This window comes from Manis pentadactyla, chromosome 1 (assembly GCF_030020395.1).
Source record: "Manis pentadactyla isolate mManPen7 chromosome 1, mManPen7.hap1, whole genome shotgun sequence".
In the NCBI taxonomy this organism is placed as follows: Eukaryota; Metazoa; Chordata; class Mammalia; order Pholidota; family Manidae; genus Manis; species Manis pentadactyla.
The window spans coordinates 77,064,085-77,136,173 of NC_080019.1; positions in this window are offsets into that span (position 1 = coordinate 77,064,085).

Here is a 72,089-nt window from a genome sequence, read left to right on the forward strand (position 1 = left end):
ACTCAGCAAGTATTTTTGAGTGCCAGCTCTGTGCCAGTCTCCTGGGATGAGGGGCAAGTCTTTGAGCTAGATTCTAATCCTAGTGAGGAGGAATGACAATAAGAATAAACAAGGAAAGATAACAGTTTAGCCTGTGTTAGAAGATCCACCTTCCTTCTCAACTCGCCTTCTGATCCTCTTCTCTGCTCTATATTCCTTTGTAGCAATTATAATGACATGTTAGATTAGGCAGTTTGGGACTTAGCCTACCATGGCATCTCCCCTTCCTTTTTCTACTTCACCAGTCCCTAATTATTCTCTCTTGGAAGTATTCCCCTAGTAAATTACTTACACACAAATCTCAGTCACAGGAATTGTTTCTAAGCTAAGATACTCCCCCAAACCATTTTTCTATCCTAAGGGTTCCTCTGCTAGAACTTCTCCTTCAACAGTACCATCATTAAATCCTGTTTCTCAGCCCTCAAATCTTGTCATCATTCTTAATTTCTTTTTCTCCACCTTTTATATAATCTATCAGAAAATCTCAGTAGCTCTACCTTCAAAATACACCCAGACACTGGCCACTTCACAGGACCTTCACTGTTATACTCTTAGTTAGGTGACCATACAATTTATTCTCTTTGAGAGTAAAAAGGAGAGCTCCTTATTACTGTGTGGTGACAACAGGTACAAATCAGGACTCTCCAAGCAAACTATGGTGTATGGCTCCCGGAACCATAGTCCCATTTACTGTCCCTCCCATTTGGGCAACTCCAAGAAGTATTTGTCTTCAATTTTGATCTATATCTATTTGTTAAAGAGTAGCAAAAATGATATTTTAAAAATGCAAATTGGGTCATGTCACTGCCTGGCTTAAAATACCTCCAATATTTTCAAATCACTGTGGAATAAAATTCAAACTTTACCAATGCCTACAATCTCCTGTATGGTTTGGACTCTTAACAGCTTTACTGAGATCTAAGCACACTGAACTCTTTGATGTTGTTTTAATACTCCAGGTGCATTATTGGCTCAAGATGTCTTTACTTGTAGTTCCCTCTGCCTGAAATATTTTGCCCCGTATAGTCCCATGTCTTGCTTACTTATTCCACTCAGAAAAAGAGTTTGAGGGAGTATCTTAGCTTAGAAACAATTCCTGTGACTGAGATTGTGTGTAAGTAATTTACTAGGGGAGTACTTCTAAGAGAGGATAATTAGGGACTGGGGAAATAGGAAAAGGAAGGGGAGATGCATGGCAAGCTAAGTCCTGGTCTGCCTAATCTAAACGGAGCTCTGGAGCATAGATAGCATCTCAGAGCTTTTCCTGATTTAAGGAAGGATATTTCGGTATGGGCTGCTGAAGTCAGGGGAGAAGAATATATAAACTCCTAGTCACTTCAGCTTCTTTATAACTTCTAAGCAGCTCCGGCAGCCCAAGGGCTATCCTTCTGAGAAGATGATAGGAGCTTGAGTTGTGTCCCCCCACTGTCCACCCAGGTTCACATGTTGAAGCCCGAGCTCCTAATGTGATGGTGTTTGGAGGTGGGGCCTTTGGGAGGTAATTAAGATTAGATGAATTCCTTAGAGTGTGGCACTCAGGATGGATTAGTGGCTTTGTAAGAAGAGGAACCAAAAGATATCACTCTCTCCTCTATGTGAAGACACAGCAAGAAGGCCATCTGTAAGCCATCTGTAAGACAAGAAAAGAAGAGGGCCTTCACCAGGAACCGAATCAAATGGCATCTTGATCTTGGACTTCATAGTCTCTGGAACTGAGAGAAAATATATTTATGGTATTTAAGCCACCCAGTCTATGGTTAATGTTATAGTAGTCCAGGTAGACTAAGACAGAAGGTTACAGGGGCAAGCCATTAGACTAAAAACATGTGGAGGCTGTGGGATGGATACAGAAAACAGGTAAGCATAACCTCAGGGACATTGAGTGGAGCACCAACTATAGTGGACTGCAGTGTCCCCCACAGAGCTTAAAGTCAAGAGTTCACTTGAGCACGTGCTGAGACATATTAGGTCATCATATCAAGTAGATAGCTGGATATATGACTTGAGTTTGGAGAGAGGGCGGTTTAAAGATAGACGTTTTTGAATCAAATAGATAACATTTTAAAGACTGGATTGGCTATGATCACCTAGAGAGTGGATTTAAGTAGAGAAGAGAACTGCAGCACTGTGCTAGGAACTGATGAGGCACAAAGGAAATAGACATACAATGTATGCCCTTGAGCAATCTTAATGTTATTTAAAAAAATCAGAATAGGCCAAGACAGTATGGTTTTCAAGGGGTGACATCTGTGGTAGATCTTTATAATGCTGCTAATTTGTTTTTGGCTTTTTTAGCTTATGTCTTTATCCATTTCTACATCTCTGCCCTCTGCCCCTTTGCATGGGAAAAGGTATATTCAGTATCTTTTCCTTCTCTTCTACCTGCAGAAACATCATAAAATATCACGCCAATTTTAGTGATAGGTAGTTTTAGAAAGATACACAAATATATGATGGGTATCTGAGAATTCTTTGGGGCTCTTGAATTACTCCAAGTTAGTTATAAAATTTTCATAGAAAATGAATTTGAATATTTCTAAATGAAACAAATAAAGCCCAAACAAGCAGATATAAACAGAAAGTATAGGGTTGCGTTTACTAAATAAAGTAAATAGGCAATTAAAAGCCCAGAAGAGTTGGGATATTTCTGTTGAAGGTATTAACTCTTAAATGACCCATAATCCTTCTTTCCTGTAAGTCCATATTATTGTAACCCTTGGCTTTGAGGAAGACAAAACAGGTTCACCCCTTATGCTCAGTCAATTCTTATAAAGAGCCAACTAACTTTGCTTGAATGGTAACTATAGGGAATTTATAACATCCGGAAGCCATGCTTTCCGTATCAGTGATAGAAAAATCCTTTCTTTCAGGCGACGCTGAGATCTCCTTTCCTTCATTTGACCTTCCATTGGTGAGTCTGGACTGCAAGGCTCCGTTCTGCTTTTTATTTGTCCTTTTGCCTTTATGTCTTTATCAGCACAGTCATTCAGATAGGGGTTAGAGGGTGTGGGAGAATTCTAGCTGGCAACTTCTGCCACCCTATTCCAATTTATTTATGACATCAATCTTAACAACAGTCTAGCAGCTTGATACTATTATTATACCCACTCTACAAATGGGACAGAGATTCTAATACACTTGCTCAAGGTCATTGTGTCAGTAGGTGATAGAACCAGAATTCAGACCTCAGCAGTTTGGACCTGAGGTCCAAGTGGATAATCACTATGTTCCACTGCCCCTCGGAAACAGGGCACTGCTGCTGACTTTGAAACTTGCTCCCCTACCCGTGCTCAGTTAAGGCTACACAGAATGACTTTACTTCACCAAAGCTAAGCCCACTTGTGGTGGTCTTATGTTCAGCTTCAAAAGGGCTCCAGCCATTGCCTTTCAGGACACAGGAAATTTATGAGCCTGCTTATAGACACCATGCTAGGAATTGATAAAAGTCTATTAATGTCTCCCCCACTAATTTGATTTGGTATGTTCCTTTCATGGAAGACACCAGCTCATCATAAATCTGACAGGCCTGTGCTCACGCTGCATTGCTTTTACTATTATTGTATTACAGGGTTTCAGTAACTTGGATTTAGGATTACAGACATAACTGCCAGAAAAATTTACAACAGGCTGCCTCCCCACATTTTTATGGCTTGGCTTGTTGCACAGTTTCTTTTAAAAATCTTAACACTTATCCCTTGACTTCAGTTAAAAAATATAATTTGTGTGCTTTGTATCTGCAAGAACTGTTTGTATGCTGAGATAACTAGACTAGTTTTTGGTTCTTTGTATTTTACATCCTTAGCATGAAATTTGGAAATGTTCTTAATGGCATTTTTTCCTAGGTTAGTCACTAGCAATTGGACGTTACTGTTAATTTGTTGGCATTTTAATATTGCATCTTTAAAAATGCACTTTGAGGACATGCAATGTCACCTCAAATAAAACTCAAGTATAATCTGAATCCTTGTAATGTGACTCTTAATTAGTTTTGAGAAAAGGCAGAGCTTGTTCATTATTATGCTGAGGAGGACATGTAATTTTTTAAAAGGACAAAGATAATTATTAATTATATGGTTAGAATTTTGTTTGTAGGCAGGGAGTATGAGATGTAAGGTTATTATCTAAATTAATTTTCAGATTAGTAAAGATGGAAATAACTAGGCTCTATTCATATGCCATTCAGAATAATAAGTGGTTTATTTGTATTATCTCAATGAAATGTATCAGCAATCTTATAATTGTTTTAAAGCAATACAAAATACAATGCATTGTTTTAGATTTCCAATGATGCAAACAGTTTGCCTTGTGTCATTAAATCCTTACATACTTCATAAGGTTTGCTGTGAGTCTGTTTTGTTTCTGGCTATATCTTTTCTGCTTTAGTAGTCTTGTGCCTGTGACCCTTGAACAAACTTGTGGAGGCAGAAGGAGAGCATTTCCTTGGGATACTCCTTTTTTAATATCCTTGAATATATAAACACCACCTCTGAGTGTGCCAGAAACGTTCTAGCACAGATGTGCAAGGACAGGTTCTATTTCTGCATGACCTAAGCTACTTCATCCTCATAGGATTACTTAAGTTTTGATGAGGAGATAGAACAAAAGTATGGAATGAGTAGGGTGGAGTATTTTTTAGTATTCATTTCTCCATGCATACTAGTATTCAAGCTCTCTTTGGACAGACCTCTTCATCACCTTATTTTAGATTGGAGGAGAGTGGAAGAATCTCTCAAGTTTCTGCTTGGGCTCCTGCAAGGATTGATATGACTTTCTCCAGCAGGAGACTGGAAATCAACGTGGATAATACCTGATACTTAATGTTACCTTGAGTAGAAAATAAAAGAACTTTAATAAAAAATTAGCACTTTGATGAGTGCTAATCTTTTAAAGACTTGCCTTTTTCTGCTCATTTGCTCAGTGACTTACAAAAAGAAAGGAAGGAATCAAAGGAATCAACGTGGTGAGAAAGTTGGAGGCCTATTAGATAGCCAGGAAAAGAGTTTACTAGTTAGTGAGATACAGAAGTCTGGAGTTAGAAGAGAAGTAGCTGAGTTGCTAGTTAAATACATAGATATATTTTCTTTTGACTGTGTGTATATTTATTTGATATGTTAGCACAAAGGCTGAAAGTGTACATTCTCGTGCTTTTAAAAATAGTTGCGTCTGGAGGATTTGAATTGGGCTTTAACTTTTTCTATAATGAATAATGATATACAGCCCTCTACAACAATAAGGGCTTTAGCATTTTCTATAATGTTTGAATCTTTTCAATTAAGAATCTTTTTAAGCATCAATAAAATTTCAAAAAGAAGAAAATGTGGTAAGTTGGCCACCTGAGTAGACCAGGCTTTAATGAAATAGAATATTGTCATATGTTGGTAGGAAAGAGTATCTGTTCTCTTCAGATCAGATGGGGAGGCTAACCGTGGCCATTTTCTTGACTTCCATGTGACTTTACCCTCTTGCCACCTTAAAATATTTACTCACTTACTAAGAAATAATCAGTACTTCTACCTTTTTGACCCCTTATTTGATGACTCCTCTCCCGAGATAAAGCTAATTGCACCCCCTTTACTGGTTAACTTCCATTCCTCCCATCCAGACCTTTTCTGACTTCTTCTCTGTGCTGCTCACCCAGGCTCTGGCTAATTGGTTTCTTACTGGGTTTGGCAACCGTGGGCAGTAAGTAGACTAGCAGGTGGAAGGACAGAAAGTTGTATTGTTTCCCTTGACTTCTCCCTTGTTCAGCTATACTTTTCACAATGGTCCCTGTTGCTGCTGTGACAGCAGCTCCTAGTGAAACTTGCATGATAACTGGGCCGTAGAGACAGCACTGGGTTCACTGAGACACTTGCTCGCTCCAGTCAACTGCGTGTGATTACAAAGCCAATAAATGGTGGTGGTGCAGGGACTTGAACCCATCTCTCTCTCCTCGGTCCTCTTTCCCCTCCTTACCACTTGCTGACTGTATTCTAGCCACTTTTGTTGATTAACTCTTCCCTGAAGACCACAAGTATCCTTCCTCTGGGCTTTTTCAGTAATTTATCCCATTCTACGGAATGCTTTTCCCTCAGATACCTGGTTCAGTCACCTCCTTCTAGACGGTTCAAGTCCCACCTCCCTGGTGAGGCTTACCCTGTCCACTGTTTATATTGAAAGCCCTGCTATTCTCTGCCTGTAATCTCAGTCCTCCATATACTGCTTTATTCTTCATAGTGTTTATTTGTTGCTGGGTAACCTACCGGAAAACTTACAGATGTTCGTTGTCTTTTTCCTCCCCTTCAACTAGAATGTAGTCTCCGCAAGTTAGGAATTCCACCTGTATTAAGTCTGGTGGTGACCCTGCAGACTCTAGGGTCAGTGAGAAGTGGGCACAGTTGTAACTCAACATGGTTTGACATTTTAGCAGTTTAGGTTAGAGTCAGGTCAGTCATTAAAGAGGACCTTTTCTGATATTTCTAAGCTACGTGATAAATTGTAAGCAGGCTTACATTTTCAGAAATCATAGAGCAGGCAGGAGCGCTTCCTTCTGTCATTCCTCCAGCCTCGAGGCCCTGGATGCCCAATCCGTTCTCTCGTGGGGAAGTGGGAATGTGTGAGGATGATTTGCCAACGTCCAAGTTATGTAAGACACACACACACACACACACAACTAAACATGTTTCAAAACCAAAATGAACAGAGTGGTTGCCTGTGTCACAGCAGGGATTCCCTAGCCTGCAGCGAGTTCAGAGCAGTGGCAGAGAAGAGGGAAGGGGCCTCGTAAGCCAACCCCGTTTCCATCCTTGGGACTTGCCTCCCCCTGGGTTGTCATCCCTTAAATGCTCAGCATGCAGACCTTGTGTTGAGCTCGCACAGTCATGGAGTGTGGCTACTTCCACATCCCACTCACTGGGGCATGGGACATGTTGCATCTTTAGGTGTGGCTCAGAACACTCATGTATGTGAGTTCTTCCTCTGTAGCTGAGTGAAAGTAAACAGAGCACAGGCACATTAGCAAGAACAGGGTTTACTGGGAATATATAATACACACACACAATCTTGGAAAGATTTTTTGTTTAATGGATAGGACAATATGAACATAGGCCTTGTCTGGGTTGGGGGGGGAATGTAGATAGTCGGGAAGGTTACGGCGGGTCCATCGTGTCACCATCCTCGGGGGTAGGGATGACTCCGACAGTGGTGCCACGCGCGGCGTCGGTAGGGCCTGTGAGGGTGGCATTGGAGATAGGCAGGAGGCCGCTGGTTGTGATGATGCCCACGGCCTGGCATGGGGCCAGTGGGGACCGGAAGACGAAGGCCCGGGAGGGTGGTGTTGTGTCCATAGGTTCGTCCTCCTCGTCAGAGTCTGGCCCCAGGCCGGCGGTTGTCATGATGCCCATGGCCTGGCGTTGGGCCCATGGGGACCGGTAGGCGATGGCCTGCGATGGTGGTGGTGTGTCCATAGTTTCGTCTTCCATGTCAGAGTCTGACCCCAGGCCCGCCGTTGTGATGATGCCCATGGCCTGTCGTGGAGCCCAAGGGGCCTGGATGACAACATCCCATGAGGGCGGTGTCGTCTCCTTAGGTCCTTTGTTTGAGGCAGGCATGAGATTAGCATATGAAGCTAGGGAGAGCGTCTAACTCCTTCTCAGGCCAAGCACGCACTGAGCTGCCCAGCTAGGGCAAGCTCTGATAGGTCTGCCAGGGGACGCATCACAGAGCAGCCCAGGCAACTGTGATGTCACCCAGGGAGAACGCATCACGGAGCCCCCACCGTGGGGCCACCAGCCCCACCCAGAGGAGACCCTGGCCAAAGGTCGAAGGGTGTGGCCCCAACACCAACCCCACTAAAATCCCTAGCCCCCGGTACTGACCACTGAGGGCCGTGCAGGTGGTTGGGCCTGCGAGACCACTATGCAGGCCGTTCAGGTCCGCAGTGCTCACGTCTTTCAGAGCTCAGCCCGCCCGGGTGCCAGCTCTGCATGCACTCAGCACCTGTGTGCGGCAGCCAATGCTGTGCCTCCGTGGTCCTGGAGGCCAGGGCTGCCGGGGTGCACAGCCCGCCCTCGCCCCGGACCTTCCCGTCTCCTCTGGGAGGCCTGGAGCCAGGCATGCTTTCTCCGCCTTGGCCGGTCAGGCTGGTGACAGATTCTGAGGAGGCTTCCGACTGCATGACTTCCCTTTCTAGCTAGCAGGCAAGTTCTTTCTTTGCTTGCCAGAAAGCGTAGGCCCGGGACCACCAGGTTTCAGCATAGCAACATCCCACGTTCTGACTGGGCCTCGCAGCCCAGATTTTCTCTTTGGTCTCGTTTTGGGGCCTGTGTCTGATATATGAAGAACAAAACACAGTAAACTGGGAAACACTTTTTAATTTTTTCACGATTTAAAAAAAATTTTTATTCATTTTGTTATCATTAATCTACAATTACATGAAGAACATTATGTTTTCTAGACTTCCCCCTTCACCAAGTCCCCACCACAAACCCATGACAGTCACTGTCCATCAGCATAGTAAGATGCTGTAGAATCACTACTTGTATTCTCTGTGTTGCACATCCCTCCCTGTGACCCCCCCAAATTATAAATGCTAATTTTAGGGCCCCCTTTCTTTTTCCCCACCCTTATCCCTCCCTTCCCACTCATCCTCCCCATTCCCTTTCCCTTTGGTAACTGTTAGTCCATTCTTGGGTTCTGATTCTGCTGCTGTTTTGTTCCTTCAGTTTTTCTTTGTTCTTATACTCCACATATGAGTGAAATCACTTGGTACTTGTCTTTCTCCACCTGGCTTATTCCACTGAGCATTATACCCTCTAGCTCCATCTGTGTCGTTGCAAGCGGTAGGATTTGTTTTCTTCTTATGGCTGAATAAGATTCCAATGTTTATATATACCACGTCTTCTTTATCCATTCATCTACTTATGGACACTTAGGTTGCTTCCATTTCTTGGATATTGTAAATAGTGCTGCAATAAACATAGGGGTGCATCTGTCTTTTTCAAACCGGGCTGCTGCATTCTTAGGGTAAATAACTAGAAGTGGAACTTCTGGGTCAAAGAGTATTTCTATTTTGAGCTTTTTGAGGAACCTCCACACCGCTTTCCACAATGGATGAACTAATTTACACTCCCACCAGCAGTGTAGGAGGGTTCCCCTCTCTCCACAACCTTGCCAACGTCTGCTTTGTGTGTCTTCTGGATGGTGGCATCCTGAGTGGTGTGAGGTGATAACTCATGGTGGTTTTAATTTGCATTTCTCTGATGATTAGCGATGTGGAGCATCTTTTCATGTGCCTGTTGGCCACCTGAATTTATTCTTTGGAGACGTGTCGGTTCAGCTCCTCTGCCCATTTTTTGATTGGATTTCTTGCTTTCTGTTTGTTGAGGTGTGTGAGCTCTTTATATATTTTGGATGTCAACCCTTCATCAGATCTGTCATTTATGAATATATTCTCCCATACTGTAGGATAACTTTTTGTTCTATTGATGGTGTCCTTTGCTGTACAGAAGCTTCTCAGCTTGATATAGTCCCACTTGTTCATTTTCTTTTGTTTCCCTTGCCCGGGGAGATATGTTCATGAAGAAGTCGGTCATGTTTATGTCCAAGAGATTTTTTGCCTGTTTTTTTCTAAGAGTTTTATGGTTTCATGACTGACATTCAGGTCTTTGATCCATTTCGAATTTACTTTTGTGTATGGGGTTAGACAATGATCCAGTTTCTTTCTCTTTACATGTAGCTGTCCAGTTTTGGCAGCACCATCTGTTGAAGAGACTGCCATTTCCCCATTGTATGTCCATGGCTCCTTTATCATGTATTAATTGACCATATATGTTTGAGTTAATGTCTGGAGTCTCTGTTCTTTTCCACTGGTCTGTGGCTCTGTTCTTGTGCCAGTACCAAACTGTCTTGATTACTGTGGCTTTGTAAAGTTGGGGAGCGAGATCCCCCCCACACTTCATTCTTCCTTCTCAGGATTGCTTTGGCTGTTTGGGGTCTTTGGTGTTTCCATATGAATTTTTGAACTACTTGTTCCAGTTCCTTGAAGAATGCAGTTGGTAATTTGATAGGGATTGCATCAAATCTGTATATCGCTTTGGTCAGGATGGCCATTTTGATGATATTAATTCTTCCTAGCCAAGAGCATGGGATGAGTTTCCATTTGTTAGTGTCCTCTTTAATTTCTGTGAAGAGTGTCTTAATAGTTTTCAGCATATTGTTCTTTCACTTCCTTGGTTAGGTTTATTCCTAGGTGTTTTATTCTTTTTGATGCAATTGTGAATGGAATTGTTTTCCTGATTTCTCTTTCTATTAGTTCATTGTTAGTGTATAGGAAAGCCACAGATTTCTGTATGTTAATTTTGTGTCCTGTGACTTTGCTGTGTTCTGATATCAGTTGTAGTAGTTTTGGAGTGGGGTCTTTAGGGTTTTTTATGAACAGTATCATGTCATCTGCAAAATAGTGACAGTTTGACTTCTTCTTTACCAATCTGGATTCCTTGTATTTCTTTGTTTTGTCAACTTGCCATGGCCAGGACCTCCAGTACTATGTTGAATAACAGTGGTGAGAGTGGGCATCCCTGTCTTGTTCCCGATCTCAGAGGAAAAGCTTTCAGCTTCTCACTGTTCAGTATGATGTTGGTTGTGGGTTTGTCATATATGGCCTTTATTATGTTGAGGTACTTTCCCTCTTTTCCCATTTTGTTGATAGTTTTTATCGTGAATGGATGTCGAATTTTGTCAAATGCTTTTTCAGTGTCTATGGAGATAATCATGTGGCTTTTGTCCTTCTTTTTGTTTATGTACCACCTCTTCTTTATCCAGTCATCTACTGATGGACATTTCCATTTCTTGTCTATTGTAAATAGTGCTGTGACTAACATAGGGGTGCATCTATCTTTTTCAAGGTGGGCTGCTGTATTCATAGGGAATATTCCTATAGAGGTTTTTTCTTGAATGGATGTTGAATATTGTTGAATGCTTTTTCAGCATCTTTGGTGTTGTTCATGTGGTTTCTGTCCATTTTTTTTTTTCTTGTAGATAATTATTTTTTATTGAAGGGTAGTTGACACACAGTATTACATTAGTTTCAGGTGTACAACACAGTGATTCAACATTTTGTATACATGATAATTCTAGGTACCAGCTATCACCATACCAAGTTGTTACAATATTTTGACTATATTCCTTATGCTATACATTACATCCCGGTTACTTATTTATTTTACAATTGGAAGTGTGTTTATATATATTTTTTTGTGGGGGCATCTCTCATATTTATTGATCAAATGGTTGTTAACAACAATAAAATTCTGTATAGGGGGGTCAATACTCAATGCACAATCATTAATCCACCCCAAGCCTAATTTTCATCAGTCTCCAATCTTCTGAGGCATAACAGACAAGTTCTTACATGGAGAACAAATTCTTACTTAGGGAATAAGTTACATGGTGAACAGTACAAGGGTAGTCATCACAGAAACTTTCGGTTTTGCTCATGCATTAAAAACTATAAACAGTCAGTTCAAATATGAATACTCATTTGATTTTTATACTTGATTTATATGTGAATACCACTTTTCTCTCATTATTATTTTTAATAAAATGCTGAAGTGGTAGGTAGATTCAAGATAAAGGTAGAAAACATAGTATAGTGTTGTAAGAGAGCAAATGTAGATGATCAGGTGTGTGCCTGTAGACTATGTGTTAATCCAAGCTAGACAAGGGCAATAAAACATCCACGTATGCAGAAGATTTCTCTCAGAACATGAGGGGGGAGGTTCTAAGCCTCACCTCTGTTGATCCCCAATTTCTCACCTGATGACCCCCCTGCGACTGTGCCTGTCTTAGGTTGTTCCTCCCTTGAGGAATCTTACCCGTCTCTGGCTAACCAGTCAACTTCTGGGGCCATACAGGGAAATGTAAAGTTGGTAACTGAGAGAGAAGCCTTATTGTTTGAAATGGTTAGCCTTTTATTTCTTTGCATATTTATGCCCTGTACCTTCTATGCCCAGCATTTGTCTTGAGGTATCTTTACCACTTGGAAGAATTATGATACTCGGTAAATTCGATATGAGGCACGAATTCTATTTAAGGGTTGTAATTAGGAAGGAAGAAGAAAAGCTATAGAAGTAGCAGGCGGAAGAAAACATGGGAAGATTGATTATTTCTTTGACATATCTTCTTGTAGAGTAACTTCAGCATGTATAGGATTTAAGCTACTATTTAAATTGCACACACACATTAACATAATAGGAGTATAGTTACATAACCAAAGCATACCTGTAATTACCAGCCATCTCCAGTGAAACCAAGAAAACCAGTTAGGCACCTTAGGCATTTGTGAAAACTTTTCTATGATATGGTGGATATTGTCCAACTGAACTTGAACAGTCTGAGAGAAATCAGACAAATTAAAACAACCCATTCCTGAGGAATGTTCACATCCCTTATGTTCTTTTAACAGTATATAGTCTGTAGATGTAAGATTTTGGAGCGCTACAATTTGCACATCTCCTAATTCTTGATTGAGTTCCAACAGTATAGATCCAGTCAAATTTGTTGTTTTACACTATGCACAGGCCAATTTAGATATCTCTTTCTTCATTCCCATGGGAAGTCCAGGAACTGGTGGGATGAGTGCATCTACAGCTGTAGCGGTGCGTGGATCTTTGTTGGGGTTTTTTGATGGCTATCTTCTGGCATGAGTCTTCCAGAGAGTGCTAATGTTGGAAGTTCTTTTTCATATTGTATCTTAGTACATTTTCGGGGTAGCCCAATTAGGCTTTGATCCTCTGTATAAACACAAACAGACCCTTTGTCTACAGTTTTATATGCCCTTTATATCATTGTGTAGAACTCATTGGAGGTTACCACACAGGAGCTACCTTTTTTTTTTTTTTTGGTATCACTAATCTACAATTACATGACGAATATTATGTTTACTAGGCTCTCCCCTTTACCAGGAACCCCTATAAACCCCTTTAAAGTCACTGTCCATCAGCATAGCAAAGTGCTGTAGAATCCCTACTTGCCTTCTCTGTGTTGTACAGCCCTCCCTTTTCTCCCACCCCCCCATGCATGCGAATCTTAATAGCCCCCTACTTCTCCCACCCCCTTCTCCCTCCCTACCCACCCATCATCCCCAGTCTCTTTCCCTTTGGTACCTGTTAGTCCATTCTTGAGTTCTGTGATTCTGCTGCTGTTTTGTTCCTTCAGTTTTTCCTTTGTTCTTATATTCCACAGATAAGTGAAATCATTTGGTATTTCTCTTTCTCTGCTTGGCTTGTTTCTCTGAGCATAATACCCTCCAGCTCCTTCCATGTTTCTGCAAATGGTAGTATTTGCCCTTTTTTATGGCGGAGTAGTATTCCATTGTGTATATGTACCACATCTTTATCCATTCATCTATCGATGGACATTTAGATTGCTTCCAATTCTTGGCTATTGTAAATAGTGCTGCGATAAACATAGGGGTGCACTGATCTTTCTCATACTTGATTGCTGCATTCTTAGGGTAAGTTCCTAGGAGTGCAATTCCTGGGTCAAATGGTAGGTCTCTTTTGAGCATTTTGATGTACCTCCAGACTGCTTTCCACAATGGTTGAACTAACTTACATTCCCACCAGCACTGTAGGAGGGTTCCCCTTTCTCCACAGCCTCGCCAACATTTGTTGTTGTTTGTCTTTTGGATGGCAGCCATCCTTACTGGTGTGAGGTGTTACCTCATTGTAGTTTTAATTTGCATTTCTCTGATAATTAGCGATGTGGAGCATCTTTTCATGTGTCTGTTGGCCATCTGTATTTCTTTTTTGGAGAACTGTCTGTTCAGTTCCTCTGCCCATTTTTTAATTGGGTTATTTGTGTTTTGTTTGTTGAGGCGTGTGAGCTGTTTATATATTCTGGACGTCAAGCCTTTATCGGATGTGTCATTTTCCAATATATTCTCCCATACTGTAGGCTTCCTTTTTGTTCTATTGATGGTGTCCTTTGCTGTACAGAAGCTTTTCAGCTTAATATAGTCCCACTTACTCATTTTTGCTGTTGTTTTCCTTGCCCGGGGAGAAACGTTCAAGAAGAGGTCACTCATGTTTATGTCTAAGAGGTTTTTGCCTATGTTTTCTTCCAAGAGTTTAATTGTATAATGACTTACATTCAAGTCTTTGATGCATTTTGAGTTTACTTTTGTATATGGGGTTAGACAATGGTCCAGTTTCATTCTCCTACATGTAGCTGTCCAGTTTTGCCAGCACCATCTGTTGAAGAGACTGTCATTTCACCGTTGTATGTCCATGGCTCCTTTATCAAATATTAATTGACCATATATGTCTGGGTTAATGTCTGGATTGTCTAGTCTGTTCCTTTGGTCTGTGGCTCTGCTCTTGTGCCAGTACCAAATTGTCTTGATTACTATGGCTTTATAGTAGAGCTTGAAGTTGGGGAATGAGATCCCCCCTACTTTATTCTTCTTTCTCAGGATTGCTTTGGCTATTCGGGGCCTTTGGTGTTTCCATATGAATTTTTGAATTATTTGTTCCAGTTCATAGAAGAATGTTGCTGGTAGTTTCATAGGGATTGCATCAAATCTGTATATTGCTTTGGGCAGGATGGCCATTTTGACGATATTAATTCTTCCTAGCCACGAGCATGGGATGAGTTTCCATCTGTTAGTGTCCCCTTTAATTTCTCTTAAGAGTGACTTGTAGTTTTCAGAGTATAAGTCTTTCACTACTTCGGTTAGGTTTATTCCTAGGTATTTTATTTTTTTTGATGCAGTTGTGAATGGAGATGTTTTCCTGATTTCTCTTTCTGTTGGTTCATTGTTAGTGGATAGGAAAGCCAGAGATTTCTGTGTATTGATTTTGTATCCTGCAACTTTGCTGTATTCTGATATCAGTTCTAGTAGTTTTGGGGTCGAGTCTTTAGGGTTTTTTATGTACAGTATCATGTCATCTGCAAATAGTGACAGTTTAACTTCTTCTTTACCAATCTGGATGCCTTGTATTTATTTGTTTTGTCTGATTGTCGTGGCTAGGACGTCCAGTACTATGTTAAATAACAGTGGTGAGAATGGGCATCCCTGTCTACTTACTGATCTCAGGAAATGCTTTCAGCTTCTCGCTGTTCAATATAATATTTGCTGTGTTTTTATCATAGATGGCCTTTATTATGTTGAGGTACTTGCCCTCTATTCCCATTTTGCTGAGAGTTTTTATCATGAATGGATGTTGAACTTTGTCAAATGCTTTTTCAGCATCTATGGAGATGATATGTGGTTTTTGTCTTTGTTTTTGTTGATGTGGCAGATAATGTTGATGGACTTTCGAATGTTGTACCATCCTTGCATCCCTGGGATGAATCCCACTTGGTCATGGTGTATGATCCTTTTGATGTATTTTTGAATTCAGTTTGCTAATATTTTGTTAAGTATTTTTGCACCTACGTTCATCAGGGATATTGGTCTGTAGTTTTCTTCTTTGGTTGGGTCTTTGCCTGTTTTTGGTATTAGGGTGATGTTAGCTTCATAGAATGAGTTTGGGAGTATCCCTTCCTCCTCTGTTTTTTGGAAAACCTAAAGGAGGATGGGTATTATGTCTTCCCTGTATGTCTGATAAAATTCCGAGGTAAATCCATCTGGCCCGGGGGTTTTGTTCTTTGGTAGTTTTTTGATTACCGCTTCAATTACGTTGCTGATAATTGGTCTGTTTACATTTTCTGTTTCTTTCTGGGTCAGTCTTGGAAGGTTGTATTTTTCTAGGAAGTTGTCCATTTCTCCTAGGTTTCCCAGCTTGTTAGCATATAGGTTTTCATAGTATTCTCTAATAATTCTTTGTATTTCTGTGGGGTCTGTCGTGATTTTTCTTTTCTCGTTTCTGATACTGTTGATTTGTGTGTTTGACTCTCTTTTCTTCGTAATAAGTCTGGCTAGAGGCTTATCTATTTTGTTTATTTTCTTAAAGAACCATCTCTTGGTTTCATTGATTTTTGGTATTGTTTTATTCTTTTCAATTTTATTTATTTCTTCTCTGATCTTTATTATGTCCCTCCTTCTGCTGACCTTAGGCATCATTGGTCTTCTTTTTCCATTTTCGATAATTGTGACATTAGACCATTCATTTGGGATTGTTCTTCCTTTTTAAAATATGCTTGGATTGCTATATACTTTCCTCTTAAGACTGCTTTTGCTTTTTCCCACAGAAGTTGGGGCTTAGTGTTGTTGTTGTTCTTGTCATTTGTTTCCATATATTGCTGGATCTCCATTTTGATTTGGTCATTAATCCATTGATTATTTAGGAGCGTGTTGTTAAACCTCCATGTGTTTGTGAGCCTCTTTGCTTTCTTTGTACAGTTTATTTCTAGTTTTATGCCTTTGTGGTCTGAAAAGTTGGTTGGTAGGATTTCAATGGTTTGGAATTTTCTGAGGCTCCTTTTGTGGCCTATTATGTGGTCTATTCTGGAGAATGTTCCATGTGCACTTGAGAAGAATGTATATCTTGTTGCTTTTGGATGTAGAATTCTATAGATGTCTATTAGGTCCATCTGCTCTAGTGTGTTGTTCAGTGCTTCCATGTCCTTACTTATTTTCTGCCTGGTGGATCTATCCTTTGGGGTGAGTGGTGTGTTGAAGTCTCCTAGAATGAATGCTTTGCAGTCCATTTCCCCCTTTAGTTCTGTTAGTATTTGTTTGACTTATGCTGGGGCTCCTGTGTTGGGTGCATATATATTTAGAATGGTTATATTCTCTTGTTGGACTGAGCCCTTTATCATTATGTAGTGTCCTTCTTTATCTCTTGTTACTTTCTTTGTTTTGAAGTCTATTTTGTCTGATATTAGTACTGCAACCCCTGCTTTCTCCTCGCTGTTGTTTGCGTGAAATATGTTTTTCCATCCCTTGACTTTTAGTCTGTACATGTCTTTGGGTTTAATTTGAGTTTCTTGTATGCAGCATATAGATGGGTGCTGCTTTTTTATCCATTCTATTACTCTGTGTCTTTTGATTCGTTCATTCAGCCCATTAACATTTAGGGTGACTATTGAAAGATATGTTCTTATTGCCATTGCAGGCTTTAAATTTGTGGTTACCAAAGGTTCAAGGTTAGCCTCTTTAGTATCTTACTGCCTAACTTAGCTCGCTTATTGAGCTGTTATATACACTGTCTGGAGATTCTTTTCTTCTCTCCCTTCTTGTTCCTCCTCCTCGATTCTTCATATGTTGGGTGTTTTGTGCTGTGCTCTTTCTAGGAGTGCTCCCATCTAGAGCAGTCCCTGTAAGATGTTCTGTAGAGGTGGTTCGTGTGAAGCAAATTCCCTCAGCTTTTGTTTGTCTGGGAATTGTTTAATCCCACCATCATATTTGAATGATAGTTGTGCTGGATACTGTATCCTTCATTCAAGGCCCTTCTGTTTTATGGCGTCAAATATATCATGCCATTCTCTTCTGGCCTATAGGGTTTCTGTCGAGAAATCTGATGTTAGCCTGATGGGTTTTCCTTTATAGGTGACCTTTTTCTCTCTAGCTGCCTTTAAAACTCTTTCCTTGTCCTTGATCTTTGCCATTTTAATTATTATGTGTCTTGGTGTTGTCCTCCTTGGATCCTTTCTGTTGGGGGTTCTATGTATTTCCATGGTCTGTTCGATTATTTCCTCCCCCAGTTTGGGGAAGTTTTCAGCAATAATTTCTTCTAAGATACTTTCCATCTGTTTTCCTCTCTCTTCTTCTTCTGGGACCCCTATAATACGGATATTGTTCCTTTTTGATTGGTCACACAGTTCTCTTAACATTGTTTCATTCCTGGAGATCCTTTTATCTCTGTCTATGTCAGCTTCTATGCGTTCCTGTTCTCTGGTTTCAATTACATCAATGGCCTCTTGCATCCTATCCATTCTGCTTATAAACCCTTCCAGAGTTTGTTTCATTTCTGCGATCTCCTTTCTGGCATCTATGATCTCCCTCCGGACTTCATCCCATTTCTCTTGCGTATTTCTCTGCATCTCTGTCAGCATGTTTATAATTCTTATTTTGAATTCTTTGTCAGGAAGACTGGTTAGGTCTGTCTCCTTTTCTGATGTTGTCTCTGTGATCTTTGTCTGCCTGTAGCTTTGCCTTTTCATGGTGATAGGAATAGTTTGCAGAGCTGGGACGGGTGACGGCTGGAAGAACTTCCCTTCTTGTTGGTTTGTGGCCCTCCTCTCCTGGGAGAACAGCGACCTCTAGTGGCTTGTGCTGGGCAGCTGTGGGGAGACTGGGTTTCTGCTTCCTGCCCGGCTGCTATGGAGTTAATCTCCGCTGTTGCTGTGGGCGTGGCCTGGTTCGGCCCTCTGGTCCAAAGTGGTGGAGTCTCTTTGGAGGGGGAGCGGCCTGGAGGCTATTTATCTCCGTAAGGGGCCTCCCTGCTCCCTGCAGCCCAGGGGTTAGGGTGCCCAGAGATCCCTGGATTCCCTACCTCTGGATTAAGTTTCCCGCCCTGCCCCTTTAAGACTTCCAAAAAACACCTGTCAAAACAAAACAACGACCACACAAAAAAAGTAATAATAATACAATTTTTAAATTAAAAAAAAAAAAAAAAGGTGCCCGCTCGTTTTTCTTTATTCTCCGGCGCCAGCCTCAGGCATCTGCTCACCGGTCTTGCTGCCCTGTTTCCCTACTATTGGGGTCCCTATCCCTTTAAGACTTCCAAAAAGCGCTCGCCAAAACAAAACAGCAAAAAAAAAAAAAAAATTCACTCGCTTTTCTGGTGTCCTCTTTTGCCCGCTCACTGTTCTTGCTTCCCTGTTTCCCTAGTATTGATGTCCCTGTCCCTTTAAGACTTCCAAAAAGTGCTTGCCAAAACAAAACAGCAAAAATAAAAAAAAATTAAAAAAATAAAATAAAATAAATAAATTGGTCGCTCACTTTTCTTATGTCGTCTGGCGCCCAGCCTCCGGTGCCCGCTCACTGTTCTTGGTTCCCTGTTTCTGTAGTGTCCAGGGCCCCCTGCACACGCAGTGTGTCTGCACTCTGGCCCGGATGGCTGGGGCTGGGTTTTCGGCAGTCCTGGGCTCCGTCTCCCTACCACTCTGCCTATTCTTCTCCTGCCGGGAGTTGCGGGGATGGGCGCTTGGCTCCCGCTGGGCCGGGGCTTATATCTTACCCCCTTCACGAGGCACTGGGTTCTCTTAGGTACGAATGTGGTCTGGATATTGTCCTGTGTTCACTGGTCTTTATTCCAGGAAGAGTTGTCTTTGTTTTATTTTCATAGATATATGTGGTTTTGGGAGGAGATTTCCACTTCTCTACTCACGCCGCCATCTTCCGATCTCTCTTTGTCCTTTTTTTTTATGTGGTGGATGTTGTTAATGGATTTTTGAATGTTGTACCATCCTTGCATCCCTGAGATGAGTTCCAGTTGGTCATGGTTTATGATCCTTTTGATGTATTTTTTGAATTTGTTGTGCTTATATTTTGTTGAGTATTTTTGTGTCTATGTTCATCAGTTTTATGGTTCTGTAATTTTCTTTTTTTGTGGTTCTTTGCCTTGTTTTGGTGTTAGGGTGATGCTGGCTTCATAGAATAAGTTTGAGAGTATTCCCTCCTCTTTTATTTTTTGGAAAACTTTAAGGAGAGTGTTTATTATGTCTTCTCTGTATGTCTGATAAAATTCCGTGTTAAAGCCATCTGAACTGGGGGTTTTGTCTTGGGTAGTTTTTGATTACTGCTTCAGTTTTATTGCTGGTAATTGGTCTGTTTAAATTTTCTGTTTATTCCTTATTCAGTCTTGGAAGGTTTTATTTTTGTAGAAGTCGTCCATTTCTTCTATGTTTTCCAGCTTGTTAGCATGTAAGTTTTCATAGTATTCTCTAATAATTCGTTGTATTTTTTTGGGTCTGATGTGATTTTTCCTTTCTCGTTTCTGTTTCTGTTGTTGTGTGTTGATTCTCTTTTTCTCTTAATAAGACTAGCTAGAGTCTTATCTATTTCATTTATTTTCTCAAAGAACCAGCTCTTGGTTTCATTGATTTTTTTCCCTTTTTATTCTTCTCAATTTTATTTATTTCTTCTCAGTCTTTATTATGTCCCTCCTTCTGCTGACTTTCAGTCTCATTTCTTCTTCTTTTTCCAATTTTGTTATTTGTGACTTTAGTCATTTGGGATTGTTCCTCCTTCTGTAAATATTCCTGGATTGCTATATACTTTCCTCTTAGAATTACTTTTGCTGTGTCCCACAGAAATTGTGGGTTTGTGTTGTTGTTGTCATTTGTTTCCATATGTTTCTTGATCTCTATTAAGTTGTTCATTGATCCATTGATTATTTAGTAGCATTTTTTTAAGCCTTAATGTGCTTGGGAGCCTTTTTGCTTTCTTTGTACAATTTATTCTAATTTTATACCTTTGTGGTCTGAAAAGTTGGTTGGTAGAATTTCAGTCTTTTTGAATTTTCTGAGTCTCTTTTTGTGGCCTAGTATGTGGTCTATTCTGGAGAATGTTCTTTGTGCATTTGAGAATAATGTGTATCCTGCTGCTTTTGTGTGTAGAGTTCTGTAGATGTCTATTTTGTCCATCTGTTCTAGTGTGTTGTTCAGTGCTTCTGTCTCTTTATTTTCTGTCTGGTGGATCTGACCTTTGGAGTGAGTGGTATGTTGAAGTCTCCTAAAATGAATGCATTGCATTCTATTTCCTCCTTTAATTCTGTTAGTATTTGTTTCACATATGTTGGTGCTCATGTATGGGGTGCATATATATATATATATATATATATTTTTTTTTTTTAATTAGATAATTATTTTTTATTGAATGGTAGTTGATGCACAGTATTACATTACATTAGTTTCAACTGTACAACACAGTGATAAAACATTTATATACATAATTCTAGGTTCCAGCTATCACCCTACCAAGCTGTTACAATATCTTGACTATATTCCTTATGCTATACATTACATCCCGGTTACTTATTTATTTTACCATTGGAAGTCTGTCCTTTTTTTTTTTTTTTATGAGGGCATCTCTCATATTTATTGATCAAATGGTTGTTAACGACAATAAAATTCTGTATAGGGGAGTCAATGCTCAATGCACAATCATTAATCCACCCCAAGCCTAATTTTCGTCAGTCTCCAATCTTCTGAGGCATAACAAACAAGTTGTTACATGGATAACAAATTCTTACATTGTGAATAAGTTACATAGTGAACAGTACAAGGGCAGTCATCACCGAAACTTTCGGTTTTGCTCATGCATTATGAACTATAAACAGTCAGTTCAAATATGAATACTCATTTGGTTTTTATACTTGATTTATATGTGGATACCACATTTCTCTCTTTATTATTATTATTTTTAATAAAATGCTGAAGTGGTAGGTAGATACAAGATAAAGGTAGAAAACATAGTTTAGTGTTGTAAGAGAGCAAATGTAGATGATCAGGTGTGTGCCTGTAGACTATGTTTTAATCCAAGCTAGACAAGGGCAATAAAACGTCCATGTATGCAGAAGATTTCTCTCAGAACGGGAGGGTGAGGTTCTAAGCCTCACCTCTGTTGATCCCCAATTTCTCACCTGATGAACCCCCTGCGACTGTGCCTGTCTTAGGTTGTTCCTCCCTTGAGGAATCTTACCCGTCTTTGGCTAACCAGTCATCTTCCGGGGACATACAGGGAAATGTAAACTTGGTAACTGAGAGAGAAGCCTTATTGTTTGAAATGGTTAGCTTTTTATTTCTTTGCATATTTATGCCCTGTAGCTTCTATGCCCAGCATTTGTCTTGAGGTATCTTTACCACTTGGAAGAATTATGATACTCGGTAAATTTGATATGAGGCACGAATTCTATTTAAGGGTTGTAATTAGGAAGGAAGAAGAAAAGCTATAGAAGTAGCAGGTGGCTGAAAACATGGAAAGATTGATTATTCCTTTGTCATATATTCTTGTAGAGTAACTTCAGCATGTATAGGTTTTAAGCTACTACTTAAATTGCACACACACATTAACATAATAGGAGTATAGTTACATAACCAAAGCATATCTGTAATTACCAGCCATCTACAGTGAAACCAAGAAAACCAGTTAGGCACCTTAGGCATTTGCGAAAACTTATCTATGATATGGTGGATATTGTCCAACTGAACTTGAACAGTCTGAGAGAAATCAGACAAATTAAAACAACCCATTCCTGGGGAATGGTCACATCCCTTATGTTCTTTTAACAGTAAATAGTCTGTAGTTGTAAGATTTTGGAGCACTACAATTTGCACTTCACCAAATTCTTGGTTGAGTTCCAACAGTATAGATCCAGTCAAATTTGTTGTTTTACTATATGCACAGGCCAGCTTAGATATCTCCTTCATTCCCATGGCAAGTACAGGAGCTGGTGGGATGAGTGCATCTACAGCTGTAGCAGTGCGTGGATCTTTGTTGGGGTTTTTTGATGATCATCTTCTGGCATGAGTCTTCCAGAGAGTGTTGATGTTGGAAGTTCTCTTTCATATCGTATCTTAGTTCATGTTCGGGGTAGCCAAATTAAGCTTTGATCTTCTGTATAAACGCAATCAGACCCTTTGCCTACACTTTTATATGCCTTTATACCCTTGTGTAGAACTCATTGGAGGTTACCACACAGGAACTGCCCTCTTTTTTTTTTTTTTTTGGCATCACTAATCTACACTTACATGACGAATATTATGTTTACTAGGCTCTCCCCTATACCAGGTCTCCCCTATAAACCCCTTTACAGTCACTGTCCATCAGCATAGAAAAATGTTGTAGAATCACTACTTGCCTTCTCTGTGTTGTACAGCCCTCCCTTTTCTCCTACCCCCCCATGCATGTTAATCTTAATACCCCACTACTTCTTCCCCCACTTATCCCTCCCCACCCACCCATCCTCCCCAGTCCCTTTCCGTTTGGTACCTGTTAGTCGATTCTTGAGTTCTGTGATTCTGCTGCTGTTTTGTTCCTTCAGTTTTTCCTTTGTTCTTATATTCCACAGATAAGTGAAATAATTTGATATTTCTCTTTCTCCGCTTGGTTTGTTTCACTGAGCATAATACCCTCCAGCTCCATCCATGTTGCTGCAAATGATTGGATTTGCCCTTTTCTTATGGCTGAGTAGTATTCCATTGTGTATAAATACCACATCTTCTTTATCCATTCGTCTGTCGATGGACATTTAGGTTGCTTCCAATTCTTGGCTATTGTAAATAGTGCTGCGATAAACATAGGGGTGCACTGATCTTTCTCATACTTGATTGCTGCATTCTTAGGGTAAATTCCTAGGAGTGCAATTCCTGGGTCAAATGGTAAGTCTGTTTTGAGCATTTTGATGTACCTCCATACTGCTTTCCACAATGGTTGAACTAACTTACATTCCCACCAGCACTGTAGGAGGGTTCCCCTTTCTCCACAGCCTCGCCAACATTTGTTGTTGTTTGTCTTTTGGATGGCAGCGATCCTTACTGGTGTGACGTGATACCTCATTGTAGTTTTAATTTGCATTTCTCTGATAATTAGCGATGTGGAGCATCTTTTCATGTGTCTGTTGGCCATCTGTATTTCTTTTTTGGAGAACTGTCTGTTCAGTTCCTCTGCCCATTTTTTAATTGGGCTATTTGTTTTTTGTTTGTTGAGGCGTGTGAGCTCTTTATATATTCTGGACGTCAAGCCTTTATCAGATTTGTCATTTTCAAATATATTCTCCCATACCGTAGGGTTCCTTTTTGTTCTATTGATGGTGTCTTTTGCTGTACAGAAGTTTTCAGCTTAATATAGTCCCACTTGTTCATTTTTGCTGTTGTTTTCCTTGCCCGGGGATATATGTTCAAGAAGAGGTCACTCATGTTTATGTCTAAGAGGTTTTTGCCTATGTTTTATTCCAAAAGTTTAATGGTTTCATGACTTACATTCAGGTCATTGATCCATTTTGAGTTTACTTTTGTATATGGGGTTAGACAATGGTCCAGTTTCATTCTCCTACATGTAACTGTCCAGTTTTGCCAGCACCATCTGTTGAAGAGACTGTCATTTCACCGTTGTATGTCCATGGCTCCTTTATCAAATATTAATTGACCATATATGTCTGGGTTAATGTCTGGATTCTCTAGTCTGTTCCATTGGTCTGTGGCTCTGTTCTTGTGCCAGTACTAAATTGTCTTGATTACTATGGCTTTATAGTAGAGCTTGAAGTTGGGGAGTGAGATCCCCCCTACTTTATTCTTCTTTCTCAGGGTTGCTTTGGCTATTTGGGGTCTTTGGTGTTTCCATATGAATTTTTGAATTATTTGTTCCAGTTCATAGAAGAATGTTGCTGGTAGTTTCATAGGGATTGCATCAAATCTGTATATTGCTTTGGGCAGGATGGCCATTTTGACGATATTCTTCCTAGACACGAGCATGGGATGAGTTTCCATCTGTTAGTGTCCCCTTTAATTTCTCTTAAGAGTGACTTGTAGTTTTCAGAGTATAAGTCTTTCACTACTATGGTTAGGTTTACTCCTAGGTATTTTATTTTTTTTGATGCAATTGTGAATGGAGTTGTTTTCCTGATTTCTCTTTCTGTTGGTTCATTGTTAGTGGATAGGAAAGCCAGAGATTTCTGTGTATTGATTTTGTATCCTGCAACTTTGCTGTATTCCGATATCAGTTCTAGTAGTTTTGGGGTGGAGTCCTTAGGGTTTTTTATGTACAGTATCATGTCATCTGCAAATACTGACAGTTTAACTTCTTCTTTACCAATCTGGATGCCTTGTATTTCTTTGTTTTGTCTGATTGCCGTGGCTAGGACCTCCAGTATTATGTTAAATAACAGTGGGGAGAGTGGGCATCGCTGTCTAGTTCCCGATCTCAGAGGAAATGCTTTCAGCTTCTCGCTGTTCAATATAATGTTGGCTGTGGGTTTATCATAGATGGCCTTTATTATGTTGAGGTACTTGCCCTCTTTTCCCATTTTGCTGAGAGTTTTTATCATGAATGGATGTTGAACTTTGTCAAATGCTTTTTCAGCATCTATGGAGATGATCATGTGGTTTTTGTCTTTCTTTTTGTTGATGTGGTGGATGATGTTGATGGACTTTCGAATGTTGTACCATCCTTGCATCCCTGGGATGAATCCCACTTGGTCATGGTGTATGATCCTTTTGATGTATTTTTGAATTCGGTTTGCTAAAATTTTGTTGAGTATTTTTGCGTCTACGTTCATCAGGGATATTGGTCTGTAGTTTTCTTCTTTGGTTGGGTCTTTGCCTGGTTTTGGTATTAGGGTGATGTTAGCTTCATAGAATGAGTTTGGGAGTATCCCCTCCTCCTCTATTTTTTGGAAAACTCTAAGGAGAATGGGTATTATGTCTTCCCTGTATGTCTGATAAAATTCCGAGGTAAATCCATCTGGCCCCGGGGTTTTGTTCTTTGGTAGTTTTTTGATTACCGCTTCAATTTCGTTGCTGGTAATTGGTCTGTTTAGATGTTCTGTTTCTTTCTGGGTCAGTCTTGGAAGGTTGTATTTTTCTAGGTATTTGTCCAGTTCTCCTAGGTTTACCAGCTTGTTAGCATATAGGTTTTCATAGTATTCTCTAATAATTGTTTGTATTTCTGTGGGGTCCGTCGTGATTTTTCCTTTCTCGTTTCTGATACTGTTGATTTGTGTTGACGCTCTTTTCTTCTTAATAAGTCTGGCTAGAGGCTTATCTATTTTATTTATTTTCTCAAAGAACCAGCTCTTAGTTTCATTGATTTTTGCTATTGTTTTATTCTTCTCAATTTTTTTTATTTCTTCTCTGATCTTTATTATGTCCCTCCTTCTGCTGACCTTAGGCCTCATCTGTTCTTGTTTTTCCAATTTCGACAATTGTGACATTAGACCATTCATTTGGGATTGCTATTCCTTTTTTAAATATGCTTGGATTGCTATATACTTTCCTCTTAAGACTGTTTTTGCTGTGTCCCACAGAAGTTGGGGCTTAGTGTTGTTATTGTCATTTGTTTCCATATATTGCTGGATCTCCATTTTGATTTGGTCATTGATCCATTGATTATTTAGGAGCATGTTGTTAAGCCTCCATGTGTTTGTGAGCCTCTTTGCTTTCTTTGTACAGTTTATTTCTAGTTTTATGCCTTTGTGGTCTGAAAAGTTGGTTGGTAGGATTTCAATCTTTTGGAATTTTCTGAGGCTCCTTTTGTGGCCTAGTATGTGGTCTATTCTGGAGAATGTTCCATGCGCAGTTGAGAAGAATGTGTATCCTGTTGCTTTTGGATGTAGAGTTCTATAGATGTCTATTAGGTCCATCTGCTCTACTGTGTTGTTCAGTCCTTCCATGTCCTTACTTATTTTCTGCCCGTTGGATCTATCCTTTGGGGTGAGTGGTGTGTTGAAATCTCCTAGAATGAATGCTTTGCAGTCTATTTCCCCCTTTAGTTCTATTAGTATTTGTTTGACTTATGCTCGGGCTCCTGTGTTGGGTGCATATATATTTAGAATGGTTATATCCTCTTGTTGGACTGAGCCCTTTATCATTATGTAGTGTCCTTCTTTATCTCTTGTTACTTTCTTTGTTTTGAAGTCTATTTTGTCTGATATTAGTACTGCAACCCCTGCTTTCTCCTCGCTGTTGTTTGCGTGAAATATGTTTTTCCATCCCTTGACTTTTAGTCTGTACATGTCTTTGGGTTTAATTTGAGTTTCTTGTATGCAGCATATAGATGGGTGCTGCTTTTTTATCCATTCTATTACTCTGTGTCTTTTGATTCGTTCATTCAGCCCATTAACATTTAGGGTGACTATTGAAAGATATGTACTTATTGCCATTGCAGGCTTTAAATTTGTGGTTACCAAAGGTTCAAGGTTAGCCTCTTTAGTATCTTACTGCCTAACTTAGCTCGCTTATTGAGCTGTTATATACACTGTCTGGAGATTCTTTTCTTCTCTCCCTTCTTGTTCCTCCTCCTCGATTCTTCATATGTTGGGTGTTTTGTGCTGTGCTCTTTCTAGGAGTGCTCCCATCTAGAGCAGTCCCTGTAAGATGTTCTGTAGAGGTAGTTTGTGGGAAGCGAATTCCCTCAGCTTTTGTTTGTCTGGGAATTGTTTAATCCCACCATCATATTTGAATGATAGTTGTGCTGGATACTGTATCCTTCATTCAAGGCCCTTCTGTTTTATGGCGTCAAATATATCATGCCATTCTCTTCTGGCCTATAGGGTTTCTGTTGAGAAATCTGATGTTTGTCTGATGGGTTTCCCTTTATAGGTGACCTTTTTCTCTCTAGCTGCCTTTAACGCTCTTTCCTTGTCCTCGATCTTTGCCATTTTAATTATTATGTGTCTTGGTGTTGTCCTCCTTGGATCCTTTCTGTTGGGGGTTCTGTGTATTTCCATGGTCTGTTTGATTATTTCCTCCCCCAGTTTGGGGAAGTTTTCAGCAATTATTTCCTCTAAGATACTTTCCATCTCTCTTCCTCTCTCTTCTTCTTCTGGGACCCCTATAATACGGATATTGTTCCTTTTGGATTGGTCACACAGTTCTGTTCATATTGTTTCATTCCCGGAGATCCTTTTGTCTCTCTCTATGTCAGCTTCTATGCGTTCCTGTTCTCTGATTTCAGTTCCATCAATGGCCTCTTGCATCCTATCCATTCTGCTTATAAACCCTTCCAGAGTTTGTTTCATTTCTGCGATCTCCTTTCTGGCATCTGTGATCTCCCTCTGGACTTCATCCCATTTCTCTTGCGTATTTCTCTGCATCTCTGTCAGCATGTTTATAATTCTTATTTTGAATTCTTTGTCAGGAAGACTGGTTAGGTCTGTCTCCTTCTCTGGTGTTGTTTCTGTGATCTTTGTCTGCCTGTAGCTTTGCCTTTTCTTGGTGATAGGAATAGTTTGCAGAGCTGGGACGAGTGACGGCTGGAAGTACTTCCTTTCTTGTTGGTTTGTGGCCCTCCTCTCCTGGGAGAACAGCGACCTCTAGTGGCTTTTGCTCCGCAGCTGCGGGGAGACAGGGCTTCTCCTTCCTGCCCGGCTGCTATGGAGTTAATCTCCGCTGTTGCTGTGGGCGTGGCCTGGCTCGGGCAGCTATTCCAAAGTGGTGGAGTCGCGTTGGAGCAGGTGCGGCTGGGAGGCTATTTATCTCCGTAAGGGGCCTCCCTGCTCCCTGCAGCCCAGGGGTTAGGGTGCCCAGAGATCCCCGGATTCCCTACCTCTGGATTAAGTGACCCGCCCTGCCCCTTTAAGACTTCCAAAACCCACCCGCCAAAACAAAACAACGACCACCAAAAAAAAAAAGAAAAAAATTTTTAAATTAAAAAAAAAAAAATTTTTTTTTAATTAAAAAAAAAGGTGGTCACTCGTTTTTCTTTATTCTCCGGTGCCAGCCTCAGGCCCCTGCTCACCGGTCTTGCTGCCCTGTTTCCCTAGTATTGGGGTCCCTATCCCTTTAAGACTTCCAAAAAGCGCTCGCCAAAACAAAACAGCAAAAAAGCAAAAAAAGAAAAAAAAAATGGTCGCGCGCTTTTCTTATGGCCTCCGGCACCTGGCCTCCAGTGCCCGCTCACTGTTCTTGCTGCCCTGTTTTCCTAGTATCGAGGGCCCTGCACTCTGGCCCGGATGGCGGGGGCTGGGTGTTCGGCAGCCCTGTGCTCCGTCTCCCTCCCGCTCTGCCTATTCTTCTCCTGCCGGGAGCTGGGGGGAAGGGTGCTCGGCTCCCGCCGGGCCGGGGCTTGTATCTTACCTCCTTCACGAGGCACTGGGTTCTCTCAGGTGTGGATGTGGTCTGAATATTGTCCTGTGTCCTCTGGTCTTTATTCTAGGAAGGGTTGTCTTTGTTATATTTTCATAGATATATGTTGTTTTATGAGGAGATTTCCGCTGCTCTACTCATGCCGCCATCTTCCGCCCACCCCTCTGGGTGCATATATATTTATAATGGTTATATCCTCTTTTTGGACTGAGCCATTTATCATTATGTAGTGTCTTTTTTTATCTCTTGTTACTTTCTTTGTTTTGAAGTCTATTTTGTCTGGTACTAGTACTGCAACACCTGTTTTTTTCTCCCTATTGTTTGCATGAAATATCTTTTTCCATCCCTTTACTTTTAGTCTGTACATGCCTTTGGGTTTGAGGTGCGTCTCTTGTAAGGAGCATATAGATTGGTCTTGCTCTTTTATCCATTCTGTTAGTCTGTGTCTTTTGATTGGTGCATTCAGTCCATTTATATTTAGGGTGATTATTGAAAGGTATGTACTTATTGCCATTGCAGGCTTTACATTTTGGTCACCAAATCTTCAAGGTTAGCTTCTTTTCTATCTTACCATCTAACTTAGCTCACTTATTGAGCTATTATAAACACAGTCTGATGATTCTTTAGTCCTCTCCATTCTTATTCCTTCTCCTCTATTCTCTATATTTTAGGTGTTTTATTTTGTGCTCTTTTGTGTTTCCTTTCACTCCTTTTGTGGGTAGTTGATTTTATTTTCTTCTTTTAGTTAGTATTTGTTTAGTCTGCTTTTTTTGCTGTGATTTTATTTTCTCTGGTGACATCTCTTTAGCTGTTGAAGTGCTTCCATCCAGAGCAGTCCCTCTAGAATATCGTGTAGATGTGGTTTGTGGGAGTCAAATTCCCTCAACTTTTGCTTGTCTGGGAATCGTTTTTCCCTCCTTCATATTTCAGTGATAACTGTGCTGGATATAGTATTCTTGGTTCAAGGCCCTTCTGTTTCATTGCATTAAATATATTATGCCATTCTCTTCTGGCCCATATGGTTTCTGTTGAGAAGTCTGATGATAGCCTGATGGGTTTTCCTTTGTAGGTGACCTTTTTTCTCTTTCTGGCTCCCTTTAACACTCTGTCCTTGTCCTTGCCATTTTAATTATTATGTGTCTTGGTGTTGTCCTCCTTGGGTCCTTTCTATTGGGAGTTTTGTGTGCTTCTGTAGTCTGAGTGATTGTTTCCTACCCCAGTTTGGGGAAGTTTTCAGCAATTATTTCTTCAAAGACACTTTCTATCCCTTTTTCTCTCTCTTCTTCTTCTGGTACCCCTATAATGTGTATATTGTTCCACTTGGATTGGTCACACAGTTCTCTTAATATTCTTTCATTCCTGGAGATCCTTTTATCTCTCTCTCCATAACCTTCTCTGCATTCCTTTTCTGTGATTTCTATTCCATTAATGGCCTCTTGCATCTCATCCTTTCTGCTTTTAAGTTCTCCCAGAGATTGTTTTATTTCTGTATTTTCCCTCCCATCTTTATCCGTTAGCTCTTGCATTCTTCTCTGCATCTCCATGAGCATGGTTATGACCTTTATTTTGAATTCTTATTCAGGAATATTGGTTAAATCTATCTCCTCAGGTTCCCTCTCAGGGGATGTCTGCGTTATTCTTGTCTGTAGCAAATTCTTCTACCTTTTCATGGCGATAGAGGTAGTCGCCTGCAGTTGGAGCGTATTTCAGCTGGGAGAACATAGTCTTCCCGCTTGCTCATCGCCTTCCTCTCCTCTGAGAATGGCGACCCCTAGCAACTTTTGCTGGGCAGCTGCAACCTAGCAGAGTCTCTGAGTCTGGCCTGAGCGGTTGTGGAGTAGGCTCCACATCGCTGCTGTGGGCATGGCTGTTCTCAGGCTGCTGCTGTGGTATGGCAGGGCCGTGCCGGAGCGGGAAACCTGTGGGAGGCTCTTTATCGCCTTGAGGTTCCTCAGAGCTGCACTGCCGCCTAGGGGGTTAGGGTGCCCTGAGTTCCCTGGGAGTCTCTGTTGCTAGACTGAGTGTGCTGGGACGCTTCCATTGAGCTGTGAGGGTCCTGTCTCTTTAAGACTTTCAAAGGCACTCGCTTTTCTTTTGTTTCAGGGGCGCTGCCTGTGGGGACCCGCTCACAGGTTTTACTGTTCTGTTTCCCTAGTATCCAGCACACCATGCACTGTATGTCTGTGCTCCCAGTGCGGATGACTAGGGCTTGGTGTTTAGCAGTCATAGGCTCCCACTCCTTCCCCGCTCCAACTCTTCTCCTCCTGCCAGGGAGCTGGGGTTGGGGGTGCGCTCGGCTCCCACCAGGCCACAGCTTGTATCTTACTCCCTTCATGAGATGCTGGGTTCTCGCAGGTACAGATGTAGCCTGGCTGTTGTAGTGTATCTTCTGGTCTCTCTTGTAGAGATAGTTGTATTTGTTGTATTTTCAAAAATATATATGGTTTTGGGAGGAGATGTTTGCTGCCCTACTCATGCCACCATCTTGGCTCCTCAAAAAGAAGCAATTTTAAGAGCATTTTGTTTTTGTACATCATTTCTATAATTGTATAATGTATTTCTTTAGGGTTTTAACTGATAAAGACATTAAGTTAACAAACATATAAGAAATGTATGTACTGTTTGAAATGTAAATTATTCTTAGAACACTTTGATTGGAATTGCATTGACTTGACTTTTTTGTACCTTAATTTGAGAGTATTATTTTACTTCCATGACTAAATAAATTTCAAAGAACATTTTCAGAAAAGTATATGTCTGTGGATTTTTCATTGATAATGTATATAATTTTAAATATTTAGAGGTTTGTTGGACTTTAATAAACTGAGTATAATCTTTGCATCAAACTACCTGCTAAAATAATGAATGACTTTATAAAACTCTGCAAACTGTGTAGAAGGTTACATTAGTATAAAATTATGGCAATACATCTCTGATGTTTTCCAGTTAACACAGGAATTACCAGATAAATACTGTTTAATTCTCATCCACTAATGAGAATTGCTTCATATGGGCAGTATAATTTATTGTGTTTTTTTTAACCAAATACCTCCCCAGTAATTTATAATGGGTTTGCATTATAAATTATGTCTAACAGATAAGAAGCACTGGAAAACTGATTCATCTCTAGGATGATATGCATGTTTCAAGTGGTAATGAAAACTGCAGTGATGGACATGTAATAATAAACATCTGTTATTAATATGCTAAAAAAAAGCAAGGTCTCAGTGACGAAAAGGGACAGCAAAGTAACATTTAAATGAGGATATTTCACTTTTGAATGCATGGTATTTCTATTCAAGACCCTGTCTGTGCACTTTTTACCTACATGGGAAACATTTCCTATGGTTGCACTCCTCTTTGAGAGGGAGTGGTATTGATCATTTAGTGCCAGGTAAGCAAGGAAAAATAGATAGCTAGGTATCATACCACAAGGTGTCATCTCTAAGGTAAGGAAGTAGATGAGATTAATATTGAAATGCAGAAGTGCAGAAAAGTGATGAGGAAACTGGATCAATGCAGTAGAGGTAATAGAATAGGAGGAGAGTAATAATATTCTGACAATTTCCAAATTTCTCTCTTCTACATCCTCTCTACCTACTCATTTCTTAAAAATCCTGACATCTGGCTTCTTCTCTCCATTCTTTTGGAACTATTCTAGACTCTGGTGACCTCCTAATTTCTCACTATAAGGGCCTTTTCCATAATTATTTTGTCTGTTCCACTTAAAAATAAGATTACATAGACATACCTCTTTTTACCTAAATTTAAACACTTCACTGTTTTATTCATTATAAAAGTAATGCATGGTGTTTGTAAAAACATAAAATAAAATAATACAAAGAAGTATGTTGGTCCCTCTCTGCTTCTGACCCGCAGATAAGGGAGTAGACACGAGATATCGAAGATCTGAAAGGACCAGCCAGGGGACTCGAGGCTTAACAGCACAAGAGTGGTGCTGAGAGGGCACCCTTCATATTTATTGAGCACATACGTGTTAACAACAATAGAATTCTATGTGGGGGCTTAATAGACAACCATTAACTAACTCTAAACTTAATCCTCAGCAGTCTCCAGTCTCCTGGGGCATGACGTTTTACATGGTATTGAAACAATAGCAAGGGCAGTTAGGTCACAGAAACTGTTTTGGTCTTGTTTGTTCTGTTCTTGATCATGCATCAGGAATTACAGGAAAAATAATCAAGTCATATATGATTATACATTTGATTTCTATACTTGATTTTTATATTAATCCCACATTTTCCCCTTATTTCTTTAATAAAATGTTCAAGTAGTAGGTAGACATAATAAAGATTACAGCTTCTAATAGAAAGCTTTTTAACAGTTTACTTTTCATAGAAGATAATCTATCTTTTAAATCTTATGATGTAAAATAAAGATGGAAAGTAGAGTTGACTGCAGTAGGAAGGCAAGCATAGGCGGTCAGGTCCGTGCCTATTGACTAGGTATTGATCCAACCTAGACAAGGGCAACAAAACAGCCATGGGTGCAGAAGATTTCTCTTAAAACTGGGGGGTGAGGTTCTAAGCCTCACCTCTGTTGACCCCCAATTTCTCACCTGATGTCCCCTCTGTGACTGTGCCTGTCTTAGGTTTTTCCTTCCTTGAGGAGTCTTACCCGTCTCTGGCTAACCAGTCATCTTCCAGGGCCATACAGGGAGATGTAAAGTTGGTAAGTGAGAGAGAAGCAATGTTCTTTGAAAAGGTTAGCTTTTACATCTGTGCAGATTCTTGCCCCATGGCTCCTATGCCCAGCACTTGTCTTGAGGTATCTTTACCAGCTGGAAGGATTATGATACATGGTAATTTTAAGTATGAGGCATGAATTCTACCCAAAGGAAGGAAAAAGAAATGCTATAGAAGTAGCGAAGGAAGAAAATATGAGAAGATTTATTTCTTTGACATAACTTCTTGTAGAGTAACGTAAGCATGTATAGGTTTTAACAAACTACTAATTAAATTACGTACACACATTAACAGAACAGGAATACAGATACGTAACAAAAGCAGACCTACAATTACCAGCCATATCCAATGAAACCAAGAAAATCAGTTAGGTAATGCAGGCATTTGTGAAAACATTAATAATATGATGAATATTGTCTTAATTGATTTTGAATAGTTTGAGAAAAATCAGACAAATTAAGACAACAGATTCCTGGAAACTGTTCACATCCCATATGTTCTTTTAACAGCAGACAGTCTATAGTAGCATGATTCTGAAGCACAGCAACTCGCACATCTCCTAGCTCTTGATTGAGTTAAGGTAATACAGAAGCAGTCAAATTCGTTGTCTTACTATATTCACAGGCCAGCTTAGATATTTCCTTTTGCATTCCACCAACAAGTCCAGGAACCAGAAGGATGAATGCAGATGCAACTGCAACAGAGGTGGGATCTAAAAGCTTCAAGTTGTCACAATCAGAGGCAGAGCTCGGAGAAATCTTTCATGACTATTTCTGGGATAATCTATTACAGCAGGAAGGATGCATTCCGCACCACATATACCTTGATAATGTGAAGAGAGGGCTTAGGGTGCGGACTTGTACCACCTGACCTGCCCCTAAGGTGGACTGGGTTGTTGTCTGTTTGCTAGGGCTGTTTGCAGTGAAGTCACGGGTTATGCTGAGATACCCTTCTTTATTTGCAGAACACTTAAAACATTCCAGGCCAAGTTGCTCCTGGCCTTTTGACCTTTAACTGATCTCACTGAAGAATGACTCTAGAGCTTAATGTTTAACACTGAGTTTTGGTAGGGGTTTTCCTTGCATGTAGTTACATTGCTCTGACTGCAAATATCCTGCCTTGCTTTTTCCCGAGGCCCTCACCATATTCTGTCTAACCTCATGGTCCTTGTCTCATATCCCCCCTCTACAGATAGAGACCCTAGCTGCTGCTAGGGAAAGGGGGCCACGCCCACTCTGGCTGCTTCATGCTGAGAGGGGGCACATAAAGGGTGCAGTTAGGTCTCCATCAGTGGTCAGTGAGAGGGCCTAGGAAGATTGGCACTTCTATTCTGGGTTCCAGTTCTATTACTATTTGCAGTTTTATGGCTTCTAGGCAATATAGAACAAATTGTGTTATTAGGTTAAGTAGCAACATCTGGAGTTGGATTTTCCTTTTTGGAGCAACTCAACAAGATTAAGAATTCATGACTGAATATGAGGACTAGAATTAATTGAAATGATGGGAGAAAACTAAAATATCTAGAGAATCATAGCTAGAAATTTTGTGGAAACTAGAATTCTGGATCTAGTCTACATCCCAATGACTAGTATTAGGATTTAGTATAGATAAGGCTGCATTATTGAAACAATGCTTTTCTCTAACATCACCCTCATTTTTATTAGAAGTAACCATATTAAGAAAATAATTAACACTTGGCTTGATAATTTGCATAAGTGCATCAAGAAGAACAATTGATTACATAGGCTCTTTTAAATGTGCTTTGCTGGAACTTTTTATAAGGAATTTCAGATTGAACTTTTAAAGGCCTCTTGAGGCCAGAAAACCAAGTCAGACTAGTCATCAGGTTTTGCCTGCAGTACTTGTAGATTTGGGTGAATTCCTGTCTTCTCGAGGTCCCCAAAACATCCTGAGGTTCCTGCACCTGCCAGGAAGTGACCTTCCTTACTCATCTGGTAAGGCTGATGGGAACCCTGTAAGCAAGGTACCAGGCCCATTCTTCCAAGGGGCTTTGTTGGCTCTGTAAAGTCAACCTTAGTTCCTTAAAACTGTCTGTTCATATCTGACTTTACACACGTGTCTCTCAGGTATGACATTCCAGTCAAAGCCTTGGTAATATAACCTGTGTTTTTAATTGGTTCTCTTACAAGGAAAGCAGATTCTTATTGAACTTACGCAAATAAACATACTGCCGTGAAATATGAAAATAGTCACTGAGAATTTTTAAATTCTGGAGGGATTAGGTAGAAAGATAAATGTTTCAATTCTGCTTATAAAGATATTGTCACTTACTAAACTGTTGTCAGCTTAAGAGAACAAGCTTAAAACACTTTATCAGCAACATTTGAAACAAAAACCCACAAAATCATTTTCCTTAGTTTACTTAATCCTTTGTAACCAATACTTGTTCTGCTGAAATTTAGTTCTTTACTAGTTTAGGAGTAATAAAACAGTGACTATAAATGACAAAACACTTACAAATGACAATGGTTAAAGATCTGATGAGAGCTTACTATAAGACAGTTGACATAAGAAAATTTGGATATTTCTGTAACATAAAACATTCAATAACAAAGTTTAGCATCATTCCCTTTGAGAATACTTTCCAGGTAAATATATATCAGATAAATAAGCCAAATGAGCCAAACATTTTCCCTGATGAGGAGAAAAAATTTCTCTGACATGTTCCAGGGGCCCTCTGGAAAATATCAGAGTTAACTAGAGGTAAAAGCACCTTTTTGAATTTGATTTTGGAAAGTTGTCAGAAGAAAGTTTCTTTGGCACTTGCTTAAATAAGATTAGAGGTTGCCCTGAAGCAATACTTATCCATTTAACTAGAATGACAACAAAATACTTCTGAGGCAGATAAAGAAGTTTACACAGTTGTTAGCAAAGTTTAACTTTTACTTCTTTAATATTAAGATCTCATTTTCTTAAATAGTCAAGACAATTCATTGAGACTTTAAGCATGATAAACTGCTTTGATAAAACAATTAGAAAACTTTTTGCAATTTTTCAACATTAAGAGCAGACTAACAGTTTAGAAAACTTTGTCCTTTTTTCTGAAAACAAAATTCTAATTTGCTGTGTACTTGATATCGAGACTCATTTGCTTTAATTTTACATAGCATGACCATATTAATTCTTCCACAGAGTTTCTACAATTTTTTTTGTTTACATTTAGAATTCTTCCTCTTTAAATAAACAGCTGTACTTAAGAACAGTTACTTTCTCTTACCCCCAAGAAAATTAATTTCCATTCCTTATACTTTCTCTTATTAAAACACACGTCTTTTCTAGCAAGCAGAGATGTTTTCTTTATTACTTCAAGTAGTTTGATTTAGAACTTGAAACCATTAGGAACTTTAATTTTCAGTGAATACTAGGAAGTGGGCTATTTTAAACTGTTACCCTAGCATTTTTTAGATTAACAAATTTATGAACATATTCTATAATTTCTGTAACTATGAGCTTTACAGCACAATCTCTCACTAAGCACAAAGTATGTCTACTTAGCAAAACTTTAAGGTTTTAGGCTACTACAAAGATTCTCAGGCTGTTTGTAGGTATGCACACTGTAACACACTGTAATACATTAACACACTATTATATAGATGTTTACTTGCTACACTTATTTAGTTTATTTATTTCTAACAACTATGCTCACAAAACTTTTACCTAACAGTAGACAAAGTCAGGCCTCTCTTTAAGCATTTTTTCTTGAAAGATTTAACAGATAACATCAAGTTCAATGACTTTAGGTAAACCTAAGCAGCTGATAACCATAAGGACATGTCCATTTCAGTTTAACTTAAATTAGCATTAATGCTTAATATCTTTTATTGGAATTTTCTGGAAGTTTTAGAATGCCCAATTTTCACAAGTGCTTGTCTTTAAATCAATTTTTATTAATACCATCTGGGGGTAGAAAAATATTTTTCATTTACACACTTAGACACACAAACATACAAATTGAGATGTAATGTAATGACTACAATTAGCAACACTTTTCATAAAAGAACATATACACAGACAGATAAACTGCTACAAAAATTTGAGTTACTAATATTCCATTGCCTTCTTTCTTTTTAGCTTACTTTATTAAAAATATCTCAATTTTCAAGAATACACTCTAAGGGTGAATAGTTTACATAACTGGGTTAAGGTTTAGATGGTCCCAGACTAAAAGGGCCAATAAAGGCTCTGTATTGACAGTGACCGTGTGTCTAGGGGGCTGGAAATGGAATGCAAGTACAGTTCTAGCACCAGTTATTTAAAGCTAGGCTGTATTGCAGAAGATAAATTTCTTCTGTTTCAGGGAGTTCAGTTAAAAAATCTCCCAATTTTTGAAGATAATAATGAACCCAATAAGAATAGATTTTCAAGGGGGGAGGGGCGGAAGATGGCGGTGTGAGTAGAGCAGGGGAAATCTCCTCCCCAAACCACATATATCTATGAAAATATAACAAAGACAACCCTTCCTAGAATAAAGACCAGAGGACACAGGACAATATCCAGACCACATCCGCACCTGAGAGAACCCAGCGCCTCGCGAAGGGGGTAAGATACAAGCCCCGGCCTGGCGGGAGCCGAGCGCCCATCCCCGCAACTCCCGGGAGGAGAAGAATTGGCAGAGCGGGAGGGAGACGGAGCACAGGACTGCCGAACACCCAGCCCGAGCCATCTGGGCCAGAGTGCAGGCACAGTATGTGCCCAGGGGGCCCTGGATGCTAGGGAAACAGGGCAGCAAGAACAGTGAGCGGGCACCGGAGGCCGGGTGCCAGAGGACATAAGAAAAGCGCGCGACCATTTTTTTTTTTTTTGTTTGTTTGTTTTTTGCTGTTTTGTTCTGGCGAGCACTTTTTGGAAGTCTTAAAGGGATAGGGCCCCCAATACTAGGGAAACGGGGCAGCAAGACTGGTGAGCAGATGCCTGAGGCTGGCGCTGGAGAATAAAGAACAACGAGAGGCCACTTTTTTTTTTTTTTAATTAAAAAAAAAAATTTTTTTTTATTTTTATTAATTAAAATTTTTTTTTTTTTGTGGTCATTGTTTTGTTTTGGCGGGTGCTTTTTGGAAGTCTTAAAGGGGCAGGGTGGGACACTTAATCCAGAGGTAGAGAATCCGGGGATCTCTGGGCACCCTAACCCCTGGGCTGCAGGGAGCAGGGAGGCCCCTTACGGAGATAAATAGCCTCCAGGCTGCTCCCCCTCCAACGCGACTCCACCACTTTGGAGCAGAGGCCCGAACCAGGCCACGCCCACAGCAACAGCGGAGATAAACTCCATAGCAGCCAGGCAGGAAGCAGAAACCCTGTCTGCGCGCAGCTGCCCAGCACAAGCCACTAGAGGTCGCTGTTCTCCCAGGAGAGGAGGGCCACAAACCAACAAGAAGGGAAGTTCTTCCAGCCGTCACTCGTCCCAGCTCTGCAAACTATTCCTACCACCATGAAAAGGCAAAGCTACAGGCAGACAAAGATCACAGAGACAACACCAGAAAAGGAGACAGACCTAACCAGTCTTCCTGACAAAGAATTCAAAATAAGAATCATAAACATGCTGACAGAGATGTAGAGAAATATGCAAGAGAAATGGGATGAAGTCCGGAGGGAGATCACAGATGCCAGAAAGGAGATCGCAGAAATGAAACAAACTCTGGAAGGGTTTATAAGCAGAATGGATAGGATGCAAGAGGCCATTGATGGAATTGAAATCAGAGAACAGGAACGCATAGAAGCTGACATAGAGAGAGACAAAAGGATCTCCAGGAATGAAACAATGTTAAGAGAACTGTGTGACCAATCCAAAAGGAACAATATCTGTATTATAGGGGTCCCAGAAGAAGAAAAGAGAGGAAAAGAGATGGAAATTATCTTAGAAGAAATAATTGCTGAAAACTTCCCCAAACTGGGGGAGGAAATAATTGAACAGACCATGGAAATACACAGAACCCCCAACAGAAAGGATCCAAGAAGGACAACACCAAGACACATAATAATTAAAATGGCAAAGATCGAGGACAAGGAAAGAGTGTTAAAGGCAGCTAGAGAGAAAAAGGTCACCTATAAAGGGAAACCCATCAGACAAACATCAGATTTCTCAACAGAAACCCTACAGGCCAGAAGAGAATGGCATGATATATTTAATACAATGAAACAGAAGGGCCTTGAACCAAGGATACTGTATCCAGCACGACTATCATTCAAATATGATGGTGGGATTAAACAATTCCCAGACAAACAAAAGCTGAGGGAATTTGCTTCCCACGAACCACCTCTACAGAACATCTTACAGGGACTGCTCTAGATTGGAGCACTCCTAGAAAGAGCACAGCACAAATCACCCAACATATGAAGAATCGAGGAGGAGGAATAAGAAGGGAGAGAAGAAAAGAATCTCCAGACAGTGTACATAACAGCTCAATAAGTGAGCTAAGTTAGGCAGTAAGATACTAAAGAGGCTAACCTTGAACCTTTGGTAACCACAAATTTAAATCCTGCAATGGCAATAAGTACATATCTTTCAATAGTCACCCTAAATGTTAATGGGCTGAATGCACCAATCAAAAGACATAGAGTAATAGAATGGATAAAAAAGCAGCACCCATCTATATGCTGCATACAAGAAACTCAAATTAAACCCAAAGACATGTACAGACTAAAAGTCAAGGGATGGAAAAACATATCAAGCAAACAGCAGCGAGAAGAAAGCAGGGGTTGCAGTACTAATATCAGACAAAATAGACTTCAAAACAAAGAAAGTAACAAGAGATAAAGAAGGACACTACATAATGATAAAGGGCTCAGTCCAACAAGAGGATATAGCCATTCTAAATATATATGCACCCAACAGATGACCACCAGCATATGTGAAACAAATACTAACAGAAATAAAGGTGGAAATAGACTGCAATGCATTCCTTCTAGGAGACTTCAACACACCACTCACCCCAAAGCATAGATCCACTGGGCAGAAAATAAGTAAGTACACGGAAGCACTGAATAACACAGTAGAGCAGATGGACCTAATAGACATCTATAGAACTCTACATCCATAAGCAACAGGATATACATTCTTCTCAAGTGCACATGGAACATTCTCCAGAATAGACCACATACTAGGCCACAAAAACAGCCTCAGTAAATTCAAAAAGATTGAAATTTTACCAACCAACTTTTCAGACCACAAAGGCATAAAACTAGAAATAAACTGTACAAATAAAACAAAGAGGCTCACAAACACATGGAGGCTTAACAACACGCTCCTAAATAATCAATGGATCAATGACCAAATCAAAATGGAGATTCAGCAATATATGGAAACAAATGACAACAACAGCACTAAGCCCCAACTTCTGTGGGACACAGCAAAAGCAGTCTTAAGAGGAAAGTATATAGCAATCCAAGCATATTTAAAAAAGGGAGAACAATCCCAAATGAATGATCTAATGTCACAATTATCGAAATTGGAAAAAGAAGAACAAATGAGGCCTAAGGTCAGCAGAAGGAGGGACATAATAAAGATCAGAGAAGAAATAAATAAAATTGAGAAGAATAAAACAATAGCAAAAATCAATGAAACCAAGAGCTGGTTCTTCGAGAAAATAAACAAAATAGATAAGCCTCTAGCCAGACTTATTAAGAAGAAAAGAGAGTCAATACAAATTAACAGTATCAGAAACGAGAAAGGAAAAATCACGACGGACCCCACAGAAGTACAAAGAATTATTAGAGAATACTATGAAAACCTATATGCTAAAAAGCTGGGAAACCTAGGAGAAATGGACAACTTCCTAGAAAAATACAACCTTCCACGATTGACCGAGAAAGAAACAGAAAATCTAAACAGACCAATTACCAGCAACGAAATTGAAGTGGTAATCAAAAAATTACCAAAGAACAAAACCCCCGGGCCAGATTAATTTACCTCGGAATTTTATCAGACATACAGGGAAGACATAATACCCATTCTCCTTAGAGTTTTCCAAAAAATAGAGGAGGAAGGGATACTCCCAAACTCATTCTATGAAGCTAACATCACCCTAATACCAAAACCAGGCAAAGACCCCACCAAAAAAGAAAACTACAGACCAATATCCCTGATGAACGTTGATGCAAAAATACTCAACAAAATATTAGCAAACCGAATTCAAAAATACATCAAAAGGATCATACACCATGACCAAGTGGGATTCATCCCAGGGATGCAAGGATGGTACAACATTCGAAAGTCCATCAACATCATCCACCACATCAACAAAAAGAAAGACAAAAACCACATGATCATCTCCATAGATGCTGAAAAAGCATTTGACAAAGTTCAACATCCATTCATGATAAAAACTCTCAGCAAAATGGGAATAGAGGGCAAGTACCTCAACATAATAAAGGCCATCTATGATAAACCCACAGCCAACATTATATTGAACAGCGAGAAGCTGAAAGCATTTCCTCTGAGATCGGGAAGTAGACAGGGATGCCCACTCTCCCCACTGTTATTTGACATAATACTGGAGGTCCTAGCCATGGCAATCAGACAAAAGAAATAAATACAAGGCATCCAGATTGGTAAAGAAGAAGTTAAACTGTCACTATTTGCAGATGACATGATACTGTACATAAAAAACCCTAAGGACTCCACCCCAAAACTACTACAACTGATATCGGAATACAGCAAAGTTGCAGGATACAAAATCAACACACAGAAATCTGTGGCTTTCCTATATACTAACAATGAACCAACAGAAAGAGAAATCAGGAAAACAACTCCATTCACAATTGCATCAAAAAAAATAAAATACCTAGGAATAAACCTAACGAAGGAAGTGAAAGACTTATACTGTGAAAACTACAAGTCACTCTTAAGAGAAATTCAAGGGGACACTAACAGATGGAAACTCATCCCATGCTCGTGGCTAGGAAGAATTAATATCGTCAAAATGGCCATCCTGCCCAAAGCAATATACAGATTTGATGCAATCCCTATGAAACTACCAGCAACATTCTTCTATGAACTGGAACAAATAATTCAAAAATTCATATGGAAACACCAAAGACCCCGAATAGCCAAAGCAACCCTGAGAAAGAAGAATAAAGTAGGGGGGATCTCACTCCCCAACTTCAAGCTCTACTATAAAGCCATAGTAATTAAGACAATTTGGTACTGGCACAAGAGCAGAGCCACAGACCAATGGAACAGACTAGAGAATCCAGACATTAACCCAGACATATATGGTCAATTAATATTTGATAAAGGAGCCATGGACATACAACGGTGAAATGACAGTCTCTTCAACAGATGGTGCTGGCAAAACTGGACAAGTACATGTAGGAGAATGAAACTGGACCATTGTCTAACCCCATATACAAAAGTAAACTCAAAATGGATCAAAGACCTGAATGTAAGTCATGAAACCATTAAACTCTTGGAAGAGAACATAGGAAAAAACCTCTTAGACATAAACATGAGTGACTTCTTCTTGAACATATCTCCCCGGGCAAGGAAAACAACAGGAAAAATGAGTAAGTGGGACTATATTAAGCTGAAAAGCTTCTGTACAACAAAAGACACCATCAATAGAAGAAAAAGGAAGCCTACAGTATGGGAGAATATATTTGAAAATGACACATCCGATAAAGGCTTGACGTCCCCCCCCAGAATATATAAGGAGCTCACACGCCTCAACAAACAAAAAACAAATAACCCAATTAAAAAATGGGCAGAGGAACTGAACAGACAGTTCTCCAAAAAAGAAATACAGATGGCCAACAGACACATGAAAAGATGCTCCACATCGCTAATTATCAGAGAAATGCAAATTAAAATTACAATGAGGTATCACCTCACACCAGTAAGCATGGCTGCCATCCAAAAGACAAACAACAACAAATGTTGGCGAGGCTGTGGAGAAAGGGGAACCCTCCTACACTGCTGGTGGGAATGTAAGTTAGTTCAACCATTGTGGAAAGCAGTATGGAGGTACATCAAAATGCTCAAAACAGACATACCATTTGACCCAGGAATTGCACTCCTAGGAATTTACCCTAAGAATGCAGCAATCAAGTATGAGAAAGATCAGTGCACCCCTATGTTTATCGCAGCACTATTTACAATAGCCAAGAATTGGAAGCAACGTAAATGTCCATCGATAGGTGAATGTATAAAGAAGATGTGGTACATATACACAATGGAATACTACTCAGCCATAAGAAAAGGGCAAATCCAACCATTTGCAGCAACATGGATGGAGCTGGAGGGTATTATGCTCAGTGAAACAAGCCAAGCAGAGAAAGAGAAATACCAAATGATTTCACTTATCTGTGGAATATAAGAACAAAGGAGAAACTGAAGGAACAAAACAGCAGCAGAATCACAGAACTCAAGAATGGACTAACAGGTACCAAACGGAAAGGGACTGGGGAGGATGGGTGGGTAGGGAGGGAGAAGGTGGGGGGAGAAGTAGGGGGGTATTAAGATTAGCATGCAATGGGGGGGTAGGAGAAAAGGGAGGGCTGTACAACACAGAGAAGGCAAGTAGGGATTCTGCAAGATTTTTCTATGCTGATGGACAGTGACTGTAAAGGGGTTTATAGGGGGGACCTGGTATAGTGGAGAGCTTAGTAAGCATAATATTCTTCATGTAGGTGTAGATTAGTGATACAAAAAAAAAAAAGAAGGGCAGTTCCTGTGTGGTAACCTCCAATGAGTTCTACACAAGAGTATAAAGGGCATATAAAAGTGTAGGCAAAGGGTCTGTTTGTGTTTATACAGAGGATCAAAGCCTAATTGGGCTACCCTGAAAATGAACTAAGATACGATATGAGAAAGAACTTCCAACATCTGCACTCTGGAAGACTCATGCCAGAAGATGGTCATCAAAAAACCCCAACAAAGATCCACGCACTGCTACAGCTGTAGATGCACTCAACCCACCAGTTCCTGGACTTGCCATGGGAATTAGGAAGGAGATATCTAAGCTGGCCTGTGCATACAGTAAAACAACAAATTTGACTGGATCTATACTGTTGGAACTCAATCAAGAATTAGGAGATGTGCAATTTGTAGCGCTCCAAAATCTTACAACTACAGACTATTTACTGTTTAAAGAACATAAGGGATGTGAACATTCCCCAGCAATGGGTTGTTTTAATTTGTCTGATTTCTCTCAGACTGTTCAAGTTCAGTTGGACAATATCCACCATATCATAGATAAGTTTTCGCAAATGCCTTAGGTGCCTAACTGGTTTTCTTGGTTTCACTGTAGATGGCTGGTAATTACAGGTATACTTTGGTTACGTAACTATACTCCTACTATGTTAATGTGTGTGTGCAATTTAAGTAGTAGCTTCAAACCTATACATGCTGAAGTTACTCTACAAGAAGATATGTCAAAGAAATAAACAATCCTCCCAGGTTTTCTTCCGCCTGCTACTTCTATAGCTTTTCTTCTTCCTTCCTAATTACAACCCTTAAATAGAATTCGTGCCTCATATCAAATTTACCGAGTATCATAATTCTTCCAAGTGGTAAAGATACCTCAAGACTAATGCTGGGCATAGAAGCTACAGGGCATAAATATGCAAAGAAATAAAAAGCTAACCATTTCAAACAATAAGGCTTCTCTCTCAGTTACCAAGTTTACATTTCCCTGTATGTCCCCGGAAGATGACTGGTTAGCCAGAGACGGGTAAGATTCCTCAAGGGAGGAACAACCTAAGACAGGCACAGTCGCAGGGGGGCCATCAGGTGAGAAATTGGGGATCAACAGAGGTTAGGCTTAGAACCTCACCCCCCCGTTCTGAGAGAAATCTTCTGCATACGTGGATGTTTTATTGCCCTTTTCTAGCTTGGATTATCACATAGTCTACAGGCACACACTTGATCATCTACATTTGCTCTCTTACAACACTAAACTATGTTTTCTACCTTTATCTTGTATCTACCTTCCACTTCAGCATTTTATTAAAAATAATAATAATAAGGAGAGAAATGTGGTATCCACATCTAAATCAAGTATAAAAATCAAATGAGTATTCATATTTGAACTGACTGTTTATAGTTCATAATGCATGAGCAAAACCAAAGGTTTCTGTGATGGATGCCCTTGTACTGTTCACCATGTAAGAACTTATTCACTATGTAAGAATTTGTTCTCCATGTAACAACTTGTTTGTTATGCCTCAGAAGATTGGAGACTGACGTAAATTACGCTTGGGGTGGATTAATGATTTTGAATTGAGCATTGACTCTCCTATACAGAATGTTATTGTTGTTAACAACCATTTGATCAATAAATATGAGGGATGCCCTCACAAAAAAAAAAAAAAAAAAGTATACACTTCCAATGTAAAATAATAAGTAACCGGGATGTAATGAATAAAGTCAAGATATTGTAACAGCTTGGTATGGTGATAGCTGGTACCTAGAATTGTCATGTATATAAATGTTGTATCACTATGTTGTACACCTGAAACTAATGTAATGTAATACCGTGTGTCAACTACCCTTCAATAAAAAAATAATTATTAAAAAAAAAAAAAAGAGTAGATTTTCACCAAAAAAAATTTACAAAACTAATACCATATTGTAGTCTATGGGATTTTTGACCATTTCCCTTCTTTGCATCAAAATATATTTAGCTGCATAATCTTATTAAAACCACAATGAGATATCACCTCACACCAGTTAGGAGGGCCCCCATCAAAAAGACAAACAGCAACATATGTTGGGGAGGATGTGGAGAAAGGGGAACCCTCATACACTGCTGGTTGGAATGTAAATTAGTTCAACCATTGTGGAAAACAGGAGGTTTCTCAAAAAACTAAAAAAAAGAAATACCACTTGAACCAGAAATTCCACTCCTAGAAAGGATGCAGGACCCCAGTTTGAAAAAGACATATGCACCCCTGTGTTAATTGCAGCACTATTTACAATAGCCAAGAAATGGAAACAACCTAAGCGTCCATCAGTAGATGAATGGATAAAGAAGATGTGGTACATATACACAATGGAATATTATTCAGCTATAAGACGAAAACAAATCCTACCCTTTGCAACAACATGGTTGGAGCTAGAGGTATTATGCTCAGTGAAATAAGCCAGGTGGAGGAAGACCATTTTCAAATGATTTCTCTCATCTGTGGAGTGTAAGAACAAAGAAAAAAAATGAAGGAACAAAACAGCAGCAGACTTACAGAACCCAAGAATGGACTAACAGTTACCAAAGGGAAAGGGACTGGGGAGGGTGGATGTGAAGGGAAGGATAAGGGGGAAACAGGGGGATTGCGATTAGCACATAATGTAGTGGGGGGGTGGCACAGGGAAAGTAGTACAACACAGAGAAGACAAGGAGTGATTCTATAGCATCTTAGTACACTGATGGACAGTGACTGTAATGGGTTAGGTGGTGGGGACTTGATAATGGGGGGAATCTAGTAACCATAATGTTGCTCATGTAATTGTACATTAATGATACCAAAATAAAAAAAAAATAGTTTCACCTTAGATCAGCTTTTGCTGCCAAAGGAGTTTGGCAACAAGAAAAAAAGAATTGACAGCATTTTAATTTTGGGTTTGGAGATAAAGGATGGTGTACCTACATTATTTACACATACAGAGAACCAGACAGAGGAGAAGGGAATACAAAAGATTCATTTGTATTATGCATAAATACACTGCAATTCAGTAACCTTTGAGGATATTAATATGCTCAGCTGATAGAGTCATACATTTGTCATGTCCTCTTAAGACACAACAAAATTGGGAAGATGGCCAGTTAGGTGGACTTAGTGGAGCAATGTGTGTCAGGTAATGTATATATGTGTGCATGTGTGTGTATTTAATGGGAAGGTAATAACCTATTGGAAGGGAATAAATCTAGGGCCTTGTCTTCTTCAGAGGTAGACACTTAGCAAGAGAAAACAGCAGTAAGAAAAGTGAATAGATAATTAAAAACAACTTAGAAATGGATGAGCCACCAAAAATGCTAAGGCCACTCTAAGTAGTTTGGACTATCACATTGCCCATATATGAAATCATGTGAGAGCAAATTCAAACAACAAGAGAGAGATTCCTTCAAGAGGGAGCAAAGAGATTATTTGCTAAGTAAATAGGTAAGTGAATAAATAAAAAAGTTAACACAATTGATACATAAACTTGTTCAACAGCACAAGGAAGTTTGTTAATTACGTAGTGAAGATTTCTGACATATTAGTGTCTGTGTACAATTTTAAATTTTGCATCACTCAGTGAGTTTTTATATAAAAATGGAAGAGGAATGTGTTTATTGTAGAAGGGATGTTGTCTGAAGTAGAATAATTCATTTAAGGTTAGAAAGACACAACAATAAATAAAAGATATTCTGAAGACAAAATGGTTCGTTTTAAAGTTTTATCCCCTCCCAGTAGGTAGTGTTTTCCTTGTTTAGCAGAAATAAGTAGTAATCATGAAATTATTTTGTGTCTGTAAATTTAATAATTTTATTTTAAGTGTTCTTTACCTTACTAATATTAAGGAAATGTTGTATGCCAGTGGCTTAGAGAGATTAAATTGGGTGACTGGTCAGGCTGAGCACTTTTTGCTAGTCCACACAGTTAATGTGAATGGTGGAATGGGAAGTCATCTGTGGCTGAGGAGTGAAGCTGCAGCAAAGAACACTGAGCTGTAGTCAAATGGCAGCATTTGCCAGTTAGTCCATGGCAAGCCATCTACTCTTATGAAATTTATACTTTGGAAATTAGGGCAAACTTACAGACTTACACATGAGAGTGGTCTGTAAACTGAAGAGAGCAGTAGTAATAGTAAAAGGTGGTGTTATTACAGTGTAGCTCTAACAGAATAATATAATGACATAAAGTCTTTCAGTCTGGTAAACGTTCTTTACCTGGCCAGCTTTTGACTTCTACAACTTAACCTCTCATCATGTCTGCAGTTTCTGAAGTTGTAAAACTGAGATAATACCAGTAATAGTGGTTATCTTCCCACTCATTAACAGTAAAACAATGGGCATAAAATGCCCACCTCTCCGGCAGGCAAAGACTGAGCCCTCAGTAATGCGACTTCTATCATGATGGTGAACAGTTAATGACTATTGTGCTGGCGAGGTACCATCATGTTCCGAGAACAGTTCAGGTCCAGATTCTCGGGAGCAGATCTCAAGGGAAATCTTTTAACAAGAGAATTAGGCTATGTAGAGGGAGAATCCAAATGTTTAAGTCACTTTGAATATTATTTATCTATTTTTTTCTGAATTAGTTTTAATATGCTCCATCTTTTCCTACTTAAACTTCTTTTGTGCTTTGGCTAATTATGTAAATTATAAATAGCTATCTTGGATCTATTGTAAAGTCAGTTATATTATCAAGAAGTGATATACTTGTAAAATCCAACAGCCTTCTCACTAATCTTTAATTGTGATCATTGAGTTATTCAGTTAATCATAGATACACATGGTGACAAATTGGTGACAAAAATACCAGATTCTGTTTTCATATCTTAAAATCATCCACTAATGAGTAAAAACTGATTTTTAAGGCTTATAAACTGTTTGCAAGACTGAGCCAGTTGATGGGTATAAAGTAAATATGAAACTGATCATAGCAACATTTTTTTACTAGTTTGAGTAAGATTTTCAAGGTTTATAAAAAAGCACTTTAAAAAAATGGTTTAAACACTCGATTGTTTTTCCAACTGGAGTTAAGAATTTGGTATCACTTGGCTAAATTCAGTAAGTTGCTTAAATGTTTTCTGTTGCACGTGTATTTTTAAACTTTTCAGAATATCTTTTGTATATGATTTGAATCACTTTTATACTCTTCTGTTCATTAAGTGAAAGCAACTTTTCAGATGTATATTTCTGATTTTACCAGCTTGCTTTTAAAGGGGTATATTCCAAAGTCATAGTCAACTTTTTTCTTTTTTTTTTTATAAAACACTATTTTTTATTGTGGAATTGTTTCACTATCCTAGTTGTCTTCCAATTTATTTATAGTTTGGTTATTTATGACATCTTTTTATAAGTTACCAATTTTTATATATTTCTGTCATTTTCCATAAACAAACACATTGCTCCAAAATTAATGTAAAGTAGATGATAAATGGCCTCACATAAATCAGAGAGTTTCATGTAAAGAATATTTAACGAAAAGCCACAATTTTATTTAGCCTATATTTCAGAACAGCTGTCCCGGCCATGAGGTAGAAGAGTTATATATAGAAAGAGGAGGAACATTATTATAACCTTGATTAATAATAAATAATCTGACCATGCATCTAGGCTTAAAAATCTTGGACAAACTTATACTTCTTGTAACAAAGTAAATCTACATTTGAAATCATCAGACTCCTTTTCCCTTTGAAGCAAATGGCAAATTGTGATCTCATTTTTACAGTTGAACTGGATCATATTTGTAATTCTTATAAAAGTGCTATACATCTCTCTTGTTCTTATTGTAAAAGACGTGATTCTTTATTCGTATTTCCAGTGCTGGAGTCACATTGTATAGACAATTATTTTACATTCATAGGCCTTTGAGTCCTCCACTATTCTTAATACTATGGAACCATTAAAAATGTCTAAAAATGAATGTTTTGTTGAAAAGATTATGTTCAGCAATAATCTAGTGTTTACAAATCATCCTAAACATGTTAAATGGAAAATTTATAAAACACATTTAGGTTGTTCAAGATTTACTACACTATTGTATATTTTCTAACTTCCTTGAGGTGAAAAAACTATTTTGATGAGTGACGATTTAGGTATGTATTTCACCTCTTCGAGGTCAGAGTAGAAAAATATATAGCTCTTAATTTGGGGAAAACATATCAAAGCAGTGAAGGGGATTTTACCAGACTGACCAGGTGGATATTTAATAGTAGATGGCTGCATTTCTGGGAAGAAGGAGTTAAACATTTTCCCAGAGTTTTGAAATGAAAAAGGAAGCACTGCTAACAAAATTTCTCAGTATAGCTGGATGAGGACAGCCTTACACCTGGAGGAATCAGCATATTTTGGGAATCCCAATCTGCTTATGGTACACTGACACCCCTATTTCCTTTAATAGAAAGAACACACATATGAATTACACCAGAAATGCATAATAAAGAAATGACAGGACATATTCCTTTACCTGGGTAAATGAAAGTGGCAGTGTTCATAAGGGTAAAGGATTTGATGACAAGTAGATTTGAAGTCCTAGTGTTATGGGTTACCCAAAGAAGGGTCATTTATAGAGGAATATTGTAAATCAAACCAAGAGATAGATGAAGGTCAATTTAAGGTGTGTATCCATGATTAACTGAATGACTCAATGATCACAAAGATTAGTGAGGAGGCTGTTGGATTTTACAAGTGTATCACTTCTTGATAATATAACTTTACTCATTAATCACTGTCATTTTAGACAATGGAAATATTTTTCTTATGCCAATAATTTTCACTGGTAATTCGGAGTATAGTTTATAGCAATATTTCTCAGATTGTGATATGATATATCTGCTTTAAAAATTTCAGGTTGATATCAAAATGAATATTGCTAGGTCCCAATTCAGACATATTAAGTAGAATCACAGAGAGTTGGTGTCCTTTTTTAGAGCTTAAATCATCATTTTTAGAGCTTACTAGGTTGTTATTATGGCTTCAACTCTATATATAACATGGCCATGTATAATTGAGAAAACCAGAATTAGTTTACCAAATAATAGTTTCAAAAACCTTGACTGGGAGAAAATCCTCACATAAATTTAATTTATAAATCTCAGCCTATGAGACCATCAGAACTACATTATCATTACTGTCAATCAGGTTGTGTTCATATTTATATTATGTCTGCTTCACAAGAAATTTTGAAGGTACTTCTAAATGCACTGGATAATACTTAATGTTTTTCAGTTTTCACTGATTATCATGTTAAAATCAATTTTGATAGGGAATTATAGTAAGTCCTCTGTACATTTTCCTTGGAGTCACAGTGAAATTTCAATACAGAGAACATTTTCATTAATAGTAAAATACTTCTTGAATGCAATGAAAATACCTCTGTCATGTCAGTAGTGTTTATAAAACTTATTTTAAACATAAGGAAAACTAAGGTGAAAGGAGGTTAAATGCTTTTCCAGGGTCATCTATGAAGTCAGTGCATGTAGAATTAAAATGAAGAGCAAATGATAGATTATTAAATTCAGGAAATGAATCAAAACACATTTGAAGTACTGTCTATTTCAGCTCCACAGTAGTATGTGTATGTGTGTATGTGTGTGTGTGTGTGTGTGTGTGTGTTGGGTGTAGTCATGCACATATGTCTGACAAGGATTCTCCAGACTCACAAGGACTTGTTTTATTTTTTGTACATTTTTTGAGTGATATGCTTAATAAACCAGAAAGAAATCTGTTTACCATGGCCCCAACTTCACTTGCACTTACAGATTAAGAAGGGAGGTTGATTTTTCTCAGTTTTAACTTAGGTCCTGTTTAAAAGTTTTGGAGATCTTTGATGAAAGGTTAACTGTTATAGAATAGTTAAGTAAGGTTTTACATAAGAACTTTTTTTGAAAAAATCCATTTATAGATGGAGAACTCATCTGATTTTTAGAAATCCAGTAAATTTAAATTCTAGGGGAAAATAATAATGGCACTGTGATAGCTCCTTTCATCCTTATTTTTAAACTGGGTAAAGGCTTCGATGATAAATTAAGCTCTATGTTTCAGACTTAAATTTGGTTCATGAAAGATTATTGAATCCTATGGAGGAAGGGTGTATGAGGGCATGGATCCCACAGCCAAAGGACTTACACTCCTTCCTTGCTTCCCTCCTTCCCTCCCTCCCCCCTTTCCTTTCCTTTCCTTCCTTCCTTCCCTCCCTCCCTCCCTCTTTCCTCCCTCCCTTTCTTTCCTTTTTTCATTCCATTTAAGTTCTTTTTATTACCTGAAAGAATATTTTTATTGGGAATTCAAAAGGTAACAGAACCCTTTATTTATCAATCATAAATTCCATTCAGGAACCAGATAGAGATATAAATATTAGTAGTGTAATAGAGACTAATCTAAGGTTTTCTTATTGTTTGCTCCACCCCTCAGCCACACTTGGGATGCACTGACTGGCGAGGGGAGAGCTGACTGCACACAGTCTCCACACAGCTTCATGGAGATTTCCAGGACACCTTATACCCTACCCTGAACAACCAGTGCAGAGGCCCTGGGACTTGTTTGGTAACCCCTAATCCTGTCTTGGGCCCCAAGTCTGGTGTTATTGTATTGACTCAGAAGTGAGAGAAGGTGCTCAATCCATGGGCAAGCATTTCTGAAAGAGCCCTTTAGTGTTTAGGCTGCACATAGTGAACCATTTCCAAAATTTACGATGAGATAAATCATCCCTCCATTTAGAATTGGAGAGTGGCAAGGAATAGGAAAAGAAGAACACAGTTTTTCCACATTTTTTTAAGGCAGAAAACAATGTTTATAATTTTCTGTTCTGATTGGTCATCTCAAACCCTCTGCCTTTTCCTTTTTAAGGCACATCCCTGATCACTGTCTTGTTACCACATTCCTTTTTTAGATAAATTAAATAATTTTTACTAAATAGAATAGAATAATTTGCTAAACCAGTGGATTTTGGCCCCTTCATCACATTAGAATCACCTTGGTACCATTTTAGAAAAATAATGATTATGGCCACAACACCTGAAAACCTTAGTTAATCAGTCAAGTGTATGGCACATATATCGTATTTTTGTAAAATTTCTCCAGGTCACATGATCATGCAAACAGGTTTGAGTACCATTGATCTCAACTGAATGGAGATTGGCAATAAAACGTATAAACAGCATAATATATAAAGTGTGACATTTGAACTTTTTTTTATAATGGATATTTTGGAAGTCCTATTCTGAAATTACTTACATCTTGACTTAAAAATCTCAGAAATAAAGACCCATGCAGGTCTATATTGACTCTCTCCTGTGTCTCCAAACAAGCAAAATTCAGAAGAATCAAATGGCCCACTTGCTTCCTGCCTCACTCTGATCTGCGTGGAGATGTAGCTTTGGCACTGGTGTGTAGGGCAGAAGGGCAAGGGGAGCATGGAAAGAAGCAAGAGGCTGTTCGGGAATGAATGAGAATGAAGATCTGGAGCATAGCAGTTGGCAAGAGCAATATAAAGGAGATGCCAGGTAGTGTTTTATGATAATTACTTGAGCCACTGCAAGAGCCTGAAAATACTTTTTCTTGGGTAATTTTACAAAATGAAAATTAATGAAGTTCTTATAAATGAGCCTAGGTTAAAAACAAAATAAAACAAAAACAAATGACTTTCTGAGCTTCTAGAAAATTAAAGACCTTGCAAAACTTACTCCTTCATTCCCAAATAGGTTTGAATGAACGTTTGGAGTTTTCCCATAATATCCTTAGTGTGGCTGGAGCACACTTTGTGGTACTTGAGATTAGGGGAGCACTATTCCTCCTGTCACATTCTGCTCCCCTCCAATCTCTCAGAAACACCAGCTCCCAACAGCCCACAGCTCCCAATAGGTTCCTTCTTCTGAGTCAGAGAGGGAAGTTGTGAAGACCATGGTCAAAAACGCACGAAACACTGTCTAAGGGTATCATAACCATGCACCTTCAGATGGTGGTTGCCATGCGGAAACAGGTCCAGAGATGTCAGATCTTCCCATTTCTCAATAGAAGCCACAAATCAGAATGTTTGTAAGTAAATTTAAGTAAAATGACTAGTTTATAAAACTTTGAGGGAGGAAAAATAGCAAATAAATCTTACGAATTAGAAGTGGCCCAAGGGCTTCTCGGGTGCGGCCTTTGGATTAGCAATGCAAGGAAGTGAGGCTGGGTTCCAGCAGTCTGTTACCTCTGAGTCTTGGCACCCTGGAAGCTGTTCTCCTGTCCTTTCGTCAGACACCCTGTTTGAGCACAGTATAAATTGGCATCCTACATTCCCTGCATTTCCTGTCTTACACTTAGCCCTCTCTACTGCCTCTTACAAACCCTTAATTTTTATGTGAATCTGCTGTTTCTGTGTGTGAATGTAGGATCTTTGATGGCAGGCATCATTTACTTTAGCACCTAGGGGATCTGCACTTACAGATTCCAGGTACATGTTGGATATAAATGATCATCTTTAACTTATAAATCACATGCACAGGCTATTATTATATTTATTTTACAAATGGGGAAAGTGAAGTTTAGATGATACATAATCTGTTCAAATTTAGACACTATGTGGTAAAGCTGAGATGTTTGATTCTAGTGACTCTTCTTTAAGCCACATGCTGGCTGGTGTCTTCCCCAGACTACCCATTCTTTCGTATTTAAAATAGTGAAAAAACTAACATCTCAGGAGAAATACAAAGCAGTGAATTTGCTACCTGACTTAGTTTTTGTGGGCTACAATTGAATTAAAAACAAGTTAAAATATTTTACATAGTCATTTTATTTATCACAACATTCTGTTAATCTTCTCTCCCATTATTATAAGTAAATCAGTTCAGAAGAATAACATTCCCAACACCAATATCTAAGGATGTTGAGAGTTGAAGCCTGATATTTGACCCAAAGTCCAGTTTTCCAGTGCTCTTTACCTACTTTTTACTACATTTTTTATCAAGGGACTATGTGGCAACATTTCTTTCTTTGATTACAGAAGGTTCCTTGTCCCTTCCTTTCAAAAGACAGATACCAAATCAGTAGGGAATCTTTTGAAAACAGTACTCTGCTTTGTTGCTTCAAGAAAAAAAGATGGATTTATAGCCATTTTTATAAATTTCATGTTTCCACTAAAGAAAAATAGAAGCCTATTACTAGAAAGATATGTTGAAAAACATCTTACTTAATATGTAAGTAGAAGAAAACACAGAACTTTTATGATTTAACTAGATACTATTATTTTTCTAGAATTTCTCTTTGATTTCTAAAACTTTCAGAAATTTAGGAAGAAGCCTTGAAAAGTTTTCATTCAATAATATATCATTATAATATCTGACTTATTGTCACCAGCCTTTGCTTTTATTCTGAATTTATAGTCCCTTTTGCTCTCTCTTAAAAGTAGTTTGACTCTGAAGGCATTTGTCTTCTCTAGCTAAATATAATAATGCCATACAATATAGATCTTTCAGGTCCTATAATTTCTTTTCCTGAATCTCTACAAATTTTGTTTCACTGACAGCAATCTTGAAACTAGAAATCAAAGCATTATTTGAGTCCCAGAAATGTTGCCTTATTAATTTGATTCTGAAATGATGGGAAATTTTATTACTGCATATTTTCTTATGCTCCCTAGTGTATTTTCTATGTAATTAATGCATTTGTGTGAATGCTCAAATGGCGTTCCAATTTAAAAAAAGGAAAAAGGTTGCTTAACACATGTTTAGAGTCTTGGTCCTTCAGATTCCTTTATCGTGATTTCTAAAAAACAATGCTAGCAAACAATTTAAACTATAATCTGAAGAATTGGGAAAGGTCTCAAAAAACAAAACAAAACAAAACCATACAGACAAGAGGTATTGTAGTGCCATCAAAGATAAAAAAAAAAGAAAACAGAATGAGTTGGACACAAAAAGCAATGAGATTTATAGTTGTTTCTTGGCAAGAAAGTACTGCAAAGAAAAAAAAGATTTTTTAAGAGTTTGAATGATGTTAGTGTACCCAAAAGCAATGTCTAAACACTCTTCCTTTCATCAGTTTTCTGCTAAGATGTTATTGATAAATTTAATAGCCAAAGCAGCTATTTGCAGTTTATTTGAATTAGTTTAAGAAATATATTCTGAGCCTTTACTTGATCTGCACTGTGGAGTCAGCCAAAGAAGGTAAAATGGTGTATCTAACAATTATCAGTCCTTAACCACAGTATGATAATTAGAATTGAAAATTGAATAATAAACAGGTCTGAAGCTTTATCCCAAGAAAAATATGTACATAAAAAACTATAAGAGATTAGAAATTTTCCTTTTGTTTTAGGGTGCTACTGGGTTATGGCTACCCGTGAATGCTGAGTTCAGTAGATAAACCTCAGATTGTATGTAGTTTAGTGATAAATATGTTAGTACTAAGACGACTATCCCTTTCATTCTACTAACATCAACTTGAATTTTCTCCTGGCTAAAATACTTAAAAAAATAGAAGAACAGATGACTAATAATGAGATGCAACGTACTATGAAAAAAACCCACATAGGTCTCCCTAAGACCTGGAACCTAGGGGAGGATGAAGGAAACACTGTGATGATCACCCACTACCACATACTAAAAGCATGCTTCATTTTAACAAACGTCTCCAAATTAACACTAATAAACATTGGCCTTGGTAATGATCTCCCTTCAAATGTCCTTTGTAGGCTCCTGAGAACAGCTAGGTGTTAGATGAGCATCAGCAAGAAACCTTAAAGGAACCCCAGCATGTGGGTGCAGTCAAGGCCACCTCCTTCTCCATCTAGTCACTGGCGCCAGAATTTGAACTGTCAGTGCCTCTCCCTCTACATTCCCTAATTGAGTTATAAATAATTCATTACATGAACTGAATTTATTTCCAGTGCATTTCCAATGACTAGAAATATAAATAGGAAGAGTAGCTCAGCTGTATATGTTTTCAGCAAATTGGAATAATTCCCCACATTTCCTAGTCCTGTTACCCAATTTGAGGAAACCCTCACTGTTGAGGTTCCTGCAATCAAAGTTTGCATGTTTTTTATATGTCCTGAGAGAATTCAGTTTCCTGCTCTTCCCTGGAGCTGCTGCTTCCTGAGCTGCCTCTTGCCTGCTGGGAAACCTCTGCCTCAAGCCTCAGTCCACCTTCCTGATGCAGATACAAACCAACTATCAGCTTATATACTGAGAGTTTCCTCCTTGGTAGAAATAGTAACTTTGAAATTTTATTCAAATGGAGGAAACTTATGCAAAGGAACAGCTATTCTAACTTCACCAGATCTGTGACTCACAGGTACTTTAGTAAATTTCGAACTCCTTAGTTTAGCCAACAAAATTCATTTTGACTGAGTCTCTGAAAGCCTTTAGTGTCATCTCCTGTTCCCTCTGAAACACAGCCTTTGTTTCAGTTCTGCAAACCGTTTGCCACTTTATGTACCGTGTCACATGCCTTTCCCATATATTTCTTTCCTCTTTTGTCTGGAATGTTTCCCCATCCCATACTTTCTTGCCTATTGCTCCCTCCCACACTCAAATCTATGATGTGTGTGTGTATGTGTGTGTGTGTGTGTGTGTATACACACACACACACACACACACATTTTATAGTTGGACATTGGACCTTCTGTATTAATTCTCTAGATTTCTTATCTCTGCTCTCATGTTTTCCATCTCCTCTTACCCTGTTGCTAGAGAGATTTCTTAAATTTATCTTCCAGCTGGGCTACTGAATTGTTAATTTATTCTATCAGACATTGTGTTTCCAAGAAGTTTTTTTTCTCCTTGTATAGAACTTTCTGTTCTACTTACATGGATACAATATATTCTTTTTCTCTCTCTAACATTATTAATGGTAATTACTGATATTTAAAGTTTTTTTCTCCCAACATTATGTGCCCTCATGTTTACAGCTAATTCTTTTGGTTGGTTATTTTGTGTTTTGTTTTTTAGTTATTTTGGTTTTTTAATTGTATACTTAGAGATTTAAATAATCTATTTTTTCATTTATTTATTTAATTCAGTATTTAAAATTGAATATTTAAAACAAGTGCTAAGATGCTGATTGGGAGCCTTTTTTTTTTTAACATAATTGGGATATTCTACAGGTGATCTGACCACTTCATGAGGATGTGAAATGTTTGTTTGAGGTCGTTCAGCTTCCTGAGAGTAATTATCCAAACTTTGGCCTGGGGATAGAAGACTGGTTGCAGTTATTTGAGCACTGAGTTGTGGAACATGGGCTGTCTCTCACTATTCATTAAGGTCCCTTGATTCATTCCCTAAAGTAGCATTAGAGGGAAAATATGTTATTTCAAATTATTTGTAAATTTAAAAAATAAAGTGTGTTTGCCTTTTCTCTTTTTATCTCAGTTGTCTCCATTTTAGCAAGAACATCTTTTTCCTAAAGTCACGTCTGCAGTACAGAAATTTATTAACATTGCTTTTAAACTGTAGTGACCATTTCGATGTAGAATGCATGGACACCATTAGTTATCCTGGAATTATATGTATTTCTACCTTTTTTATATTTTAGATTGTACATTTATTTTCTAGGTAAGATTACATAATCTCAACTTTTAAAAGGAGAGATTTGGGGAAGTTTTGGAGGAATTGTAGGTTGGCAAAACTTTTCCACCAAAACAAGCATAAAGCGGGACAAAAAAGTTACAAACATCCATTCAGCCTTTAGGAAGTTGACCAGAGGCTGACAATAAATTAAAAGGTGCTTATACATAAGCCCCAGGTAAGAGCAGTGGGGTGGCAGCATTCTTGCCTTGATCAGCTCCACAGTTCTGTGGGTAAGACGATACTAATCAGGGGGGACTGACCGTGCCTACCGGTGGGTTTACTTTCAAAGGGGAGTGGAGGACAAACATCCAGGTCTAGTAACATTTTCAGTGAAAGTAGCAAATTTGGTTGGAAACAAATGGGGAGAACCACAGCTCTGCTAGTTTGAAGTTGCTGCACCCTTTGAGGCAAGTGGAGGACCAGACAGAAATTTAATGGGGATCCTGGATATGAAGGATCCATGTAAGAGCTAGATAAGCTTTCTGTGTGTCCCTGGCTAATGGGCAGAACTGTGTAAATGTGTGACGCGGGACCAGAGAAGTCTGGCAGAAAGTAAAATCTGAATAATACATTATAATTTCCCAAACTTTGTGCTCCCCAACCTGCACATAGATCAGTCTCATACACACAGAAGCCTTATGAGCTATAGTGATAGAACACAATCTTTGCCTGGTCATTGTCTGACCAATAACCTATGACATTAGGAAACATTTGGTTGTGTTGAAAATATTCTAAAGCTGAACAGTGGTGATCATTGTACAATACTGTGAATCTACTGAAATTCATTGTACTGTGTGCCTTTACAATAGTTATATATTATACTATGTAAGTTATACTTCACTTAATCTGCTTTTAAAAAAAGGTTTCAAAATGAAATTCCCCTTTAGTATTTTTACCAATGGCAATTTCACATTATGTTTACCTTTTATACTTAACAGGGTGATTATTCCAAGTAGAAAATAATTTCTAAGCATCATTTTTTTTCACTCAATTATCTTACAGAAATCATAAATATCCAAGGTAACAATTCATTCTAAACACAGGTCTATAAAGCAAATATTAACTTTCTCATATTAGAGCAGAATTAAAACAATTAAAAATGCAAAACTTTACTTTTTTCCTTGTGATGTATTTCCTTTCCTCAGGAAACTACATATGGAAACTACATATGTGAGTTCCAAAATTTATCAGCTACCTTACACCTTAAAACCTTGGCTATTATCTATTTATACCAACAGAATGACAGTCTTCCAGTCTACACAAGGCTTCCAGAGTCCTCAAGTTCCTCTTCAGGCCTTTTTTACCATCTCAGCTAAATTGGGATTCCTAGGTCCCTATTCTGACAACAGACAACCCTATCACAAGGAAGCTACAATCAGTTGGAAGGTTAGTACATGAAAAACTACCTAATTGATTTAAAACAACATAAAATTATTTTTAGTGGAACATGGAAAGAAAAGCAAATTTTGTTTTACGATTGAATGGTACTAATGAAGTAGTTGGACAAGTCTTTCCAACTTGTCAGTATCTAGAGGTATTGTGAGTTTTAAAGGACAAATTTTAAGATGGGAGAATAGAAGAGCATTTGTCATATCATTAGAAAAATCCAGAGTGTGTGTGATTGATTATGCAGGAAAAAGACATTGAGAGCTAGGATTCGAGCTAGCATTATGATTAGGCCTAGGGGAAGTGAAGCAGCTATACCTTTACAAGATGGAAAAGCAGGCACAGCCAGTAGGTACAGTTCCATTATGAAAGGAAGATGAGGTTTTAGGTCTAGTGGTTGAAATTGTAAGAATTTTCATTCAGGTGGTTTCTATTAAATAATAAAATTATTAAGCTCTTACCGTGTAGATAATGTGTTTAAACTGCTTTACAGTAATTACTTTTTCTAGCAAAGAGCCAGCGTGCATTAGTATTTCATTTTATTCTATATCATGCATTCATGGAAATACTCTGTATTCTTGTTATTGTTGCTTAAAATTTTTTTTTTCATTTTTCTTTTTTTGACAATTGCTCATGCCTGTTGTCATTTTCTTTGTTCTTTTCCATTGTAAAAATCATTTGAGTGTTATTTAAATCTTTTAAGAAGTGAAGATTTTTCAACATCATATCCTAGAATGGGATTGTTTTGTGACATGGACGTTCTGTTTTCATGGTCTCTCCACATCTGTTTCTCTACACTCTCTGCTTCATCATGTAATTAACATATAGCAAAATTTATATGTGATAATTTCTTACTTATATTCTGAATCTATTTTGACATAATGATATAATTTGTATTCAGTTGTTATTTTTATTTGTCCTTGGTATTTTGTAGGAAGCAGGCAGTTTTGCACTTTGTCCTGCCAACTTGTTTCATTTGACAGTCTTGCACTATGCTTTTTAATAACAATTTATGAATTTATGAATTGCTGTCTCTTGTATGAAAGAACATCAAGAAAGAATGGTTTATTGTGAAGAGGGTAATAGTGAAAAACTATAGTGAAGGCGATACTAATGGGGTGTACTTTCCTAACTTTTAATAATATATTCAAGTGTTAGAAGGTAAGAAACATCTTGGTACCATTAAGTCTCTTATCTCAGTAGGCATGAATTCATTGGAAATGTCTCTTAGTATCACTTCCACTTTGATCATAATGGCTCACAGGAGAAAATAGAAATAGGGTCATTATTCATATTTTATCTGCCAGGCTTTTCATTTCAATGCAAATGATTTCAATGGGAATACCTCATGTGTTCAGTTTTCCAATTTATGTTATTTGTAATGAAAATTAAAGCAAATATATGTTAAATTTTAGATTTTATGTGCCAATGGGTCTCTCATGGATACATATATATTTAGTTTACTGCCATTTCCTAGAATAAGGGAAATACCATACCTAGTATAATCTCCTCTGAAGGTCTGTTGACACTGCACTGACAAAAGAGATGTAAAGAATTGTCAGTTAAATACTGCTTGAAGAACCCCTGGATTCTACTTTATAAAGTCTCTTGGTATTCTTGATTAATTACATGACATAATTTTGTGTCAAATATTTCCATTTATAAGACATAATTTTCTATAGAACAACAAGAAAAAAATGAGGATTTGTGTGTGTGTGTGTGTGAGAGCCTGGTGGAAAAAATTGCTTGTTTTTATTTGAGGATGGCAGTAAAAATATCAAATCTCACAGCCATTAAAGTAAGGCCTAAATTCATTAAACTCCCATAATACTCTTTTTTTTTTTTTTAGATAATTATTTTTTATTGAAGGGTAGTTGACACACAGTATTACATTAGTTTCAGGTGTACAACACAGTGATTCAACATTTATATACATGATAATTCTAGGTACCAGCTATCACCATACCAAGTTGTTACAATATTTTGACTATATTCCTTATGCTATACATTACATCCCAGTTACTTATTTATTTTACACTTGGAAGTGTGTGTGTATATATATATATATATATTGTGTATATATATATATATATATATATATATATTTTTGTGAGGGTATCTCTCATATTTATTGATCAAATGGCTGTTAACAACAATAAAATTCTGTATAGGGGGGTCAATGCTCAATGCACTATCATTAATCCACCCCAAGCCTAATTTTCGTCAGTCTCCAATCTTCTGAAGCATAACGAACAAGTTCTTACATGGAGAACAAATTCTTACATAGTGAGTAAGTTACATGGTGAACATTACTAGGGCAGTCATCACAGAAGCTTTCGGTTTTGCTCATGCATTATGAACTATAAACAGTCAGTTCAAATATGAATATTCATTTGATTTTTATACTTGATTTATATGTGGATACCACATTTCTCTCTTTATTATTATTATTTTTAATAAAATGCTGAAGTGGTAGGTAGATACAAGATAAAGCTAGAAAACATAGTTTAGTGTTGTAAGAGAGCACATGTAGATGATCAGGTGTGTGCCTGTAGACTATGTGTGAATCCAAGCTAGACAAGGGCAATAAAACATCCACGTATGCAGAAGATTTCTCCCAGAACAGGGTGGGGGGAGGTTCTAAGCCTCACCTCTGTTAATCCCCATTTTCTCACCTGATGGCCCCCCTGTGACTGTGCCTGTCTTAGGTTGTTCCTCCCTTGAGGAATCTTACCCGTCTCTGGCTAACCAGTCATATTCTGGGGCCATACAGGGAAATGTTAAGTTGGTAAGTGAGAGAGAAGCAATATTCTTTGAAAAGGTTAGCTTTTTACTTCTTTGCATATTTATGCCCTGTGGCTTCTATGCCCAGCCTTTGTCTTGAGGTATCTTTACCACTTGGAAGAATTATGATACTCGGTAAATTCGATATGTGGCACGAATACTATTTAAGGGTTGTAATTAGGAAGGAAGAAGAAAAGCTATAGAACTAGCAGGCGGAAGAAAACCTGGGAGGATTGATTATTTCTTTGACATATCTTCTTGTAGAGTAACTTCAGCATGTATAGGTTTTAAACTACTACTTAAATTGCACACACACATTAACATAATAGGAGTACAGTTACGTAACCAAAGCATACCTGTAATTACCAGCCATCTCCAGTGAAACCAAGAAAACCAGTTAGGCACCTAAGGCATTTGTGAAAACTTATCTATGATATGGTGGATATTGTCCAACTGAACTTGAACAGTCTGAGAGAAATCAGAAAAATTAAAACAAGCCATTCCTGGGGAATGTTCACATCCCATATGTTCTTTTAACAGTAAATAGTCTATAGTTGTAAGGTTTTGGAGTACTACAATTTGCACTTCTCCTAATTCATGGTTGAGTTCCAACAGTATAGATCCACTCAAATTTGTTGTTTTACTGTATGCACAGGCCAGCTTAGATATCTCCTTCTTCATTCCCATGGGAAGTCCAGGAACTGGTGGGATGAGTGCATCTACAGCTGTAGCAGTGCGTGGATCTTTGTTAGGGTTTTTTTAATGATCATCTTCTGGCATGAGTCTTCCCGAGAGTGCTGAAGTTGCAAGTTCTTTTTCATACCATATCTTAGTTCATTTTCGGGGTAGCCAAATTAGGCTTTGATCCTCTGTATAAACACAAACAGACCCTTTGCCTACACTTTTATATACCCTTTATATCATTGTGTAGAACTCACTGGAGGTCACCACACAGGAACTGTTTTTTTTTAAATTTTTTTTTATCATTAATCTACACTTACATGATGAATACTTTGTTTACTAGGTTCACCCCTATACTAGGTCCCCCCTATATACCCCTTTACAGTCACTGTCCATCAGCATAGCAAAATGTTGTAGAATCACTACTTGTCTTCTCTGTGTTGTACAGCCCTCCCCTTTCTCCCACCCCCCTATGGATGCTAATTTTAATACCCCCCTTTTTCTCTCCCCCCCCCCTTATCCCTCCCTACCCACCCATCCTCTCCAGTCCCTTTCCCTTTGGTACCTGTTAGTCCATTCTTGAGTTCTGTGATTCTGCTGCTGTTTTGTTCTTTCAGTTTTTCCTTTGTTCTTATACTCCACAGATCAGTGAGATCATTTGGTATTTCTCTTTCTCCGCTTGGCTTGTTTCACTGAGCATAATACCCTCCAGCTCCATCCATGTTGCTGCAAATGGTAGGATTTGCCCTTTTCTTATGCCTGAGTAGTATTCCATTGTGTGTATGTACCACATCTTCTTTATCCATTCATCTATCGATGGACATTTAGGTTGCTTCCAATTCTTGGCTATTGTAAATAGTGCTGCGATAAACATAGGGTGCATTGGTCTTTCTCATACTTGATTGCTTCATTCTTAGGGTAAATTCCTAGGAGTGCAATTCCTGGGTCAAATGGTATGTCTGTTTTGAGCATTTTGATGTACCACCATACTGCTTTCCACAATGGTTGAACTAATTTACATTCCCACCAGAGGTGTAGAAGGGTTCCCCTTTCTCCAGAGCCTCGCCAACATTTGTTGTTTTTTGTCTTTTGGATGGCAGCCATGCTTACTGGTGTGAGGTGATACCTCATTGTAATTTTAATTTGCATTTCTCTGATAATTAGTGATGTAGAGCATCTTTTCATGTGTCTGTTGGCCATGTGTATTTCTTTTTTGGAGAACTGTCTGTTCAGTTCCTCTGCCCATTTTTTAATTGGGTTATTTGTTTTTTGTTTGTTGAGGCGTGTGAGCTCTTTATATAGTCTGGACGTCAAGCCTTTATCGGATGTGTCATTTTCAAATATATTCTCCCATACTGTAGGGTTCCTTTTTGTTTTATTGATGGTGTCTTTTGCTGTACAGAAGCTTTTCAGCTTAATATAGTCCCACTTATTCATTTTTGCTGTTGTTTTCCTTGCCTGGGGAGATATGTTCAAGAAGAAGTCACTCTTGTTTATGTCTAAGAGGTTTCTGCCTATGTTTTTTTCCAAGAGTTTAATGATTTCATGACTTACATTCAGATCTTTGATCTATTTTGAGTTTACTTTTGTATATGGGGTTAGACAATGGTCCAGTTTCATTCTCCTACATGTAGCTGTCCAGTTTTGCCAGCACCATCTGTTGAAGAGACTGTCATTTCACCGTTGTATGTTCATGGCTCCTTTATCAAATATTAATTGACCATATATGTCTGGGTTAATGTCTGGATTCTCTAGTCTGTTCCATTGGTCTGTGGCTCTGTTCTTATGCCAGTACCAAATTGTCTTGATTACTATGGCTTTATCATAGAGCTTGAAGTTGGGGAGTGAGATCCCCCCTACTTTATTCTTCTTTCTCAGGATTGCTTTGGCTATTCGGGGTCATTGGTGGTTCCATATGAATTTTTGAATTATTTGTTCCAGTTCATAGAAGAATGTTGCTGGAAGTTTCATAGGGATTGCATCAAATCTGTATATTGCTTTGGGCAGGATGGCCATTTTGACGATATTAATTTTTCCTAGCCACGAGCATGGGATGAGTTTCCATCTGTTAGTGTCCCCTTTAATTTCTCTTAAGAGTGACTTGTAGTTTTCACAGTATAAGTCTTTCACTTCCTTCGTTAGGTTTATTCCTAGGTATTTTATTTTTTTTAATGCAATTGTGAATGGAGTTGTTTTCCTGATTTCTCTTTCTGTTGGTTCATTTTTAGTGTATAGGAAAGCCACAGATTTCTGTGTGTTGATTTTGTATCCTGCAACTTTGCTGTATTCCGATATCAGTTGTAGTAGTTTTGGGGTGGTGTCCTTAGGGTTTTTTATGTACAGTATCATGTCATCTGCAAATAGTGACAGTTTAACTTCTTTACCAGTCTGGATTCCTTGTATTTCTTTGTTTTGTCTAATTGCCGTGGCTAGGACCTCCAGTACCATGTTAAATAACAGTGGGGAGAGTGGGCATCCTGTCTAGTTCCCGATCTCAGAGGAAAAGCTTTCAGCTTCTCGCTGTTTGATATAATGTTGGCTGTGGGTTTTTCGTATATGGCCCTCATTATGTTGAGGTACTTGCCCTCTATTCCCATCTTGCTGAGAGTTTTTATCATGAATGGATGTTGAACTTTGTCAAATGCTTTTTCTGCATCTATGGAGATGATCATGTAGTTTTTGTCTTTCTTTTTGTTGATGTGGTGGATGATGTTGATGGACTTTCGAATATTGTGACATCCTTGCATCCCTGGGATGAATCCCACTTTGTCATGGTGTACAATCCTTTTGTATTTTTGAATTCGGTTTGCTAATATTTTGTTGAGTATTTTTGCATCTACGTTCATCAGGGATATTGGTCTGTAGTTTTCTTTTTTGGTGGGTTCTTTGCCTGGTTTTGGTATTAGGGTGATGTTAGCTTCATAGAATGAGTTTGGGAGTATCCCCTCCTCTTCTATTTTTTCGTAAAACTTTAAGGAGAATGGGTATTAGGTCTTCCCTGTATGTCTGATAAAATTCCGAGGTAAATCCGTCTGGCCCAGGGTTTTTGTTCTTTGGTAGTTTTTTGATTACTTCTTCAATTTCGTTGCTGGTACTTGGTTTGTTTAGATTTTCTGTTTCTTTCTGGGTCAATTGTGGAAGGTTGTATTTTTCTAGGAAGTTGTCCATTTCTCCTAGGTTTCCCAGCTTGTTAGCATATAGGTTTTCATAGTATTCTCTAATAATTGTTTGTATTTCTGTGGGGTCCGTCGTGATTTTTCCTTTCTCGTTTCTGATACTGTTGATTTGTGTTGACTCTCTTTTCCTCTTAATAAGGCTGGCTAGAGGCTTATCTATTTTGTTTATTTTCTTGAAGGACCAGGTCTTGGTTTCATTGATTTTTGCTATTGTTTTATTCTTCTCATTTTTTTTTATTTCTTCTCTGATCTTTATTATGTCCCTCCTTCTGCTGACCTTAGGCCTCATTTGTTCTTCTTTTTACAATTTCGATAATTGTGACATTAGGCCATTCATTTGGGATTGTTCTTCCTTTTTTAAATATGCTTGGATTGCTATATACTTTCCTCTTAAGACTTCTTTTGCTGTGTCCCACAGAAGTTGGGGCTTAGTGTTGTTGTTGTTGTTGTCATTTGTTTCCATATATTGCTGGATCTCCATTTTGATTTGGTCATTGATCCATTGATCATTTAGGAGCGTGTTGTTAAGCCTCCGTGTGTTTGTGAGCCTTTTTGCTTTCTTTGTATTGTTTATTCGTAGTTTTATGCCTTTGTTGTCTGAAAAGTTGGTAGGATTTCAATCTTTTGGAATTTACTGAGGCTCTTTTCGTGGCCTAGTATGTGGTCTATTCTGGAGAATGTTCCATGTGCACTTGAGTAGAACGTGTATCCTGTTGCTTTTGGATGTAGAGTTCTGTAGATGTCTATTAGGTCCTTCTGTTCTAGTGTGTTGTTCAGTGCCTCTGTGTCCTTACTTATTTTCTGTCTGGTGGATCTGTCCTTTGGAGTGAGTGGTGTGTTGAAGTCTCCTAGAATGAATGTATTGCATTCTATTTCCTCCTTTAGTTCTGTTAATATTTGTTTCAGGTATGTTGGTGCTCCTGTATTGGGTGCATATATATTTATAATGGTTATATCCTCTTGATGGACTGAGCCCTTTATCATTATGTAATGTCCTTCTTTGTCTTTTGTTACTTTCTTTATTTTGAAGTCTGTTTTGTCTGATACCAGAATTGCAACACCTGCTTTTTTCTCTTTGTTGTTTGCATGAAATGTCTTTTTCCATCCGTTTACTTTGAGTCTGTGCATGTCTTTGGGTTTGAGGTGAGTCTCTTGTAAGCAGCATATGGATCGATCTTCCTTTTTTATCCATTCTATTACTGTGTCTTTTGATTGGTGCATTCAGTCCATTTACATTTAGGGTGATTATTGACAGGTTTGAACTTATTGCCATTGCAGGCTTTAAGTTTGTGGTTACAAAAGGTTCAGGGTTAGCTTCTTTACTCTCTTGCTGTCTAACTTAACTCACTTGTTGAGCTATTATGAACGTGGTCTGATGATTCTTTATTTCTCTCCTTTCTTATTCCTCCTCCTCCCTTCTTCCTATGTTGGGTGTTTTGTTCTGTGCTCTTGTTAGGAGTGCTCCCATCTAGAGCAGTCCCTGTAGGATGCCCTGAAGAGGTGGTTTTTGGGAGGCAAATTCCCTCAACTTTTGCTTGTCTGGGAATTGTTTATTCCCTCTTTCATATTTAAATGATATTCGTGCTGGATACTGTAGTCTTGGTTCAAGTCCCTTCTGTTTCATTGCATTAAGTATATCATGCCATTCTCTTGTGGCCTGTATGGTTTCTGTTGAGAAGTCTGATGATAGCCTGATGGGTTTTCCTTTGTAGGTAACCTTTTTCTCTCTGGCTGCCTTTAATACTTTGTCCTTGTCTTTGATCTTTGCCATTTTAATTATTATGTGTCTTGGTGTTGCCCTCCTTGGATACCTTGTCATGGGAGTTCTGTGTACCTCTGTGGTCTGAGGCAATTTCTTCCCCTAGTTTGGGGAAGTTTTCAGCAATTATTTCTTCAAAAACACTTTCTATCCCTTTTTCTCTCTCTTCTTCTTCTGGTACCCCTTTAATGCGTATATTATTCCTTTTGATTGGTCACTCAGCTCTCTTAAAATTCTTTCATTCCTGGAGATCCTTTTATCTCTCTCTGCATCAGCTTCTCTGTGTTCCTGTTCTCTGTTTTCTAGTCCATTAATGGTCTCTTGCATCTCGCCCATTCTGTTTTGAAGTCCTTCTAGAGCTTGTTTTATTTCTGTATTCTCCTTCCTTAGTTCTTGCATATTTCTCTGCAAGTCCATCAGCATGGTTATGACTTTTGTTTTGAATTCTTTTTCAGGAAGACTGGCTAAATCTATCTCCCCAGGTTCCTTCTCAGGGGATGATGTAGCAGATGCCGAAGCTGTCTGGGTTAGTCTTGTCTGGATCATATTTTTTTGCCTTTTCATGTTGACAGGTGCTATTGACCGTCAGCTGGGAGGGCCAAAATTTTCACTTGCTACTGGCCTTTCTTTACTGGGACAACTGCGACCCCTAGTGGCTTGTGTTGGGGAATTGCGTGTAGACTGGGTCTTTGTGTCTTGCCTGGCCGGAAGGGAGAAATTTCCCTTTCTGTGGGTGGAGTTTGTCTCAGGCTGCTTCTCTGCTTTTGCAGCACCCGGAGGGGTAATGGACGGGGGGCTGTTTGGCTGTTTACCTCTGTGAGGGGTCTCAGAGCTGTTGCCCAGCGGGTTAGTGCGCCCGGTTTTCCCTGTAATTTCCAGCCACTGGGCTGTGACCTGTGCTGTTTCCATCCAGCTGTTAAATCCCTGTCCCTTTAAGACTTTCAAAAAGCCCCTGCTTTTCTTTGTCACAGGGGCATCAGCTTCGGCACCCGCTCAGAGGTCTTGCTGCCCCATTTCCCTGGTTTCCAGCCCTCCATGCATGCACTGTGCTTACACTCTGGTGCGGGTGGCTGGTGCTGGGTGTTTAGCAGTCCTGGGCTCCCTCTCCCTCCCGCTGGGATCTGGGGGGAGGTGTGCTTGAGTCCTGCCAGGCCGGGGGTTGTATCTTACCCCTTTCACCAGGCTCTGGGTTCTCGCTGGTGTAGTTGTAGTCTGGCTGTTGTCCTGTGTCTTCTGGTCTCTCTTTTAGGATTAGTTGTATTTGTTGTATTTTCAAAAATATATATGTTTTTGGGAGGAGATTCCCACTGTCCTACTCACGCTGCCATGTTGGCTCTGTCCCCCCATAATACTTTTTGCAAAATTTTACTATATTTCTGTAACTTCCTTCTCCAACAAGGAATATAGCTCTATTGACACCTTGACTTTAGCCCAGTGAGCTTTTTGACCTACAGAAATGTAAGACAATAAATTTATGGTGTCTTAAGCCACTAGGTTTTTGATAAATTATTATAGCAGCAATAAAAAACTATTTTACTAAGTTTATAAAAATATATTTTACTTCCTTTGGAAATCATTTGGGTCATTTTGTTGCAGTTGTTGATGGATTTGTAGACCTAGATGTCAGTATGTTGGTGATTAGTCAGGTATCACATAGTGGTTAGTAGTCGGGCTGTGGACTCTGAGCCAGGCTGATAGTCTGTTAGATTAGCTTCAAATATTAGATCCTCCACTTACTACCATATGAGTTGGATAAGATAAGCTACTTAAACTTGCTGCCTTCTATTTCCTTAGTTGCTATACTTGTGACAGATGTAGTGGATGCTGCTTGTCTGCCTGTTTGCAAAGTAGGAACATCTGTCCTCTAGCTTCTAAGAGAGTTGGGGCTTCTAATACTCACATCAGTTTCTCCAGAGAATATTCTCAGCCAATGGGAACTAACTCACCTGGAAATGCCTGTGTGTTTATGACACCACCCTGGATTGTGCATGAAGGCAGCCAGCAGCCAGGGATAGACTGATAGGTGTTACAAAAACAGGCCCCTTTGATTCAAAAAGAAAAGCACTGCAATGTTTGTCGTACTTAGGAGGAGCACTGTAGATATGTCATGTGGTTATAAGATGGTATTTAAACTAGGGATCAAATATTATAGCACTTTTCAGTCAGTTTTTGGTTTATACATGTATTTTTAATATATTAAAACAATACATCCTACTTCCCATTCCAGGAAAATGGAGTAGATACATTTTTTCCAAGTACAACTAAAAATCTTTGATATATATATATATATATATATATAAACACAAACATGAGATTCTGAAAGGTAGAGAAACTTCTGGACCCAAGAAAAGATAGGATAGTAAGTTCTCTTTTTTTATTTATTCCTTCTTTTCTTTTTTCTTTTTTTTTTCTGCCTCCTATATCTCAATGTTGTATCCAAATAAGCCAGCAAACCAAAATACTAATAGGGCCAGATGAAAAAGAAAAATCTCAACAAAATCTGCTGTCTTTAGGTAAAGGACCAGGAAAATGGCAGCCTACTAAGACAAAAAATAATTGTGTGGATATATTCTTTCCAGCCAAATAACTCAGAAATAAAGTGGCTTATTTAAAACAAAAATCAAGTTATGCATAGAGACACATGAAAACAAAATTCAGCAGTACAAAATTTGTAGGATACTATAAAAACAGTACTGGAGGAAGTACATAGCATTATAGGCCTACCTTAAGAAACTGGAACAATCCAAAATAAAGTCTAAACTCACAATTGAAGAAACTAGGAAAAGAAGAACAAATTAAACCCAGTTAGTAGAAGGAGGGACATAATAAAGATAAGAGCAGAAATAAATAATATAGAGAAGTTTTATAATATAAAACAACAGGAAAAATCAGTGAAACCAAGTTCTGGTTCTTTGACAAATAAACCAAATAGATAAACCCCTCACCAGACTTAATCAGGAGAAAAGAGAGTGTACACTTATAAACAAAATCAGAAATGAAGAAGGAATAGTCACAACAGATGCCACAGAAATACAAAGAATTATTAGAGAATACTATGAAAAATTATATGCAATAAATTGGACAACCTGGAAGAAATGAACCAAATTCTAGAAAAATACAGCCTTCCAAGACTGACCAAGGAAGAAACAGAAAATCTGAACAGACTAGTTACTAGGAATGAAATTGAACTGGTTATCCAAATACCCAACAAAGAAAAGTACAGGACCAAATGGCTCCAGATGAATTTTACCAAACATTTAAAGAAAAGCTAATACCCATCCTTCTTAAAGTATTCCAGAAAGTCGAAGAGGAGAGAACACTTCTAAACTCATTCTTTGAGGCCAGCATCACTCTAACAACAAAACCAGGCAAAGATATTACAAAAGAAGAAAATTTTAGACCAGTATCCCTGATGAACAAAAATGAAAAAATCCTCAAGAAAATATTAGCAAACCAAATTCAAAAATATGTAAAAAAGATTATCCATCATGACCAAGTGGAATTTATTCCACAGATGCAAAGATGGTATAATGTTTTTAAATCAATAATATCATATGCCATATTAACAAAAAGAAGAATAAAAACCACATGATCATCCCAATAGATGCTGAAAAAACATTGACAAAATTCAACAGCCATTCATCATAAAAGCTCTCAACAAAATAGGTACAGAGGGTATA